The following is a 72089-nucleotide window of genomic DNA, read 5'->3' on the forward strand; positions in this document are numbered from 1 at the left end:
CCGCTCTGAGGAAGGGATTGTTACCTGTAATACTACATCATACTTATCTGTCACCTGAGACGCTCTGAGGAAGGGATTGTTACTTGTAATACTACATCATACTTTTCCAGTCACCTGAGACGCTCTGAGGAAGGGATTGTTACCTGTAATACTACATCATACTTATCTGTCACCTGAGACGCTCTGAGGAAGGGATTGTTACCTGTAATACTACATCATACTTTTCCAGTCACCTGAGCCGCTCTGAGGAAGGGATTGTTACCTGTAATACTACATCATACTTATCAGTCACCTGAGCCGCTCTGAGGAAGGGATTGTTACCTGTAATGCTACATCATACTTATCTGTCACATGAGACACTCTGAGGAAGGGATTGTTACCTGTAATACTACATCATACTTATCCGTCACATGAGACACTCTGAGGAAGGGATTGTTACCTGTAATACTACATCATACTTATCTGTCACATGAGACACTCTGAGGAAGGGATTGTTACCTGTAATACTACATCATACTTATCTGTCACCTGAGACGCTCTGAGGAAGGGATTGTTACTTGTAATACTACATCATACTTTTCCAGTCACCTGAGCCGCTCTGAGGAAGGGATTGTTACCTGTAATACTACATCATACTTATCTGTCACCTGAGACGCTCTGAGGAAGGGATTGTTACCTGTAATACTACATCATACTTTTCCAGTCACCTGAGCCGCTCTGAGGAAGGGATTGTTACCTGTAATACTACATCATACTTATCTGTCACCTGAGACACTCTGAGGAAGGGATTGTTACCTGTAATACTACATCATACTTATCTGTCATATGAGACACTCTGAGGAAGGGATTGTTACCTGTAATACTACATCATACTTATCTGTCACCTGAGACACTCTGAGGAAGGGATTGTTACCTGTAATACTACATCATACTTATCTGTCACCTGAGCCGCTCTGAGGAAGGGATTGTTACCTGTAATACTACATCATACTTATCTGTCACCTGAGACGCTCTGAGGAAGGGATTGTTACCTGTAATACTACATCATACTTTTCCAGTCACCTGAGCCGCTCTGAGGAAGGGATTGTTACCTGTAATACTACATCATACTTATCTGTCACCTGAGACACTCTGAGGAAGGGATTGTTACCTGTAATACTACATCATACTTATCTGTCATATGAGACACTCTGAGGAAGGGATTGTTACCTGTAATACTACATCATACTTATCTGTCACCTGAGACACTCTGAGGAAGGGATTGTTACCTGTAATACTACATCATACTTATCTGTCACATGAGACACTCTGAGGAAGGGATTGTTACCTGTAATACTACATCATACCTATCCGTCACATGAGCCGCTCTGAGGAAGGGATTGTTACCTGTAATACTACATCATACTTATCCGTCACATGAGACACTCTGAGGAAGGGATTGTTACCTGTAATACTACATCATACTTATCTGTCACCTGAGACGTTCTGAGGAAGGGATTGTTACCTGTAATACTACATCATACTTATCCGTCACATGAGACACTCTGAGGAAGGGATTGTTACTTGTAATACTACATCATACTTATCTGTCACATGAGACGCTCTGAGGAAGGGATTGTTACCTGTAATACTACATCATACTTATCTGTCACATGAGACACTTTGAGGAAGGGATTGTTACCTGTAATACTACATCATACTTATCTGTCACCTGAGACGCTCTGAGGAAGGGATTGTTACCTGTAATACTACATCATACTTATCCGTCACCTGAGACACTCTGAGGAAGGGATTGTTACCTGTAATACTACATCATACTTATCTGTCACATGAGCCGCTCTGAGGAAGGGATTGTTACCTGTAATACTACATCATACTTATCCGTCACCTGAGACACTCTGAGGAAGGGATTGTTACCTGTAATACTACATCATACTTATCTGTCACCTGAGACGTTCTGAGGAAGGGATTGTTACCTGTAATACTACATCATACTTATCCGTCACCTGAGACACTCTGAGGAAGGGATTGTTACCTGTAATACTACATCATACTTATCTGTCACATGAGCCGCTCTGAGGAAGGGATTGTTACCTGTAATACTACATCATACTTATCCGTCACCTGAGACACTCTGAGGAAGGGATTGTTACCTGTAATACTACATCATACTTATCTGTCACCTGAGACGTTCTGAGGAAGGGATTGTTACCTGTAATACTACATCATACTTATCTGTCACCTGAGCCGCTCTGAGGAAGGGATTGTTACCTGTAATACTACATCATACTTATCCGTCACATGAGACACTCTGAGGAAGGGATTGTTACCTGTAATACTACATCATACTTATCTGTCACCTGAGACGTTCTGAGGAAGGGATTGTTACCTGTAATACTACATCATACTTATCCGTCACATGAGACACTCTGAGGAAGGGATTGTTACTTGTAATACTACATCATACTTATCTGTCACATGAGACGCTCTGAGGAAGGGATTGTTACCTGTAATACTACATCATACTTATCTGTCACATGAGACACTTTGAGGAAGGGATTGTTACCTGTAATACTACATCATACTTATCTGTCACCTGAGACGCTCTGAGGAAGGGATTGTTACCTGTAATACTACATCATACTTATCCGTCACCTGAGACACTCTGAGGAAGGGATTGTTACCTGTAATACTACATCATACTTATCTGTCACATGAGCCGCTCTGAGGAAGGGATTGTTACCTGTAATACTACATCATACTTATCCGTCACCTGAGACACTCTGAGGAAGGGATTGTTACCTGTAATACTACATCATACTTATCTGTCACCTGAGACGTTCTGAGGAAGGGATTGTTACCTGTAATACTACATCATACTTATCCGTCACCTGAGACACTCTGAGGAAGGGATTGTTACCTGTAATACTACATCATACCTATCCGTCACATGAGCCGCTCTGAGGAAGGGATTGTTACCTGTAATACTACATCATACTTATCCGTCACATGAGACACTCTGAGGAAGGGATTGTTACCTGTAATACTACATCATACTTATCTGTCACCTGAGACGTTCTGAGGAAGGGATTGTTACCTGTAATACTACATCATACTTATCCGTCACATGAGACACTCTGAGGAAGGGATTGTTACTTGTAATACTACATCATACTTATCTGTCACATGAGACGCTCTGAGGAAGGGATTGTTACCTGTAATACTACATCATACTTATCTGTCACATGAGACACTTTGAGGAAGGGATTGTTACCTGTAATACTACATCATACTTATCTGTCACCTGAGACGCTCTGAGGAAGGGATTGTTACCTGTAATACTACATCATACTTATCCGTCACCTGAGACACTCTGAGGAAGGGATTGTTACCTGTAATACTACATCATACTTATCTGTCACATGAGCCGCTCTGAGGAAGGGATTGTTACCTGTAATACTACATCATACTTATCCGTCACCTGAGACACTCTGAGGAAGGGATTGTTACCTGTAATACTACATCATACTTATCTGTCACCTGAGACGTTCTGAGGAAGGGATTGTTACCTGTAATACTACATCATACTTATCCGTCACCTGAGACACTCTGAGGAAGGGATTGTTACCTGTAATACTACATCATACTTATCTGTCACATGAGCCGCTCTGAGGAAGGGATTGTTACCTGTAATACTACATCATACTTATCCGTCACCTGAGACACTCTGAGGAAGGGATTGTTACCTGTAATACTACATCATACTTATCTGTCACCTGAGACGTTCTGAGGAAGGGATTGTTACCTGTAATACTACATCATACTTATCTGTCACCTGAGCCGCTCTGAGGAAGGGATTGTTACCTGTAATACTACATCATACTTATCCGTCACATGAGACACTCTGAGGAAGGGATTGTTACCTGTAATACTACATCATACTTATCTGTCACCTGAGACGTTCTGAGGAAGGGATTGTTACCTGTAATACTACATCATACTTATCCGTCACATGAGACACTCTGAGGAAGGGATTGTTACTTGTAATACTACATCATACTTATCTGTCACATGAGACGCTCTGAGGAAGGGATTGTTACCTGTAATACTACATCATACTTATCTGTCACATGAGACACTTTGAGGAAGGGATTGTTACCTGTAATACTACATCATACTTATCTGTCACCTGAGACGCTCTGAGGAAGGGATTGTTACCTGTAATACTACATCATACTTATCCGTCACCTGAGACACTCTGAGGAAGGGATTGTTACCTGTAATACTACATCATACTTATCTGTCACATGAGCCGCTCTGAGGAAGGGATTGTTACCTGTAATACTACATCATACTTATCCGTCACCTGAGACACTCTGAGGAAGGGATTGTTACCTGTAATACTACATCATACTTATCTGTCACCTGAGACGTTCTGAGGAAGGGATTGTTACCTGTAATACTACATCATACTTATCCGTCACCTGAGACACTCTGAGGAAGGGATTGTTACCTGTAATACTACATCATACTTATCTGTCACATGAGCCGCTCTGAGGAAGGGATTGTTACCTGTAATACTACATCATACTTATCCGTCACCTGAGACACTCTGAGGAAGGGATTGTTACCTGTAATACTACATCATACTTATCCGTCACCTGAGACACTCTGAGGAAGGGATTGTTACCTGTAATACTACATAATACTTATCCGTCACCTGAGACACTCTGAGGAAGGGATTGTTACCTGTAATACTACATCATACTTATCTGTCACATGAGCCGCTCTGAGGAAGGGATTGTTACCTGTAATACTACATCATACTTATCCGTCACCTGAGACACTCTGAGGAAGGGATTGTTACCTGTAATACTACATCATACTTATCTGTCACCTGAGACGTTCTGAGGAAGGGATTGTTACCTGTAATACTACATCATACTTATCTGTCACCTGAGCCGCTCTGAGGAAGGGATTGTTACCTGTAATACTACATCATACTTATCCGTCACATGAGACACTCTGAGGAAGGGATTGTTACCTGTAATACTACATCATACTTATCTGTCACCTGAGACGTTCTGAGGAAGGGATTGTTACCTGTAATACTACATCATACTTATCCGTCACATGAGACACTCTGAGGAAGGGATTGTTACTTGTAATACTACATCATACTTATCTGTCACATGAGACGCTCTGAGGAAGGGATTGTTACCTGTAATACTACATCATACTTATCTGTCACATGAGACACTTTGAGGAAGGGATTGTTACCTGTAATACTACATCATACTTATCTGTCACCTGAGACGCTCTGAGGAAGGGATTGTTACCTGTAATACTACATCATACTTATCCGTCACCTGAGACACTCTGAGGAAGGGATTGTTACCTGTAATACTACATCATACTTATCTGTCACCTGAGACGTTCTGAGGAAGGGATTGTTACCTGTAATACTACATCATACTTATCTGTCACCTGAGCCGCTCTGAGGAAGGGATTGTTACCTGTAATACTACATCATACTTATCCGTCACATGAGACACTCTGAGGAAGGGATTGTTACCTGTAATACTACATCATACTTATCTGTCACCTGAGACGTTCTGAGGAAGGGATTGTTACCTGTAATACTACATCATACTTATCCGTCACATGAGACACTCTGAGGAAGGGATTGTTACTTGTAATACTACATCATACTTATCTGTCACATGAGACGCTCTGAGGAAGGGATTGTTACCTGTAATACTACATCATACTTATCTGTCACATGAGACACTTTGAGGAAGGGATTGTTACCTGTAATACTACATCATACTTATCTGTCACCTGAGACGCTCTGAGGAAGGGATTGTTACCTGTAATACTACATCATACTTATCCGTCACCTGAGACACTCTGAGGAAGGGATTGTTACCTGTAATACTACATCATACTTATCTGTCACATGAGCCGCTCTGAGGAAGGGATTGTTACCTGTAATACTACATCATACTTATCCGTCACCTGAGACACTCTGAGGAAGGGATTGTTACCTGTAATACTACATCATACTTATCTGTCACCTGAGACGTTCTGAGGAAGGGATTGTTACCTGTAATACTACATCATACTTATCCGTCACCTGAGACACTCTGAGGAAGGGATTGTTACCTGTAATACTACATCATACTTATCTGTCACATGAGCCGCTCTGAGGAAGGGATTGTTACCTGTAATACTACATCATACTTATCCGTCACCTGAGACACTCTGAGGAAGGGATTGTTACCTGTAATACTACATCATACTTATCCGTCACCTGAGACACTCTGAGGAAGGGATTGTTACCTGTAATACTACATCATACTTATCTGTCACATGAGCCGCTCTGAGGAAGGGATTGTTACCTGTAATACTACATAATACTTATCCGTCACCTGAGACACTCTGAGGAAGGGATTGTTACCTGTAATACTACATCATACTTATCCGTCACCTGAGACACTCTGAGGAAGGGATTGTTACCTGTAATACTACATAATACTTATCCGTCACCTGAGACACTCTGAGGAAGGGATTGTTACCTGTAATACTACATCATACTTATCTGTCACATGAGCCGCTCTGAGGAAGGGATTGTTACCTGTAATACTACATCATACTTATCCGTCACCTGAGACACTCTGAGGAAGGGATTGTTACCTGTAATACTACATCATACTTATCTGTCACCTGAGACGTTCTGAGGAAGGGATTGTTACCTGTAATACTACATCATACTTATCTGTCACCTGAGCCGCTCTGAGGAAGGGATTGTTACCTGTAATACTACATCATACTTATCCGTCACATGAGACACTCTGAGGAAGGGATTGTTACCTGTAATACTACATCATACTTATCTGTCACCTGAGACGTTCTGAGGAAGGGATTGTTACCTGTAATACTACATCATACTTATCCGTCACATGAGACACTCTGAGGAAGGGATTGTTACTTGTAATACTACATCATACTTATCTGTCACATGAGACGCTCTGAGGAAGGGATTGTTACCTGTAATACTACATCATACTTATCTGTCACATGAGACACTTTGAGGAAGGGATTGTTACCTGTAATACTACATCATACTTATCTGTCACCTGAGACGCTCTGAGGAAGGGATTGTTACCTGTAATACTACATCATACTTATCCGTCACCTGAGACACTCTGAGGAAGGGATTGTTACCTGTAATACTACATCATACTTATCTGTCACCTGAGACGTTCTGAGGAAGGGATTGTTACCTGTAATACTACATCATACTTATCTGTCACCTGAGCCGCTCTGAGGAAGGGATTGTTACCTGTAATACTACATCATACTTATCCGTCACATGAGACACTCTGAGGAAGGGATTGTTACCTGTAATACTACATCATACTTATCTGTCACCTGAGACGTTCTGAGGAAGGGATTGTTACCTGTAATACTACATCATACTTATCCGTCACATGAGACACTCTGAGGAAGGGATTGTTACTTGTAATACTACATCATACTTATCTGTCACATGAGACGCTCTGAGGAAGGGATTGTTACCTGTAATACTACATCATACTTATCTGTCACATGAGACACTTTGAGGAAGGGATTGTTACCTGTAATACTACATCATACTTATCTGTCACCTGAGACGCTCTGAGGAAGGGATTGTTACCTGTAATACTACATCATACTTATCCGTCACCTGAGACACTCTGAGGAAGGGATTGTTACCTGTAATACTACATCATACTTATCTGTCACATGAGCCGCTCTGAGGAAGGGATTGTTACCTGTAATACTACATCATACTTATCCGTCACCTGAGACACTCTGAGGAAGGGATTGTTACCTGTAATACTACATCATACTTATCTGTCACCTGAGACGTTCTGAGGAAGGGATTGTTACCTGTAATACTACATCATACTTATCCGTCACCTGAGCCGCTCTGAGGAAGGGATTGTTACCTGTAATACTACATCATACTTATCTGTCACCTGAGACACTCTGAGGAAGGGATTGTTACCTGTAATACTACATCATACTTATCTGTCACCTGAGACGCTCTGAGGAAGGGATTGTTACCTGTAATACTACATCATACTTATCTGTCACCTGAGACGCTCTGAGGAAGGGATTGTTACCTGTAATACTACATCATACTTATCTGTCACCTGAGACGCTCTGAGGAAGGGATTGTTACCTGTAATACTACATCATACTTATCCGTCACCTGAGACACTCTGAGGAATTATGTTTGAGATCCTGATAGTATTTATGTAAACTGGCTGCTTATAGTCCACCACAAATCACTGTACTAACCAGCTACATACAATATACTTACCTTTACATCACGCTTATCAAGGTTGCTATTATTTTGAAGTTCAATTACTGTATATGTGTGTGTGTATATATATATATATATATTTATTGTACAATTACTTTTGAATCTACATTTACCCTAATAACCATTGGTTTCCTACATATGATAAGAAATTACAGACTTACTTTATGATCTTCTTTTGGTAAAAATCAAATTTTAAAACTTTTTGTGTGTTTACAGTGAGGAACTCACATTGGGAGTATTATCTCCCCTGTATTTCACTAATAAAAAATATCCTCAGTCACAGCTCGCACTACTAGCAGCAGAGGTGTAACTCACTGCGGCATATACACAGAGATAAGAGGACACTGTGATCATCCTGCTGGGACAACACCAAGAGGTTCATGAGCAAGGACAGCAGAGGCTCCTAATCAACAACAGCAGTCACAGTGAATGCAAAAATCACTCTTTGCTCAGCTACTCCTTGGTGGTCCCTATTTTCACTAACCACAGAAATTTGTTTGCTGCAGAAATTGGAAAAGATCTAATGGACCTTGACAGATGCTCCTGGCAGCGCTGGGTGTAACCTGTCTGCTGGGGGGGTGATGGAAGATGAAACTCATATTAATAAAGACATAACCCCCTGCCCCCCCCCCCCTATACACTAAAACATCTGATTGACTGGAGACAATGGGCCTGAAACGGACACAATGTTTTCCTCCTGTGCATGTGTCTAAGTCGCACTGCGCATGATCCAGAGATGCGATTGAGGCGAATGGATGACGCACTGTCTCAGAAATGTGTAGTGGGTGGTGACAGGGAGGGGGCTATGTGGTTCATGTTATGGAGATGTCGCGGGTGTATCTCTGAAAGCGAGAGTCGCTGAACCGCTCCCATAGGAGGCCATGCTTAAATGGAAAACCTGCCCATGCCATCGGACTGGTACAAGCTTCTATAGTGCGACCGATGGTGGCGTATAAGGAAGCACCAATCGGTATTTGTGCGCCTTAGGTCGCTGACAGCGGGCGTCTCACTCCTTGCACATTCGGACACACAGATGTGCACCAGGGATGAACTTTGTAGCAACATTTGCATAAAGTGACAGACGGGCGACTGCCAATAGATCCGCTGCCTCTGATCAGGCGCAATATCCCCCCATATTGTCAGGACAACCTGAGGTTATCTGGGGCTGTACTGAAGCATCGTCACGTCTATCTGTGCACCCTGACTATGAGCCCCAGGAGCGCAGCGCTCACTCAGACACGGCTTACGGCGCTGTAACCTGGGCTCGTGTGCAGAACACTGGGGGGGGGGGGAGAATTGGTAAACCTTATAAATATATCCCTACTAATCCCGACCCCTATCCTTACTAATATATATGAAGGAAACATTGTATGTTTGTTGCCCAATCACGGCCAAACCTTTGCATCGATTGACTAGAACATTTGCGTAGGAATAGATTGCTGGCCGGGGTAGAACATGGGCTTGTGTGTTCCCATAGCTCTCACTCACGTATTGTAGGTACTGGCGACTCCAAAGCACATGTCCCCTCAGCGCATGTCACATTCTAATGACACTTGGGCATAGACTTACCTGGGCAATGGCAGACAGGACAGCTAGTGTGTGTACTATATATGTGTGTGTGTGTATATATATATATATATATATATATATATATATACATACACACACACACACAGTCAGGTGCATAAATATTGGGACATTGACAGAATTTTCATATTTTGGCCTCTATTCACCACCACAATGGCTTTGAAATGAAACAAACAAGATGTGCTTTACCTGCAGACTTTCAGATTTAATTTGAGGGTAATTACATCCAAATCAGGTGAACGGTGTAGGAATTACAACGGTTTCTTTATGTGCCTCCCACTTTTTAAGGGGCCAAAAGTAATGGGACTATCAACTCAAAAGCTATTTCATGGACAGGTGTGGGCTATTCCCTCATTATTTCATTATCATTTAAGCAGGTAAAAGGTCTGGAGTTGATTCTAGCGGTGACATTTGCATTTGGAATCAGTTGCTGTCGACTCTCAATATGAGATCCAAAGAGCTGTCACTATCAGTGAAGCCATCATTAGGCTGAGAAATCAAGACAAACCCATCAGAGAGATAGCAAAAACATTAGGTGTGGCCAAATCAACTGTTTGGAACATTCTTAAAAAGAAAGAACGCACCAGAGAGCTCAGCAACACCAAAAGACCCGGAAGACCACGGAAAACAACTGTGGTGGATGACAGAAGAATTATTTCCCTGGTGAAGAAAAACCCCTTCACAACAGTTGGCCAAATCAAGAACACTCTCCAGGAGGTACATGTATATGTGTCAAAGTCAACAATCAAGAGAAGGCTTCACAAGAGTGAATATAGAGGGTTCACCACAAGAAATAAACCATTGGTGAGCCACAAAAACAGGAAGATCAGATTAGAGTTTGCCAAACAACATCTAAGAAAGCCATTACAGTTCTGGAACAACATCCTAAGGACAGATGAGACAAAGATCAACTTGTACCAGAGTGATGGGAAGAGAAGAGTATGGAGAAGGAAAGGAACTGCTTATGATCCAAAACATACCACCTCATCAGTGAAGCATGGTGGTGGTAGTGTCATGGCGTGGGCATGTATGGCTGCCAATGGAACTGGTTCCCTTGTATTTATTGATGATGTGACTGCTGACAAAAGCAGCATTAAAAATTCTGAAGTGTTTCGGGCAATATTATATGCTCATATTCAGTAAATATTCATGAAAGAGGAAATGTTTATAATGGAGAAGGTCCATAAAATGTCCAAACTTTAACTCATCTCGCCCAGTTTTTGGAATTAGATTCTGGCAGAGGTAACTGTGATATGTACATTTTTCAGTTAGTTGCGTGCCCGATCAGAAGTAAAAAAAAAAAAAAAAAGGTCACTATTATAGGCAAATACAGGGTGGGTTTCCAGTTGCACGGAAACTCCCCTGCCCGGACCTGGCCAGAGACTGGATCATGACCTCAAAAGCAGTTGTCTATAATATGTTTTTGGTAGAGATGTGCGGGCTCTGTTTTCTGAAAACCAAGCCCACCCGAACCTCCGGAATCCGAGTTTATTCTCGTGGGTCGTGGAGTCTGTATAAGTCCCTCCCGCAGTGATTCAGGCACCATTTCACACTGACTCCAGTATGCGCTGTGCTAATGTGTCCACTAGCTGCTGTGCTGTGTCCATCTTCTCCACCTCCAGTGGCTGCTGCTGTGTCCATCTACTTCCTTACTAATCTAACTGTCACACTGTGGTTCTGCACTGCGCCTCCGCAAGCAGTGTGACTCCACAGTTGTCATTTGCGGAAAAAGTTTGTTTATACAAACTGTGGGCCTGATTCAGACCCGCTCGCAAGAGGGTCGATGTTGGCCAGTACGCATGCGCACGACGGAGCCGGCTCCGTCGTGCGCATGCGTGAGAGCCGGATAGCGACGGGCAAGCCGTTGTTCCCGGTCTCGCACCAAAGGGGGCGTGCTGTTGGTGGTGAGTGACAGCATGCCCCCTTTGGTGGGCGTGCTGGGGGCATGGCTGCCCAGATGGAGGCGTTCCCATGGGAACGCCTACCGTCAGGGGCCGGCCCCACTGACATCACTTGTGATGTCAGTGGGAGTGCTCTCGGCTCTGATAGAGCCACTCACAACTATACGAGCGGCCAGGAGGCCGCTCTAAAAATTAAGAAGGACTGCCCTGATTCAGAGCGAGCGCTCTGTCAGAGCGTCCGGCTCTGAATCGGGGCCTGTGTGCGCTATCCCCCAGTGCATTTGTTCACGTACATATAAGCGCTGTGACTGGACGCAGTATGAGCTGAGCTGCAAATTAAAAAGAAATTTACTTCTATTGTTTGTACTACATCCGTGCGCTGTCCCCCGGGGTCACGTACATACAGAAGCGCTGTGTCTCCACGCAGTGTGAGCTGAGTGCGCTGCAGTTGGTGGCCAAGCTTTTGTTTTATTTGTGTTACTCTTCTCAAAATCAAAACTCAGGCCGTGATACAGAATTGTTTAAGAACTAATTGTCAGTAGGGCACGGGCCACCGCCTTAATATCTGCACAGTATGATGCAGCTAGTGGCCATTTTTATATTATTTGTTTTTCTTTTATCAAAATCCCATTTTTTGTGGGGTGGGCGGTGGGATAGTATGGCCAGCAGGTCAGACCCCCAATATTTGTTAGTATGCGATAGGCTGATTTGGAATTAGCTGTTCTGCAATGCAAATATTACATTTCTTGGCTTCTCTTTTAACCCTTGTGAGGAATCCTTGGCTATTAACAATGTAATCATTTACGGCCTTAAATTTACTTTTCTTAATCACTTATAATTAATCAATTAATACACTACTTTCATCCATTTTATGTGCTTGTTTTTTAATAGCATGTTACACTTCTCTGCTTTTTTTTTTAATAGTAGTGATTAAAATAATAATCAATTACTCAATCTCTCTTCCACTACATACTTCACCTCCATTTCCTTGTACTGCCCTCCCTCTGATCTAGTTCTTGAGTAATGAAAACATTCTATAGCAGGGGTCTTCAAACTTGGCCCTCCAGATGCTGTGGAACTACACATCCCAGCATGCACTGCACATAGTTTTAGCATGCTGTTATATCAAAAAGGTGGCAGTGCATGCTGGGATGTGTAGCTCCACAGCAGCTGGAGGGCCAAGTTTGAAGACCCCTGTTCTATAGCATCATATGGTTTATATTAAACTGCCATCCTGTCTGCAACTGCAGTGTCACTCTATTTCCTAGATGTTCCATGTTGGAAGTTGAAATGCCACGTGTTTGTGCCGCCCACTGCTGTCGCTTAGCTTAGTCAGCCAGCTAGCTCGGTGCAACCTTTTGGCCTAAACCGGATAAAAACAATGCTGTGAGGTGGTCAAAATTGACTGGAAATTAATGTTATTGATGTTAATAATACTGTAGGAACAAAAACAGGCACAAATTATTATTATTATTACATTTTATTTATAGTGCGCCACAAGTGGTCTGCAGCGCCGTACATACAGTACAGGGTGTACAGAACATTACAATACAGTAACCAAAATATAAACAGAGCACAAGTAACAATTAGCAACACAATTCTCCATACACAGTACAGCTGGGAAGGTGGAGGCTGTCATAGAAGTGCTAGAGAAGAGGCTGTGAGACAGTGGGGAGGAGGACCCTGCTCCTAGGAGCTTACAATCAAATTATGTGATTTTATTTGTTTTTTTTCAAATACAGGTTCAAAACTAAAACCAAAACACACGAGGGCGGGTTTGACAAAAAGCCAAACCCGACAACGAATTAGAACTAAAACCAAAACCAAACACTGGGTCGGAGCACATCTCTAGTTTTTAGTAGTGCTACAAACACAAAATGCTGTAAAAGGGACAGAACGGAGCTCCTGCGCATGCTCAGTGGCAGTAGCTTCTCCTACAAAGGGCTGGATGTACTAACACTAAAATGTGGTGAAAACTACCATTTTTGGAGGTTTGACCACATTTCCCATATGTACTAAGCTCCGGAAAGCTAAACTATGTATAGATGACATTGCCTAATAGAAGACTATGGGCTTACTTTTGCAATATTTTCTTGAGGGATCCATTAGGATCCCTCCCAGGATCCCCCTTGGCTTGCGCATACACTGGCCGACAGCCGCACATTTGCAGAAAGACTGCTAGGTCATAAACCACAACTGTACATGCATACAGATGTTATTACCACAGGTATGCATGCAATCAGTGGCGGGATGTATCACATCCAAAATACCCAATGTCTGCTGTGTGTGGATCTGAGTGTTCAGTCAGTTTACTGGAGCAGAGAGTTCCGAGAGCAGCTGCCAGCAAGAAGAGACAGGCATCTTATCATGAGGTGGGAGTATGTGAGCTTACTGGACTCAGTTCTGTCTCCTACTGGTGATATTATGTATGAAATATTACATACACTGCACTTTGTATGAGTCATATTATATAGCTTGTTAAATGCTAATTATGCCATCTTCATGAGCTTGCTACACCTGGTCTAAAACCAAGCATTTGGACCCCCCCCCTAATGCCCCTTGACAATGACTACTTTAATTGGCCAAGCTGAAAACAAATGCTCTACAAGGATCTTATCTCATCACATCTCTTCATGCCATACTTTTAGATTTAGTTTAATAAGTGTTAAATTATAATTAATTAAAAATGTTTCCTGATCATTATAAGAAATTGGATATTGCTATAGCCTTGTTTCAGGATCTTTATTTACTGCAGGAAGAGGTGGTGAATTTAATTACAACATGGATTCAAGAGGCACCTTGTACCTGTTACTCCACTAAACCTTCCGTCTGCGATTATCACTGCCTTGTACATACTTCCTTCACATATTGAGAAACAGCTATTAGTGTTATGTCATTTACTTGCACCTAAAAATAGACTTCAGACCTCTTGGAAATTCTTTCCCGGTCTTTGTTCTTCAAGTTATTTAACGTTATTTGAGCCGGAGGTTTCAGTCTTATCCACAATAGAAATTTCAATGTTCTGTCATTAATGGTAACGTTGGCATTTGATGTTCTAATTTAGAGGTGGTTGTGATTCATTGTTTTAAGTCTCAAATATATTGTGTTTTAATCCACGGTGTTTAAAAAAAAAAACATCCAAGGAATACTGTATACACCTGGTCAGGAACTGAATATGCTTTGATATCTGCACCATTATATTTGATTTTGTCATGGTTTTACAATAAATCATTTTATTCCAGCTTATTAAACTGCTGAGTTGGAATATTTTGGGGTATAGACAGCCCCTATTCAGAGCTGTCTGTAGCTCTAACTGATAGACAGATAAGCCACCAAATTTAGCAAGGGAACTTTTCAAGGCAAGGCATGGGGAGAAGGCAGGAGCATAACAATAGCCCCTGCAGACCCCGCGGTGGCTTGGGGGTGCAGTTTCTTGGGGGTCACGGTGGCTTCGGGGCAGTGTTTTTGAAGATTCCATGTGGTCTAACAGTCTGCATGGAATCTGCTGAAAATATCCCTCTAAAAATGGCCACCACCTAGGAGGAGACAGATGCTAGAAGTCTAAGTTGACCTCTGGCGTCTGTCAGGGAAGCACATCGTGCATAGCGTTACCCAGAAGTTCCGGGAACACTGGACCCGCCAGGAGAAGATGCAGAAAGCTGCATCTTCTGACATGAAACCCCTGACAATGAGCATGAGACCCCTGAAAATGAGCATGGAACCCCTGACAACGAGCATGGAAACCCATAGCATGAAACCCCTGGCAACGAGCATGGAACCCAGAGCATAAAACCCCTGACAATGAGAATGAGACCCCTGACAACGAGCAGGTAATGAAAAAGTAATTATAGTAGAAACCTTATTTTGGAGCATAAAATGGTGTCAGGGGCATAATTGTATGTGGTATAATGTGTAATGTGCATTACGGTGTGTGACAATGTGTAATGGGCATTATGATGTTTGGCATATTGTGTAATGGGCATTATGGTGTGTAGAATAATGTGTAATGGGCATTATGGTGTGTGGCATAATGTAATGGGCATTATGGTGTGTAGAATAATGTGTAATGGGCTTTACGGTGTGTGTCATAATGTGTAATGGGCATTATGGTATGTGGCATAATGTGTAATGGGCATTACGGTGTGTAGAATAATGTGTAATGGGCATTATGGTGTGTGGCATAATGTGTAAGGGGCATTACTATAAGGAAATAATGTAAACTGTCTATGGGGGGTGGGGACACAGTTTGAACTGTTCGCACTGGGGGGGCGCCAGAAACTTTTTTGGCAGGTGGGAGCAACATTTATAGTTACGCCACTGGGAGAAGGATTCTAGGAAAGAAAAAAAAAATAGTTTCCAAAATCTGGCAATATGGGAAAATATGCTACCGCACAAAGTAAAGATATGAATAGGTACCAACAAATGAAATAACTAAGAGCCTTTATGAACTGCACTAAGGCACCAGAGAAATTGCCCATCACAGCTCACACTGTGCTTACTCACAATGTTCAATTGGGATATCACTGAAGAAGTTATGCAAATTCCTGCTCTCAAGTGTAGTGCGCTGCTTTTTCAGTTTTTAACCAACAGGTTAGGTCATAGCTCCAGAAATATATGTATAAAAATATATATTAAATATATATTAATTCTGGTACACCAAGTCAATTCTACAAACTCCAGCTGCTATAGTAATTACTCTAACAATACACTGGCGAGCTAGTCCTACCCGTGATTCAACACTCACCGCACCCCAGAGAACGTCTATAGGCTGTAAATGCGGTAAAATTAACATTCGCTGCAGAAGTATCTGCATGATAGCGACGCAAAAGTGGAACTTCAAAGATTAACGCTGTCAACACTTCGCAGCCTGTTCCGCCACAAACGCAATTTGGAAAAATTTTGTCACAATTTCACTAAATTAAAAAGGAATTGATAAAAAAACTGGTATGCAATTTAATAAGATAAAAAGCAAATTAAGGTTTTAATAAGATATTAAGTTTTTTTTTCTCTTTCTTTGAATGTATTTATACCACACTTTACCATTTTTATCTTACACAGGATTGATCTACAGGAGATTCACCAAACCTGCTAAGACACAATTTCACCGATCACATATCCAACTTACTGAGCTACAATGAATAACCGATTTTTAGATGCAAGACCCTCTACAATGCTTAAAACTTGACAATACTAGAAGTCTGGTCTAAAGGTAAAACGTTACTTTCTGTATTTACCATTCATTCCTGGGTATGAAATTATGAGATTTTTTCATATTGTCAAAATTAGGGAAGTAAAATGCCCTCATAGAAAATAGTACTAAGCAATGATTTTCTCCTCCTGACCATGTGGAAAGACAGATAGGTGACCTTTTAGAAAAACCATTCTGGAAATGAGATGGCGCTGGTAAACCCGGTATTACTGGTATATGTAACAGAGTATACATGAACTCCAATAATATGTATCACAAATATTGATCTCCCAGTAGTATTGGATAAGTCCACCGTTTCTCCCAAGTTCATGTATGTGAGTAACATAGAAAAACAAAAAAGGAAAAAACAAATGGGAACTTGTCACATAAATTCATTCGAAATACATATAAAATAATTCTGTGTGTTTAGAACCCTTGGAAAACTGGCATATCCCACTCAGAGTATAGTGGAGGAATAGTTAGCACATAAAGGTTTCTGTGTCACCCCAGTGTGAGGCACCACGTGTGAGGCGCCTTAAAATAGAAACAAATGAAAATGGCCGTACCCTACTCACACATTTAATATTCGCATCAAAGTATATTTACCAATGTTTCTCCTCTTAAATCCCGGCTGTAATGTGACTTATTCCACCTCAGAAAAAATTGTGGCACATTAAAGGAAACAATGGCCTTACAAGTATTAAGTGTTTATTGAGCAAAAATTAAATAATAAAAACAGAACTCATGGATGTACAGTCCTGGCAAACCGACTTTGGAATAGATGGTAAAAAAACATATATAACCTGAAATGTGGTTTTTAAGGGTCCGGACCTCCACACTCAGCTATAGATCCAAAAGTCTAGAATAGTCCAGGAAAAAGTTATCCAATAAGTTTGTGCCCCCTTCACCGACGTGTTTCGATTTAAGTGAATCTTTTTCAAGGTATAGGGGAAATGAGCCCAGTCTCTTGTGTAACTACCCTGGCCCACATGAATTCTACTATACTGAAGTTGATAGATATTTTCCTGCCATCTAAATGATTATTTATTCATCACTTCAGTATTTTTATCTAGTTCTTTAGATACACACTTCCCCTTGATGAAGTCCAGGGGACGAAACGCGTTGGGACCCTGACCTTGCACTTTATGAACTCTTCCCAAAATACTTTTGGCAAAGATAAGCTATAAATCCGATTTTTTTAAAAAATACATATTTATTTTTTACTAAAAATCGCTATTTATTATCTTTTAGTACTAGCTTTTTATCCATTATTTCTGTGTATTTATGTCATTGTGTGTTGTCTATGAATTGTTTTATCTAATTAAATATTTTTTATGCACATTATTTATGCAGTTTTAAATATATTTATTCATATATATTACACAGTTGTATTTATTGCACAAAGTCACTTGTATGTCACGGTCCTGGATAAGGACAAGGATATAAACACAAAAAATTGTTTTTGCACAGGTTGCGAGATTTGCACAGGTTTAATTGGTTCACTGTATATGCACTAGGAGGCGCTTGTGGTCAGCTATATTGGCACATATAATTTATATATTACTTTTCTAATAGGTTAACAGTCCTATTTTGCCATGAAAAAGTCCTCTTTCCCCAGATGAATATATACAGATAGATCACCCAAGGGCGGCATCCCAACTACTAAGCAACAGCTAGGACTGATCTAAGGGAAATTCAGAGTAAATAATTAATACAGCATCTACTCATTGCATTTGTAGATTTAATTCCGAAGGAGACCATCTATGTATCAATATTTTTTGTACCAAATTTTGTATGCATGCTTAAAAATCACATAATATAAACTTGATTCCCAGATAATTTTCTTTAAATGGGCAAAACAATGATCATTAGATCAAACCAATTTATTTTTTTCCATTTACCAGACTCAATTATTCAGCATTTCCAAAAAATATATTCTAAAGTGTTGGTTGAAACTTATTAGTTCCAACCAACATAATGATTGCTTTTGGGATCTATTTGCTGTCAATATAAAATTTTGGACTTAATTATCGATGGTCTTTACCCTAATTAGTGTAAATTAAGTGAAAATATTCAAAAATAATAATGAAAAGTAACTACTACACCTATCAAACATTCAAAGTAGTATCTGTTTTATAACCCAATGAGTTTAATGTTTATAATATATGTGATTCAGCGTTGGGGCTCAGTGTATCCACTAACCAGAATGGACGTCTTTGTAATAAATTACTGGGTATAGTTCTATCTATGACGACATTGCGATCAGGTTGAGAGTAAACCTTTAGATTTAGATAAACTTTTAAATAACTTTTATATAAATTCTTTTTTTTTTTTTACTGTATTTCACAACCAAGGGAAGACTGATTGGACGCTCAGGTACGGGAGTCACAAATGGTCTGAGGCCCAATTAGAAGTTATTTAATCCAGCCTTTCACATCTCATCTTTTAGCCGTGGAGTCTGGCAATTGCTTTGGAACAATTTTAGACGGCAGTAATATATCCGTGTGACAATCTGACATCCGCAGACTGATCGGTGACGTCCCCCTTCGTATATTGCGATCAGATTTCCTGCATTGGTAACAGCAACAATCTGGCGCAGAGAACTGAGAAAATGATAACTCTTAATGTCATAATTTGGACCAAAAAAGCTGGAAAAAGAAACAGTCTCTGATGATCTGGGCCAGAATTTCCCCAGAATTTGGCAGATTAGGAGAAAATAGGAAACTCAGGAGACTTAATATTTTCACTTCTCAATTTTGTAATAACAATCAATCTGCCCGTAATAAATCACATGTATTGGCGTCAGCTTCCAAGGCCAGTGCGACAGGCGGTAAATACAGCAAGTAATATATTAACCCCTACTGTACTGGGACAATGTTGCCGGGGCAGCTGAGCGATACATACAGTACATTGATAAATTAGAGGTGATATAGTAAAAATCATCCTTATTGTCATATTCTGATAAATAAGCTGACATGTATCCTTAGGGAGAGATGTATCAAAGCTTCTAAACTGGCCAAATGCAGGAGTTACCCTTAGCAACCAGACTCTACCTGTCATTTTCCAGCATGCACTAGATACATGATAGCTGTAAGCTGACTGGTTGCTATGGTAACTTCTCCTCTTGTCCTCTCTGGAAGGTTTGATACATTGGTAACATGTAAGTTTCCGGTCGGTGACACCTGTCCCGAGCAGCGATGTTTTCTTCTCCTAATAATCTTGGTAATATAACGATAATCAGCCTGACTGTGTTTTTCATCCTGCGTAATAAATCAATATCCTCCGCCACATCTGCTATATTCTATTTCCTGGGACGTTGGTCGTCTATTCATTGCTCCACACTAGAGGTAGTTGTGGAACTACTGACCTCAGCATGCCCTTACTGCAGAGAATGTTTTTCTTTCCTTCAGACCTTAATACAAGTGACATCTGCACTATCTGTAGCTACAATCCTCCGTCTGCTCATACCCCAATCCTTCTCTTAAGACCCCCATACACGGTGCGATAAAGCAGCCGATCCGACGGATTGGTACAATTTGGCTGCAGTATCGTACCGTGTATGGGCATGATATCGGATGGAGCGCGCACCCGTGGGGTCGTACATCGCACCACCGGATCTTACTGCAGGTTCAGTCGATCTGGGGATGCGATGTGCGATCCCATGCAGCGCTAGGCGGGTGGGGGAGAGGGGAGCTGGCATATTGGGTGGTCGGCCACCCGATCACACTGCATGTGGGGACCGCCCGATATGTCGGATGCCGTATCCCTCATCGCGTAGAGCGGTGCATATCGTACAGCGCATGGCCGGCTTAACACAGACTAATCAGACTATTCGGAGGGACCCCCCTCCCCATGCTGCTTCCTAGATGGAGAGAGAACTTTGGGAATATAAATGTCCTAATGGGGCCGACATATATAAATAGTCTATGGGGGAGATGTACTAAGCCTTGGACAGAGATAAAGTACCAGCCAATCAGCTCTTAACTGTCAATCACAGCCTGTAAAGTGACAGTCAGCAGCTAAGTGGTTGGTACTTTATCTCTCTCCAAGGCTTAGTACATCTGAAGGGTTTTATATACACTTTACACTTCCACCTGCTGATCCATCTGTGCTGTAGTATAACTATAACACCCCCCTCTATAGTATAACTATAACACCCCCCTCTATAGTATAAGTATAACACCCCCCTCTATAGTATAAGTATAACACCCCCCTCTATAGTATAACTATAACACCCCCCTCTATAGTATAACTATAACACCCCCCTCTATAGTATAAGTATAACACCCCCCTCTATAGTATAACTATAACGCCCCCCTCTATAGTATAACTATAACACCCCCCTCTATAGTATAACTATAACGCCCCCCTCTATAGTATAACTATAACGCCCCCCTCTATAGTATAACTATAACGCCCCCCTCTATAGTATATCTATAACGCCCCCCTCTATAGTATAACTATAACGCCCCCCTCTATAGTATAACTATAACGCCCCCCTCTATAGTATAACTATAACGCCCCCCTCTATAGTATAACTATAACGCCCCCCTCTATAGTATAACTATAACACCCCCCTCTATAGTATAACTAGAACACCCCCCTCTATAGTATAACTAGAACACTCCCCTCTATAGTATAACTATAACACCCCCCTCTATAGTATAACTATAACACCCCCCCTCTATAGTATAACTATAACACCCCCCTCTATAGTATAACTATAACGCCCCCCTCTATAGTATAACTATAACACCCCCCTCTATAGTATAACTATAACACCCCCCCTCTATAGTATAACTATAACACCCCCCCTCTATAGTATAACTATAACACCCCCCTCTATAGTATAACTATAACACCCCCCTCTATAGTATAACTATAACACCCCCCTCTATAGTATAACTGTAACACCCCCCTCTCGGTGATGAAAAGTTAATTTTCCTATATGACCTTCAAATACTTTGAGTTAGCCAATTCCCGTAAGACTACATACGCCTGCGGCTGGCAGAACTTATCACCTAAGACCTCTGGGAGCCTGGGCAAATGGATCCTAACTTCAATAGGGCATCTGGACGTTCTGGGGCTGATGCTGCAATCGCTCCCGCATTGACTGCATGGGATGAAATGCGGGTACTGAACCGTGCGCAAAGTTGTACACATCTATACATATAACTATACAGCTATCTATACGTCATCATCATTAATACAAATGCTCCTCTGCACTGGTACAGGCGGATCTCTGTACACACATAACACCCGCCATACTGTCATCACTCCCGTGCTGAACCCGTTAACACCCAGTTACACCCACACAGCCGCAAGTGGAGATGTAACGGAGTCATGTACAACTATGAATCCCCTCTAGATGCTTACGCTGGCTCCGGACATGCCCAGTGCGAGCACATGCAAGCGCCATCTGCATCATGGCGTCTAATGCTGCCAAGGCCACTCCATGTTCTCCTAGTGAAAACATCTCCCCTGAGGGCCTGATTCAGCGATGGACAGAGTACCAGAGCCACACACAAGCAGCAGCAATTCCGCCCATCTCAGAAGGACGTGTCGGACACCACCTGGCTGCATTTGCGAGCATCATCGCAACCAGTTGTTCTTTGAGTCAGGCTGCGGGAGCTGAAGCTTCCTGCAGCTTGACCGGGTGCTGGTCACCACCAAAGCAGACCCTGGCCTCATGCCTCCTGGAAAACGGGGGCGATGCCACACCCCTGATCCGCCCTCAAAATGCTGCAGCATGTCAGTCATTCTTCCTACCCTCCAACATGACCCGTTCCATTAGGTACAAAACACTCTGCTCCTGGACTTCCCACCTAATGGATGATTGCAGTCACCTGTGCTGAGCTAGGTAATTGACAGGTGTTACACCACAGGTGGCTGCAGTCAGGGTTGTCTTAACAGCAGTGTGGGCCCTGGGCAAAGCAATGCACTGGGGCCCCTACCCACCCATTCACGGGAAAAAAATGTAAATGGTCAATAAAATTAAACCCTCCTGCATGCCCATCAGACCTCCCACACATGCAGAGAGACTCTGTCTGACTGGTCTGAAGCCGGCAGATGAAGTGAAACTGGGACTGAGGTGAGTACTCGTCACAGGGGGGGTATGGGGTGGGGGAGATTAGATCAGACTATAGTGCATCGGCAGCCGGCTTATAAAAATAAGACAATTTTACCAACTGGCCGTGGCTGCAGAGGGGTGGATTGGTGGGCCCCTACAAGCTTCGGGCCCTTGGGCAGCTGCCCAACAAGCCCAATGGAAGAGATGGCCCTGGCTGCAGTTATACATTGGGGGGGGGGGGGGGGAGCCCAGGAGCAGAGCGCAGCACTGTGTACCTAAGGGAATGGGTCATATTGGAGAGTCTCTGATACTGTACCTTGGGAGGGTCTGCGAGCATAATCCCAGGACGCGTTCTGCACTGTCCCTGAGTCTGTTAAACCTTCCTCCTGTCTGAGATCTTCTTCTCTATATACATGTTTGTAATTGTAATGATAAATGTTACTGTCTACATTAGGGTTGCACCAGAAACGTGGTGACTCTCTCTGTATTCATTCCTGGTAAATCCCTATAAACAGATAAATACAGTATATAAGACACATTTGTAGCGTTATATGCAACCATCGTGAAATCATAGGGAGGACATTTTATTTCACCTACATTTGATGAATTTAGAGCTGGCATCCCAGAAAAAAATGTCATGCGTTTCCTGTAATTAAGGACAGCCTGGTCTCCGGGGAGCGGGGTCCCCATTGGACGTTAATAACTTAGTGAAGAGCTTGATGATTAATCACCTCGTTGTGACAGGACAGAAAATACTCTGACGGTTGCTGACAGTGCAGACAGAGACAAGGAGGTCTTCAGCACCTGTATATATGGTGTGTGTATGTATATATATATATAAGATGTGCGCAGAGATCGTGTTTTGGTTCGATTTCAGTTTTGGATTCCTTTAACAATCGATATAAAATTGATTTAAAAAAAAAAGCAGCAAAAGTTCGGTTTTTAAATGAGCTCCTCAAATTCGCTACAGAGCTGAACTGGGACTCTGGGCCTGATTCAGACCCGGTCGCAAGCGCTGAGCGCTCGCAACCAGGTTGATGGTGGCCCAGAGCACATGCGCACGACGGAGCCGGCTCCGTCGTGCGCATGCGCGAGACCCGGATAGCAACGGGCAGTCCGTCGCTCCGGGTCTCGCACCAAAGGGGAGGTGCTGTCGATGTTGAGTGACAGCACGCCCCTTTGGTGGGCGGGCCGGGGGGGGGTGGCTGCCCAGACGGAGGCGTTCTACAAGTGATGTCAGTGGGAGAGCTTTAAGCTCTGTTTGAGCCGAAAGCTCTCTGGGGCTTGCGGCCACGAGACCCTACCACAAGGGTCTCGTCGCAAGCCCGATGGTCGCAATGGTCTTGACCATCGCGACCATCATCCTGGCCGCTCGCATTAGCTGTGTGTGGCAACCCACAGCAATGCGTGCGGCCAGGAGACCCCTCCATTGAAAAAAAAAAAGAAGGCCCTGATTAAGAGCGAGCGCTCTGTCAGAGCGTCCGGCTCTGAATCAGGACCTCTGTTTGATTCAGAACCCCAAAGTGATTCTGACCTGGGACTCGATTATACTCAGAACCCCAAGTTCGAACCGCACATCTTTAATATACAGTATTATATATAAAATGTGTGTACAAAGAACTCAGCCTCCATAGAATATAACGTGTGACTTTATAAATCTATGTGTAATTATCTCTCTGCAGCTAGTGCACCTGTGGGTGTGTTCTCCGGGGGATTAGGAGACGCAGTAATGATAACTCATAGAGTAGCTCGGGCACAGGCAACCCTTGGCACTAATGCCACAAGGTGACAAGCAAGTCTCTATCTTACCATGTGCTTTGTGCGGAATCGGTATGAAATACCGCCGTTCGATTCCCGGCAGCGCCTGGCCGGCAGATGAGCATATCCCAGCAGTGTGAGCCACGACAGCGCTGGAAATCTCGATCGTCGCTAAGGTAAGTATAAACTAACCTAACCCCCTAATCCTCCTTAGGGGTGCCTAACCCTAATCCCCCCTGTAAGTGCCTAACCCTAACCCCTCCTTCCCCGCTACCTAAACCTAAGTCCCCCGGGGGGGAGCCAGGCATCCCTTCGATTGGGATGCCGGGCGCCGGTCTCCTGGCGTGGGGGAAATGTCAGGTCTCTACATCTAGACTCCCGGCATTTCATCCCTCGCCGGGATATGACAGTCGGGAAGCCGGCTGCCGGTATTTAGGCAGCCGTTTTCCCGATTGTATACCTCTCTGTGCTGCTCCTGTGCTCCTTCTCTCTCAAAAGAGCCCTTCCTATGTGCTAGACCATTGGGGTATCTATAAGTGGTCTGGGAGAGCCCGCATTGCCCCCCAGCCCCCCCCCCCGCACCCATTGAATCTCCAGGAAAATGCAGATCTATATATCTAGAGTTCTGCGTATGCTCAATAGAGACCAGGAAAATGGAGGTAAGAGATTAAACTGCGTGACGGGGTTCACTTGCAAACTGCACACGGGCCGCCTCGTCCCATAAAAGACCCCTGCACTAGGCCATATTCGCAAACCCTGACCGTGGCAGGCATACCCAGCAAAGCCGGGGCCTCCGGTGAGTGAGCAGTGCGCGGTTCACGGCGAATCGCTTCCGCACCCCCTGCTCCGTCCATTTCTCTAAGAAGGTGACTTGTATTCAATTAAAAATGAGAACAGAAAAACGAGCTTGAGAAAATCTCCTCTTGAGGCCTCCGGCCAATCTGCCCCTGGGTGAGGTCCTGCCCTTGTTAGAGTGTTTTATATCAGATATTCTTCTTTTCTCTCTGTATATATTTATGATGCATACAGTAATATAAAATAGTATTACAGTAATATATTGCTGTGAAGGCTCCTCCATGCCCCCATAACACTGGGATCAATATTACGAAGGAGCGACTGCCTGTCTGCAGGGTGGGCCCGGTGCAGCGTAATATTGATCCCTGCGTTATGGGGGCATGGAGGAGCCTTCACAGCAATATATTACTGTAATACTATTTTATATTACTGTATGCATCATAAATATATACAGAGAGAAAAGAAGAATATCTGATATAAAACACTCTAACAAGGGGAATCGGTATGAAATACCGCCGGCATGGTTCGATTCCTGGCAGCGGCAGCCCTACAGATGGACATATCTCGGCAGCAGCAGCCCGACAGTTCTGGAAACCCTGATCGTCCTCAGGTAAGTATATACTAACCTAACCCTCCTTAGGGGTGCCTAACCCTAACCTCCCCCCAAGTGCCTAACCCTAACCCCCCCTTCCCCACTGCCTAACCCTAAGTCCCTAACCCTCCCACCCACTAGCCTAACCGTCCCGGGGGGGGCTTAACCCTAAGTCCCCCCGGGAGCCCTAAACCTAACCCTCCCCCCCGGGGCTGTCAGCTTGCGGCGAGCGGCATCCCTTGGATCGGGATGCTGGGCGCCTGTCTCCCGGCGTCTGGAAAATGATAGGCGTCTAGATATAGACGCCTGTCATTTAACCCACGCCGGGATAAAGCAATCAGAAAGCCGGCTGTCGGGATCACGTCAGCTGATTTCCCGACTGCATCCCGCTCCTTCACTTCCCGCACTGGGATCAGAGGTCACCCTCCATTTCATCTTCTGTGCTTTTTCCCGTAGCGTCCGCTGTCTTCAGGTCATTACCTGGTATCACTGCGCTGGACACTCACCGTGTGACACAACTGAGACAAACACAGAGGGACCCTGAGCTTGCCGCAGGGCAGCCCAACAGCTCGTGACCCCCAGCTTCCATCCCTATCATCCATATATTACACCCATCAATGTCTCTATTATAAATAGAACAAATAAGCTTATAGACTTTCTTTCAGATACATAAAACAATAAGGGAGAATGTATATGTCTGCGGCAGCAGGGTGGGGTCACCGCATCCGGCCCTGGGTGGGTTCCTGTCAGAGTAAAAGATATTAATTAACAGACTCGGGAAAATCACCATCTGAGAGATGAGACCATTTCTATGGCAGACGAGTTATTTCTTTACTGGGATTGATACAACCTTGTGCTGAGATAATGTTTCATCTTTGTTTAGACTCCTCAATGAAGGATAGGGGTTTCTACTTGTGCCGCGTTCCAGAGACAGCGTTGCTGAAACCATGAGAAGAATAAGGTAGACCATCCCCAAATCCCTTTGCAGATGGAGGGTCCTGACCTGTGTAACCTCCTAAATAATCTGAATCAACCGTGAGGACAGATTGTATTCATGTCGTGCAGCCGCTGCCCCCATTAGCTGTGCCGTGGGGTCTCCGCGAGGAGTGCAGTCATTTACTACTTTCCCTTTCACAGAGAATTATCCCTAATTGTGTTTTCAGTCACAGACTATTCCATTCATTAAACATTTCTTGAACTAACTGTTGTATCAGACGCTGATTCTGGAGTACAAATAGGTACTTACAAATACTCAGTATCATTTCCCCTAGTGACATATAGTGTATTTACAGCTGGCATTTACGTCAGTGAGTTTCCTTTATATACTGTATCTATATGATGATGAATCGATCAATGGCTCAAATATCGATTATCTCTCCGGACCTAGGGCCTGATTCAGCAAGGAACGCTATTCTGCTAAGGCGCACGCAATGCAGTTGCTAATATCAGTGGTGATATGTAAATGTTTGCATTCGCAATGCGATCGCAGCCTAACATGAGAATGCCCACTTCCCTTCACTCACATCTGTATACTAAGGCAACACAGTGAAACAATCGGTAACATCGGACCCATATGCACAGTTAAGGCAGGTCAGACCTCACTCAGGAATTGCTTCAGGGCATGCTATGAGACCTCAAGCTGCGTATGGAATTGCCGTGGCTAATTAATGCCCGCCCCTGCAACTGCGTTGCAACGCACTAGCACGCCTGTGTTTGGCCAACCATCCCCCCCCCTTCACCACCCACAAACGCCACTTCCTGCCAATCACTCTACCATGGATCTGTTTTGTAGAATACTCGTACTGGTCTCATTGTCAGTTTCTTTGTCATTTTGCACATTTTGCAACTAAAATTTAGTTTTAAGAGGTCCCAGACTTGTTCCAACCCCACTGCTGAGTAAAGTGAAGGGACGTCGTTCATTATAGTTGTAGTGAAATTGTCTGCATCTACACTCGCACTGTGTGCACTGAACTAAATGCGGATATTCGCCCATATGCCGAGCTGCACACATCTAAACAGCCGCACCACTCACATCTGCTTGTGCAAGGCCAGGGCCGGCTCCAGGTTGAGTAGTGCTCTGTGCAAGAATATTTTGGTGCCCCCACCCCAGCGGAGGGCTGTGGGGACTCGGGAGGGAGAAGGCGCAGACGAGCAGCGGAGGACTGTGGGGACCGTGTGGAAGAAGCGGGCAGCGGACTGCTGTGGGGCCCAGGGGGGAAAAGGCCCAGACAGGCAGCGGAGGGCTGTGGGGACCGGTAGAGAGAAGGCACAGGGGGGCATCGGAGGGCTGTGGGGACTGGTAGAGAGAAGGCACAGGGGGGCAGCGGAGGGCTGTGGGGATCTGGAGGAAGAACGCGTGAGCAGCGGAGGGCTATGGGGACTGGTAGAGAGAAGGCGCAGGGGGGCAGCGGAGGGCTGTGGGGACTGGTAGAGAGAAGGCACAGGGGGGCAGCGGAGGGCTGTGGGGATCTGGAGGAAGAAGGCGTGAGCCACGGAGGGCTGTGGGGACCGGTAGGGAGAAGGCGCAGATGGGCAGCGGAGGGCTGTGGGGACCGGTAGGGAGAAGACGCAGATGGGCAGCAGAGGGCTATGGGGACCTGGAGGGAGGAGGCGCGGGCAGCGGAGGGCTGTGGGGACTTGGAGGGAGAAGGCACGGGCAGCGGAGGGCTGTGGGGACCGGTAGGGAGAAGGCACAGATGGGCAGCAGAGAGCTGTGGGGACCTGGAGGGAGAAGGCGTGAGCAGCGGAGAGCTGTGGGCACCGGTAGGGAGAAGGCACAGATGGGCAGCGGAGGGCTGTGGGGACCAGTAGGGAGAAGGCACAGATGGGCAGCGGAGGGCTGTGGGGACTGGGATGGAGAAGACGCAGATGGGCAGCAGGGGAATGTGTGGACCTGGAAGGAGGAGGCGCAGGCAGCTGAGGGCTGTGGGGACCGGTAGGGAGAAGGCACAGATGGGCAGCGGAGGGCTGTGGGGACCGGTAGGGAGAAGGTGGGCAGAGGGAAGTGGCAGAGCATCCAGCTACTACTGGCCGGCACCAAACCCTAGGCGGCAGCTGCACTGAGCCTCTATGGGGTGGCGCCCCTGTACGGTCGCAGTGGTCGAACAGCCATCGAGCTGTCCCTGGCATGGACAAATCATCAGCCCAGTTACACCCATTCATCTGCAAGTGGAGATGGGACTGAGATGTGCACATTTCGGAATCGCCCATGCGTGCCCTCAGCTACGGAGCATCATTCGAGTGACCTGACTACAAAATGAAATCGGATCTTATCTACAGACTGTGTACCCTCAGCGCAACTCCCTGATCCGCCGTGAAACCGTGCCGCAGCCTCGCTAATCTCACTGCTGCTTGATATTCCCCTTTTTTTTTTACAATTATCAAATAAAAAAATATATAGTGTCATTATGTACAGAAAACCTTAGATCTTCAACTCCGGTGGTATCTGCAGCGATTAGACAATGGGAAAGATAATATCCAACTTCAACAAATGGCAGCGGAATTACAATATCTTTCAGCAATTAACCTTAAACAAAATGTTGAAAAAGAAACTTTTTTTGCAAAAATATCCAGCCAAAAATTTTGTTCTACATGTTGTTGTTCCCACAAAATCCTGTAATCATTTTGTTAAAAGAAAATTACTTTTTTTTTTTTTTTGGGGGGGGGGGGGGGGTGGATATTTGGCCTCGCTTTCCGCACCGCTGTTACTTGCCAGATCTGTATGCCTGAAATTCAAAAACTCTCAGAATCCTATCTTTCTGTTTTTGTTTTTTTTGTGAAACTGGTCATCTGCTTTGGATGGCTGATTGCCTGAGATATTAGAACTATTATTGTAATACGAGGCATGGCTATTAAATAGAGACTGATGCTATGATTTATGTGAAATTATATTGAGTACATTTTCCTCCATTCCGCTGCAGTCTTATTTTTCATTGGTCATTATCTGTCAGCTGTCACAACAGCTCTGTCATTTTCTTCTAAACCCCCAAACGGGTTCCCTTGAGTACAGATGTGACTTTAGGGAAAAGAAAGAAGTCGCACGTTGCTCGGTCTGGCGAGTATGGAGGGTGTACTAGCTCTGCAATCTGTTACTCTGGCAAACACTACATCACAGAGCGAGACATTTTCCACAACTCTGGCCTCTTCTGATTCTTTTCCGCAAAGTTGCTAGAACATTTTCGTAATAATGTTGATTCATCATTCGAATGTGTTGACGGTCGATTTGAACAGTTTCCTCAATTTTTTTCCCCACATTTTCATTTGTCTTTGATGCGCAAGGCCTTCCGGGATGTTCGTCATCTTTGGCATTCTCTCGACCGTCACGAAATGTTTTTCTTGCCACTCATGCACACGCACAAGTGACATACAATCTGCCCGTAAGCCTCGGTCAGCATACAGAATCTGGTGGGCATTTTGTTCAATTTAACTACAAAAATTAAGGTACCACGTTGCTCTTTTTTTTAACTAAGCATTTTTACAACGGATGGGAAAAACACGTCGTCTTGGAACGCTGTGTGACGGCAAACTATCTGTGCGAGAAGGCTGAATTTTGAAAATCCCTTTTGGGAGAGTCCAAGGTCAATGTCCCCCCCCCACTCCCTTTTAACTCACGCTGTACAGTCTCGTTATCTAATAGCCACACCTCGTACGCCAGCCAGTGGTTTTCAAAATACTGTACCTCCCGAGCATTTAAAGGCTTGCTATGAATTTTACAGCAGACACTGTAAACTTGTCCCGCTGCAAACGAAAGCCGCGGCTGGCGAAAGGCGCAGCGAGCAAATGATCTTGGGAATACCTGGGATGAAATTCTATAAGGGACATCTGACATAAAAGATGACCGTGAAAATGGCAGCTCGGAAGGGAGAGAGCGCATATTGTGTCGCCTATTACAATGCCAGGGTTCGTACTTTGTGTGTTTTCTTGTCGTGCCGCAGTTTAATAGGTCCTGCGCTTTGAGACATGAATATTCATTTTACAAAGACACAATCCTTGAAAAGACTCAGGCGACCCATGAGAGATTTGTGATGTCCTTTCCAATCTAATCCCCCCAGGTCTGCGGCTAGTTTTCATTGCCTCCAATTCCAAACCATCTGTGGCCGGCGTAATTAACAGGGCTAGAAAAGACTGGGTGGGATTACTATAGGTAGTGCGCGATGCGAGGCGTTTGTTTTGGTTTACCTCTGGAACGCCACTGCTGCCCTGGAGCCCGAGCGTGGATCTGCAGCTTTCATCCGGAGCCCCTGCCAATGCTTTTGTGAGCGGGAGACGCCTCCTGCGATGCAGTGTGTCAGAGTTTATGATGTAAATAGGAGGTCCCTCAGTATAAGACCGCAGAGACCTTGCTGGAAGCCATACAGCAAGTTCATTACAATATGTCTCAATCAAACTGTTTTGTTTGGATTTCAACCAAATCTTTACAGATGGAAAGGCAAAGGATTTGCCAACGTTTAGTCGCCGTTGTGCCCGACCATCCAGTAACGTAGTGGATGCCATAGAAAGGTTGGTTTAACCCATCCTGTGCTGGTCAGGTTTCATCAATGTACGACGTAGGCTTTAAAAAAAAAAAAAAAAAGAAAATATATTCTCTATTCATGTCGATGCCTCCTATTAAAATTATTTGTGCGCCCGTGCGACTTTCCGTGCCCACATGGAGGCGTTTAGAATGGGGCACAGACGACGTAAATCTCTGTTTTCTCGTCTCCTTTATCATTGTCCTCTGCAAATATTCCTGTGCAAATGAACAATGGCCGGGTTTAAGCTCCGAGCGTAGCTTGGAAAGTCTCCTTCAGCTGCTTAGCCCACAGAATAAATTTGATCTGCTAATTAGTATTCAAGTCAGCCCCTTGGATAAAAACCAATGTTGCAGCCAGGAGGTGGTTTAAAAATCACATAAATCATAGATCAATGACAGAATTGTAAGCAATGGATAGATTACAAAAGTAAGCTTTAGTTAAAAATAGATTAACCAATTCCCCGCTGGAACACACGTCAAGTACCGAGATGGAAAACATTTATTTTATGACTATTTTTATTTTTTTCTTATTATTAAACATATCGATCTTTAATGTGGTGACTTCATGGGTGAAACATTTTTTCCTTTTTTCTTCCATTAGTCGTTGCAGACGATTAAAACAAAAAAAACGCAATAAAGAAAATCGATACGAGTGATGAAATATTAGTACATATCACACTAACAAATAACCAATCGCAGGCTACCAAACGCCTCTCCGATATCACAGAATCTTAATTAAATTGCTCGCAATGAGGATTTAAATTATTTTAAGTGGTGTGTTAAAAGAGCTGTCATAGATGCTAAATGCAGTGTTTGTTTTATTTAAATTTCTAGTGTGGAGATATATATACTGTGTATGTGTGTATGTATGTATGTGTGTGTGTGTGTGTGTATATATATATATATATATATATATAATGTATCTATATATAATCATTTATTGCTTTTAAATGTAACATTTTAAGTTGACCTGAAATCTTTTCATGGGTGAAAATAAATTGTGTACAAATCAATGCTGGGTTATATTTGTAGCCCTGACAGATTTCGCAACCACTGTTATCCGAGATATTGTGGGTGACGTTACTGCGCTGTAAGCACGTCATTGTAGCGCCATGCCACGTGTCATCTATTTGCGGAATTTGTCGCACCCGCTGAATGACGCAGGGTAATCTGCGGAAGTGTGGCAGCCAGTGGCGGGGTGTTTTGGTGATATTCTTTGTATTATAAATCTGGATACATTTTACAAGAGTTCCCTCTCATGTTCTTTTACAGGAACCGGCAGGCTCAGGGCGGAATCCTCCTTGTTCTCCGTAAACATTTCCATATACTGCGGGTGCTACTTAGTGTCACTTACATAGATGTCATAATCTAAACATCAACTTAAAGCACATTAACCCCGGCGCCCTCTCTCTCTTTGACTATGTCACTTAGCGAATGTCAGACCATAATGACTTTCACTCTCTCCTGACCTGAGGGGCGACGCAGCCTCTTAGAGGTCCAGGATTCCTATACCTGGGACACCCCACTCATACTTTGTATATGCAATGAAAACCAGGTGCATTAGAGGGTGGGAAGCCGTATGTAGAACATGTGCTCAGTGTTCCGCACTCTCTCATTCATCTTCCCACCTCACCCCTCTTCTGGGTCACTTTTCCCACATATGCTCCTTTTCCGGGACCACCACAAGCTTTCTGCGGTCAGTTGGGATGGGTGCAGCCAGCATTGCTTATAGTCAGGCTGGGGTGGCGAATAACGTATATACCGAATCATATTCACAAAGAGTTATTGACAAATGGCATCTGAAGAAAAAAGAAGTGTAAGCATTAGATTCTATCAGTTTGAAATGCTGCTTGTATAGGGGACTGCTAGCAAAATAATAAATCTGATCAGTGCGTACTGTATATGTGACAAATCTAATTTATGCCAATGATATTGGCATAAATGTACTGACTACTAATGAATGCATCTGTCACTTATATAAAGATTTCATTAGATGACATTAATATAAAAATAATTTCTCACCCCCACGCGTATTAATAGATGTACTTTCAACAGGGACTTATCTGTGTAGAGTCATTATGTTCTCCCCGTGTTTGCTAAAGTTTCCTAATGGTTCACTGGTTTCCTCCCACAATCCAAAAACATACTGGTAGGATAACTGGCTCCTGACAAAATTAACCCTCGTGTGTATGTGTGTGAGCACGTGGCAGGGAATATAGAGTGTAAGCTCCACTGGGGCAGGGACTGATGTGATTGGACAAATATTCTCTCTGTATAACGCTGCGCAATTGGTGATAAATATAAACAAACAAAAATAGTATTTTTTTTTCATTTCGCTTTAAATACTTCAGTCTTTACATTGACAACATCAATTAACTACCAGCAAGTTTGTTGCAATGTCATTAGTTTGGTAATAACTTCTTGAAGTGTCTCCTGTTGTTGAATGTAATTATATAATACCTCATCCGCCAGCCACAACTTCCCTCTTATCCTGAATGAACGTGAGTGTTTTCTTTCACTGATCAGAACTGTAATCCGGAACTCACGTGGGGCCATTTATCATTGTAAATTTGAGGTTTAATCCCCAAAAACACATTTTAGCGGCTTAATCGCAAATATTAAGTCACTCGCAGTTGTACGTATGAGAGAGGGAGCGCAGTAGTTATCTCCGATACCTGCTGTGATCCCTCCATACTCGCCGGCAGCTGCATACTCCATAGGTTTCTACGGGGGCTGCGATGCTGCCAAATTTACCAACTTCCGGAATGCGATGCATCCGGAGCTCGGTCCCCGCAGCTAACGCCATCTGAGGATGGCAGTAGCCAGCTGTAGCCTGTGGGCTAAACCGCGCATAATTAGCCAGGAGTGGGTTCCCCCGGCACCCTCCCCGGCAATGGCGGCCGCGCATCTGCAGTCCATTCGGAGCCCCTGTCCCTGCGTGTGCCGGATGATGCATTCCGGCGCTGCGCTCATTAATAAATGGGGCTTGTGGTGAGCTGGGACAGACCCTGTTTAGCGAGTACAGACAGACATACAGACAGGTCACTGAATGCAGAAGCTCTTTGCCTATGACATTCAATCAGTATTTAAGAAATATAAAAGTAATTGCTGTATATTTTGTATTAATGGTTCCCAAATGTATCGGTTTGACTTACAATAGATTAAACTTCATTAATAAGTTACTGCTCAAAGCTTTCCGATAACAGTTACACGGGAATCCTCTAACACGTTCATGTTGGAAGAAACCGGGAGGGGGCTTTTCTAGGCATTTTCAGAGACCTCCAGAGTTTAATTATGGACTTTCTAGAGGAGAGGAAATGCCATAGGGTCCGACTCCTATAACAGCGAGAGGTCAGCTCGGGCTATGAGAGAGCGCGTCTTACAGAGAATATTAAGTGGATCTTCCCAGAGGATGTTACTGGCAAAAATCAACATATTGAAACTTTTCCGATAGAGCAAAGACTTTGTCACAGACTGGGAGCTGGAGAAAGAGAATCTAAAAAATGTGACTTGTATAATGAAGTTATAAGTGGTATACATACCTCCATACACAAGAAATAAGCGATGTACATATACCCATACAAAAGAGATAAGCCCTAACCCTATACATACCCCCATACAGAAGACATAAGCGATGTACATACCTCCATACACAAGAAATAAGCCCTAACCCTATACATACCCCATACACAAGACATGAGCGATGTACATACCTCCATACACAAGAAATAAGCCCTAACCCTATACATACCCCATACACAAGAGATTAGCTATGTACATACCTCCATACACAAGAAATAAGCCCTAACCCTATACATACCCCCACACACAAGAGATAAGCGATGTACATACCCCCATACACAAGAGATAATAGATTTATTTAACCCCATACACAAGAGATTAGCGATGTACATGGCCCCATACACAAGAGATAATGGATGTATATACCCCCATGCACAAGAGATAAGCAATGTACATGCCCCCATACACAAGAGATAAACGATGTACATACCTCCATACCCAAGAAATAAGCCCTAACCCTATACATACCCCCATACACAAGAGATTAGCGATGTACATACCCCCATACACAAGAGATAATGGATGTATATACCCCCATGCACAAGAGATAAGCAATGTACATGCCCCCATACACAAGAGATAATGGATGTACATGCCTCTCATACACAAGAGAAAATGGATGTACATGCCCCCATACACAAGAGATAATGGATATACATGCCCCCATACACAAGAGATAATGGATATACATGCCCCCATACACAATAGATAAGCACTGTACATGCCCCCATACACAAGAGATAATGGATGTACATGCCTTGCTTACACAAGAGATAATGGATGTATATACCCCATACACAAAAGATAAGCCATGTACATACCCCATACACAAAAGATAAGCCATGTACATACCCCCAATATGCAAGAGATAAACTACGTACATACACCCCATACACACACAAAGGGCAAAATTTACTAAGGGTCGATTTTGGTAGATTTGGATTTTTGTGTAATATCCCAATTTTGCAGATCGGATAAAAATTTAAAGTCAAAACCAACAGCAAATCGCATGAAAACTCTGACTTCAGGGCCTGATTCAGCAAGGGTCGCAATGTTGCACGCAGGCTATAGATATATGATGTATGCACGCAGGCTATAGATATGATTTATGCACGCAGGCTATAGATATGATTTATGCACGTAGGCTGTAGATATATGAGGTATACACACAGGCTATAGATATATGATGTATGCATGCAGGCTGTAGATATATGATGTATGCACGCAGGCTGTAGATATATGATGTATGCATGCAGGCTATAGATATATGATGTATGCACGCAGGCTGTAGATATATGATGTATGCACGCAGGCTGTAGATATATGATGTATGCACGCAGGCTGTAGATATATGATGTATACACGCAGGCTATAGATATATGATGTATACACGCAGGCTGTAGATATATGATGTATGCAAGCAGGCTATAGATATGATTTGTGCACGTAGGCTATAGATATATGAGGTAAACACGCAGGCTATAGATATATGATGTATATACGCAGGCTATAGATATATGATGTATATACGCAGGATATAGATATATGATGTATGCACGCAGGCTGTAGATATATGATGTATACACGCAGGCTATAGATATATGATGTATACACGCAGGCTATAGATATATGATGTATACACGCAGGCTATAGATACATGATGTATACACGCAGGCTATAGATATATGATGTATGCACGCAGGCTGTAGATATGTGATGTATACACGCAGGCTGTAGATATATGATGTATGCAAGCAGGCTATAGATATATGATGTATGCATGCAGGCTATAGATATGATTTGTGCACGTAGGCTATAGATATATGAGGTAAACACGCAGGCTATAGATATATGATGTATATACGCAGGCTATAGATGTATGATGTATATACGCAGGATATAGATATATGATGTATGCATGCAGGCTATAGATATATGATGTATATACGCAGGCTATAGATATATGATGTATATACGCAGGATATAGATATATGATGTATGCATGCAGGCTATAGATATATGATGTATATACGCAGGCTGTAGATATGATTTATGCATGCAGGCAGCTTTGCAATGCAATCCTTGCAATCATGCAAATGCAGCAGGAGGTGTATGACACCCCCCTGTATGACACCTCCCTGTATGATGCCCCCTGTAGGACATCCCCTGTATGACACCCTCTTTAGGACACCCCCTGCTGCATTTGCAATCCTAGCACTGCAACGGAGGTTGCAGGCTGGGATTACCATTGCGACCATCGGTGGTCGATGGTCGCGATGGTGGACAGCGCTGGGCGGCCAGCCAGCTGAGTATGCCTCAGCTTACTCAGCCTGGCCGACTTGTGAACCCACAAGACTACGTACGTCCACGCAATCTCTGGGCTGACTACTCCCGGAAAATGGGGCGGACATGCCCCATTTACGGGAACGCCGGCCGCTCCCGCACCGCTGCTTAAATGTCTCTGCCTGTCAATCAGGGCTGGCGTGTGTGTTAGCAGGACCTAGTCTGCACAGTCGCAGAATGGGTCCTGCGCATGCACTGCTGAATTAACCCCTTAGACTGCAATAGATAGCATTAGACCATCAGACCAAACATCGATTAATATTAATAGATAGAAAGACACATCCTAGATATTAAACCCAATAGAAACGCAGAAACATCACAGCATAGTAAATAAAATAGACCTGTTAGCGGGTTTGGCCAAAGCACTGTATAGCTCAGTATGATCATTGCTTTGGTGTGTAAAGCAGTAAATAAATGGTTAATGTAAAATGTATGGTCCTCCCCAAAACTGTAGCCAGTCCCAAACCTCTCAGCCTGGTCTGGTACTGGAAAATCTGGGTAAAAACTGGCATGGGGTCCCCCTGATTTTCCAAAAACCAGCACTAGGTTGTACCAGCTGCAGGGATTACTCTAAAGCAGGGAACATACAGTGTGGGGTCCCGCTGCCATAACATAAACCAGCCCCAAACTGGTCAGCCCAGGCCAGAAATTCCTAAGGAATTCAGACACTCCCCATAAAAAAAAAAAAGGGCTTTCCCCTCCCGAGGAACCCCTAGGCCTGGGCTGAAAGCCTGTGGCTATTCCCTGCACCACTAGTGGTGGTGGGTCTGGGTTCAGTGGTGTCAAAAAGAGAAAATATTATGGTTCTTTAATCTTTACAGTAGGACTACAGATCCCAACATTAAGGGCTCACTGGCACCTGTAGTTCACCTGTAAAAAATATTAAAATAATTACAGTACTTGCACACCGAAGGGGGAACTGCTTTATAAAAAAATCTCACCAAACTCATTGGCTTGGCTCCTCTTTGGTCCATGTAGTAGCCCACTGGTCTTCAGAAGACATAAATAGGAAATTCCTGAGCCCAATTGGACTGTACTGCACACTCTGTACCATACTAGTATTAATGGAAGGTCCTTACCGGGCACTCATATACGAATGAATGAAAGGAAGCTGTGATTGGCTGAGAGCTTGGAAGTGGAGCTCTCAGCCAATCAGAGCTTCGCCCATTCATTCTGATCTGTGCAGTGCTTTGATTCTGCTGCACATTGACAGCGCATTCATACTTCTTATAAAGGGGCCTATTCACTAAGCTTTGGAGAGAGATATAATGGAAAAAGATAAGTCTGCGCCAATCAGCTCCTAACTGTCAGTTTACAGGATGTGTTTGAAAAATGACAGTTAGGAGCTGATTGGCTGGGACTTCTTTCTCTGTTTTATTTCTATCGAAGGCTTCGTGAATAGACCCCTAACAGCGGAGTCCAAAATACAAATAGGCGAACCACACCAACTGCGAGTAAGTCCCGGCCGGCGATGTTTGGCAGCATTTGGAGTAGCAGTTGGCAGTGTCTCCCCTATCTGAATTTCGGACTGTGCTGCAGCCTCCAACTCTGGAGTCGTCATTGGCGGATTCTATTGTAAAGAGGAAAATCAGAAAGGGTTTTAGACAGCAAAAAAACTACACATAACGCTACCTAAAGACAATAGACAGTCAAAAATGATGCTTAGTAAATCCGGGATTTTGAACTTCTAAACTGCCGGCGTTGGCCAGCGATTTGTTTTAGAAGTCAAACAGGAATCTTAGTAAATTTACCCCTAAGTGGCTAAAATTATACATTTAAAATAGGCCCCTCGTCGGCACTCATTGGAGATCATTGTCTGGTTTGAACCAATATTCAGTCTATCAATTAGAATATGATACTAATGGGGAGTTTGTACGCTCCCATCGTGACTAATTACATAGTACTAGCGTGTAATAATAAGGCACCTTACAGTATAGGAGACCCGTTCCGCATTAAACGAAATATTGCGCTATGTAAAAGCTCATTGCTTGGTCCATTTAATATGATGCCGGATTAGAATATATTAGTATTTTAATCATAAACATCTCTCCGATGTTCTTACACTATAGATCTACAGGTTAATGTTTACTGTAAGAACATGTAATGAAAATACTAATGCTCATTTAAATATCATTTAATGCTATGCAGGATAGGTAAGGGGAGATTGAATATACAACTGCTCATTAGTGATAATAAGTTTATAATCACTGTGGAATTTTTGCGTTACTTGGTAAATACGACACGGAGCACCGTTGTTGTTAACCGCGTCACCCTGGGGATTTCACACCCACTTTGGGGCTGGCACTGGGGCAGGAGAAGAGGAGCCGTAGGTTTGGGGTCCTGTGAGGTTTCTCCAAGAGGTGTCTGATCTACAGCAAAACTTCTGGTACAGACGTTACACAGTGCTGGGGTCCAAACCTTCAAACGTTCTTCAGAAGTATCAATTAACCTCTGACCGCCAATGAGATAGGGATCTAGATGGTTTCCACCCTGTTAAATATCTTTTTCCATTAGACTAAAGTTGGTTAGACAAGGTGATACAAAGAGCAGACCAGATGGTTATCTCCCTGATGACCTGCGGACAGATGACAGCTCTAGAACATTTATATGTGGGTCAGCGGTGGAGTTTACTCCAGTAGCCTGGGCTGTAATACTGCGCTGCGCTAATGCAAATGTAAGTCTGACTTCTTTACTAGGTACAATGGTGTGCCCTCAATTATTGAATTACTAATATTGGTGAGAACAGGGGGCACACCAGTGTCCTAAGGCTGCAACATTGAACCAAGTATTTATTACGAACTAGTTACTCCATAGAAGAGCGCTACACCGCACATTCATCTATTACTGTATTCACTACCCACGTACTTTGTTTTATTCATTGGGGAGAACTTAATTCACTCAAGCACTGTAATGAACTTGGGGTACAAGAATGTTTTCAATGTACATTTACAAAGATTTATAGAAAAGCGCTTGTAATACAAATCAAGGAAGCACATATACTCTTTATTGGGCGTCAGAAGGGCGAGGGGGGGCAAGGGGAAGACTGGAGACTATTGTTCGTTCTTCTCAATGTCCTTTAGGCAAATGGGGGCTGATGGAGTGCCTGAGTAAGGGTGGTACGCTAATGTTGCCGCTGTTGCATCTGATGTGTGAAAATATGCAAATGTCGCAGACGCAGAGAAATGTATCGAGACGCCCACCTGTAGCTTCAAGCATCTGCGTACAAACACGCAGCATTAGTCGCAGATCCTTGGATTATCCCAGTTCTGACTCTGAGTAACCCGATGACGCCAGAGCGGTTTTCATTACACACAGGATTTCAGACGCCCTGAAAATGGTCGCCTACGTTCTTCGCCGACACTCCCTGTTACCTGCCACCACGCTCCCTGACTGTCAGTCACACTGCGAGTAAAAAAAAAGTTACTGCGAGCGATTGTGGTAATGAATCTTGACGCATGCGCAGTTTACAGAAAATCGCTCAACTGCGAAAATAGCAATCTTTGAATCAGGCCCTAAGAGTCTACCATCATCATCGTTAATGTGTCAGCAGTGCAGATCCCATCATATTACTATTAATATAATAATACAGATAAGCATAATTGCAACTGAGGCCCAAATCACAAGCACAATTTGCATTAAATAACAAAGCTTGCGACCATATTCAAAGTGGCAACCATCGTTGAATTATTATTATTATCATAAAATGTTATTTATAGGGCGCCACAAGTGTTCCACAATGCCACTAATCAAGAACTAGATCAGAAGCCCAGGGCCAGCACAGGTAAATTGAGGTTGTAGTATTAGTGGAAGCCAGGTGATTGATTACGGAATATAATAATAAAAAATATGATAAGTGGAACAAACTATTAAAAAAAAGATCCAAATGAGAGTGATTAATTGATTGATACTGAATATAATTATAAATTTAAAAAAAGTGATAAACAGAACAAACCATTAAAAAACAAGAATCCATATGATTGATTTGTGTAAATAATTTAACTAAAAAAAGAAAATCAGAGAAATGTAAAACACTACCAAAAGATGGGATGTGGTCAATATTCCGACTGCCGGGATTCTGGCGCTCAGAATGCCGAAGCCGGAATCCCGACACTTGTCAGAATCCTGGTGCCAGAATCCCGATCACCAGAATCCAGAAGGTAAGTAGCAGGGTTGGGGGGAGGTTTAGGCACTAGGGGGAGGGCACTAAGGAGGGAGGATTAAGTTTGGGGTGCGGGGAGGGGGTGGTTAGGTATAGGCATTAGGGGGGAAGGTTAGGATCAGGCATCAGAGAGGGTTAGGGTAGGGAGGGGGGGGTAAGAATACTATCCGACAAGTGTCAGTTTTCTAACCCTGTCGAGATGCCGTACCCATCCCACAAAAAACAACCATCCAAAATCCAAATGAGATTGATTTCTCAGGATTTAAGGCATAGTAAAAGCATAGTCAAATTGAATAATTATGAATTATATGATTTAAAGATTTTAGTCTGTATGTGTTGCAGGAAATGGGGCCTATATGCTAGATAAAGATGCTGGTGATGAATAGCATTGCAAGATACAAAAGAACATGAATGCCTAAGTAAATGACAGTAAAATCCAGTACACTGCCTGTCAAACTCACACATTCTTGGCAAAGCCCATAATGGTGCATGATTGAATTGTCATTGGACCTGCCCACCCCCCCTTATGTTGCTTATTTTTATGGACATGTACAGTTTAACAAACCAAGCACTTCAGCGACAGGGACTGCCACTTTGTGGCCAAAGTGCTTGGTTTGTTTGGGCCCCCACAAAACAAGCTACCAATTAAGGCAGCTAACAGTGTCATTATTAATCATGTCTACAGTTGGAAGATCTCATTAGCATCCTCATACTCACCCTTACCCTCATCAATGTTGTTAATATCATCATCACATAATATTAGCTCACCCCACTGAAATCCACAGTTACAGAAATCTATTTACTTTGTTGTAACTGTCATTTGTAACTGGCAGCAAATGTCTTCCTCATAGAATTTGTAGTTATTATGAAAATTATTTTTTCCACTATTTGAGGAAGTAGCCTCCTACGCCGATCGCTCACCAGGTTCCCGATTCTTTTCAAGTACACAATGGAGGGTGGGAAGCTTTAGTAAAGCAAAGCCAGTTTGTACAAGGGGCTCCAAATTTCCTTTTTTTTCTCCTAGTATTCAAAGTGACTGTGTGACATACGAATTTGCACATTGTCCTTAAAATAATCCTTCTCAATTCTATTGATGCTCAATTTGAGTAATAGTAGAGGTGTCAATTATTTTGGGCAATTTTTTTAAGCCTGATCATAATGGTGTTTCACTTTGGTGCGCTGAGTTGACTCATCCTCCTCACCGCCGGTGGGTCTTTTGAAAAAGGTCAGTGTTTTCCTGCCAGCAGCATTTGCTGGAGAAACTGAAGCAGGAGACGTTGTGTTGTCTTTGTGAGAATTGTTTTGGGGTGCAGATGATGATTGAACACCACCGCACACACCATCGCTTACACTGGAAGGATAACACATCATACTTACCTACTCTCCCAGAAGGCAGAAGATGTGGGAGGCTCCCACATTTTTGGGTATCCCACTTCACCCCCGGAAGAGTATCTGGATCCCCTGCATCCCCCCACTTCCTAGTGAAATGGGCAGGATGGAGAGATAACTGCCAGGAATCACGGTTTCCGTATGGAGGGGGCAGAGCTAAATTATGCCAAAAAATGCATAATTTAGTTCACACCCCCCCATCGTCCCATGATTCGAGGCAGTTTCCAGAGTTGGGGCCTATTGACATACGATCCTGGCCCTGCTCCACGAAATGCCCAGCTGCGTCTCCTCTCTTGACTTCACCCGGCAAGTATGTAACACACTATGCTAATTTTTATACATTAATTGCACTAACGGCTTTGTTTTTTTACACATAAATAATAAACTGGCAATTGTTTGATGCATTTGGGGGAATAGATCTTTGTGAAAATTGTCTTGGGGTGCAGATTAAGGGGGGACACCAGCACACACACAACAGTAATATACGATGTATCACTCGTCTGAACTGAACACATACTTCTTAAAATACATAATAACATTTTTAAAATTAATTAGAAAATGTTTCTGTTACAAATTATTGGAATATGTATAGACTCCGTTATGTTTATATATTTGTTGTTTTGTATGCATTACATTATTACTTTTCTCTAATATTGATGCTTCAATAAAGAAATAAAAAAAAATTAGAAAAGACTAAGGCCCTCATTCAGAGCCGCTCGTTAGCGGCAGTACGCTCGTTCCGAGCGATGTTTGCACATCTGCGCATGCGTACGGTTTTTAGTACGCATGCGCGAACCAGTCAGTGCGGCCAAAAATCGTTTGTACGCTATATAGTGAGTGCCTGCTATTTTGAGCGACAGAATGAGGTGTATGTGGGTGGTAACAGGGGAAGGTGCTTGAAAATGGGGAGTGGAGATCCGAACGCAGGCGTGCTTAAAGGTCAAAACGGGCGTATTATGGGTGTGCATAATTAATACAGCAGCGTCATTGACCACGTCACTGGGTTATTTTATAGCCAGAACTGCTCGCAAATTTGTGGTAGCAAACACCAACCACAAGAATAGCGAGCAGTTCATACGCTGGTCGATGTACTCGATTAATCTAATAAATAGCGGACATGACGTATGGTGCGAGTGGCCAGAGGGCGTTTTTAACAAATAAACGAGCGTATGTTTTGCTCGCTCGTTCAGACTTAGAGGTGTGAACAGACTGCAATTTGCGAACGGATCATTTGAATAGCCACCCCTTGTTTTTGAACGAACGACCGCAAATAGCGAACGGCTCTGAATCAGGCCCTAAGTTTTTGTTTTTTAAAGTTAAACAGGAAAAAAATGCAATAATTTTTATATAGAACTGGGGAAAAAACTTAACACAAAGAGGTCTTCTTGGGGTGCAGCAGCTTCAAACACAGTACAGAGTATATTTTGGACAGATAAGCAATAACTACAGACGAACCTGGATAAGTGAGGAACCTGTATAACTGGGACCAATTGCAAGGTCCCGGCATTTTTGCACCAAAATTCCTGTTAGTGAGACTGAGAATAATCACCTCCATAACTTAGACAATTGCTGTTAGGACCCTTTAAGTGAGATTAGTGCAGTTTATTAACCTCTATAATTGAGACGGCCGCCTTTAGAACATCTGTAACTGGGATTATTATGGGTTTTGACTAGGGATGTGCGCCTGACCATTTTTGCCGGATTTGGATTTGGTTCTAATTCATTGTCCGGCTTTGGATTAGGATTTGCCAAACTGCGGTGACTGGATTTGGATTTGGACTTTTTGCAAAAATTGACAAAAAAAAGCTAAAATCACATAAACTGGTCTTTTTTTTTTCTTCCTAGAGTGATATTAACCTCAATAACATTAATTTCCAGTCATTTACAATCAATGTAGACCACCTCACAGCTTCAATTATTGTTTTCACCATTATTGAGCAAAGGTCGCAGTGAGCTAACTGGTTACCAAGCGTCAGAGCAGCGGCGCAGTGGCACAGACGCCCAGTAATGTCACGGAGCTTGTATAATACACTCAGTGGGCTTATGCCCTGTCACGGAGCTTGTATAATACACACAGTACGCTATGCCCTTTCACAGAGCTTGTATACACTATACACTCAGTGGGCTTGTAATGCCCAGTCACGAAGCACACACAGTGGGCTTAAGTCACAGCCAGTGGCAAGAAGAACACTGCCTGCTCTCTCTAGTCTCACTTTCTCTACCTAACACTGTCACTACACTAACACTAACTATGCGTGACCTCCCAACCTCCTCAGTCACGCGAAATGGCGCCGACTGCCAGACGCTGCGCCTTTTATAGAGGCCGAACTTCACCCGGGTCTTGCGAGAATCTGACACTGGCTGGGTGACTTTCGGCCTCGAGGTGGAATCAGAGTCAGGCGGGAACACCCAAACTTGCGTTCGGGTGGACTCGGATTCCACCTGTTCAGAGCGGTTCGGATTCTTCAGAATCTGAACCGCTCATCTCTAGTTTTGACAAGTCTCTAGGGGCCTGATTCAGTACGGATCGCAATAGTGATCGCAATAGCGATGACTCACTCAGTCTCACTGTGAAGATATGCTAATATCTGAGATCGCTATGCCATACGCAGCACAACATAAGGATGCCCACCTTACCTTACACACATCCGTAATCCTTAGCAAGACTGAGAGACCATCAGTAACATGGAGTACCATCGCAGCCTCACACACACTTACACAGGCTCTGACCTTACTCAGGAATTACTAACCTCATCACACGCTATCAGGCCTCAGGCTGCATATGGCATCGCAGTGGATAATTTGTCAGGGCCGAAACTAGGATTTTTGTCACAAGGGGCAAGACAGTAATTTGGCACCCCCCCTGGTAATTCCCCCTGCAGCATGCCCCTATAGTAATGTCCCCTGAGGTAATGCCCCTGTAGTAGTCCCCATATGATAATGCCCCCATAGTAATGCCCCATAGCAATTCCCCTATAGTAGTGCCCATATAGTAATGCCCCCACAGTAATGTCCATATGTTAATACCCCCATAGTAATACCCATGTAGAGCCCATGCTCCCATATTAATGCCCTTGTGGTAATGCCCATGCCCCCATAGTAATGCCCCTGTGGTAATGCACATACCCCATAGTAATGCCCCTGTGGTAATGCCCATGCCCCCATAGTAATGCACATGATAATGCCCCTGTGGTAATGCCCATGCCCCATAGTAATGCCCCTGTGGTAATGCCCATGCCCCATAGTAATGCCCCTGTGGTAATGCCCATGCCCTCATAGTAATGCTCCTGTGGTAATGCCCATGCCCCCATAGTAATGCCCGTGATAATGCCCATGCCCCCATAGTAGTGCCCCTGTGGTAATGCCCATGCCCTCATAGTAATGCTCCTGTGGTAATGCCCATGCCCCCATAGTAATGCCCGTGATAATGCCCAAGCCCCCATAGTAATGCCCCTGTGGTAATGCCCATGCCCTCATAGTAATGCTCCTGTGGTAATGCCCATACCCCCATAGTAATGCCCGTGATAATGCCCATGCCCCCATAGTAATGCCCCTGTAGTGCAGCTTATTAAAAAAAAATGCTTACCTTGAACCCCGCTCCTGTATCCAGCGCCGCGTCTGGTCCGCCGGCTGCTCCTCAGAACTATGGGGGAGACGTCATGATGTCTCCCCCATAGTGCCCGTGGGGAGAGCCGGAAGCTGGAGTTCGGGAGAGAACTCCAGCCTCCGGCTACACCGCGTCACTGCAGAGAAGGAGCCGGGCGCCCGATGGTAATAAATATTACCAGCAGACATCTGCCTTGGCGCCGGGTTGGAGGTCACTGGCACCGGGTACAGCGGCACACCCGGTGCACGTGCACCTCCAGCCCCCCCTAGTTGCAGCCCTGAATTTATGCACGCCCCTGCAATGGCGTTGAAATGCATTGGCACGCCTGCGTTTCAACGACCCCCCCCCCCGTTACCACCCACAAACGGCACTTCCTGTCAATCACTCTGCGATGGGTCTGCATAGTCACTGCAATCGCAGTCCCGATCGCAGTGGAGTGTTTGCGCACTGTAATGCATGCACAGAACGCAACAATTGGCCAATGGCGTGCGTAATCGCAGTTGGGATCGCAGCTGAATCAGGCCCTATGTCTGTACCTGGACTTACAGGGGTGAGAACCTCTATAAGTGAGAGAAACACTTCTGGAGACTCAGTTAGAGGCGAGAAGCCGCGATCGGCAAAAAGTTTACACCGATTTTCGCTTCTTGCCCGTTTTCCACTTTTTGCCCTATTCAATTCCAGGACGTTTTCGCCTGAGCGAAAACTCCGTAGGAAAACAGGCAAATAAGTTTCCCCACCCAGAGGCAGGAAACAATAGGTGCAAAACCTCTAGTTTTGGGTACAAATGTGGGGATTTGATTCAGAACCCTTTGGACCCCCCCAAAGACTAATAAGGAAAAAAAAAAATTAAAACACCCTAAAAAAGACTTGTTATTTTTGGGGGCGAAAGTTTATAAAGTGTTGGGAATTGGGTAAAAAGTTGGGGAGCCTGGTATTTTGGGGGGCTATAATGTGTTTTTAGGATTGCAGGAGGCTGCAGCAGGTGTATTTTTTAAATCTTCACTTTGGAGACACCAAAATATACTAGTACCCATATATATGTACCCCCCCAAAATTTAACTACGGTACTTATTTTTCTCAAAAACCATTGCTTTATATTATTTTTCCACACTTATGCAAACATGCATATAACAGCCCTTTGACTAAATATAAGATCACTAAATACTTTTATTAGGGCACTTAATACTCTTCTATATTGCTTCCCTGGGTCAGTGAGGCTTTTTATGGGGAACAGACTGATTTCCCCAAAATATGCTGTCATTTTCGCTAGTTTCACGATTCACTACATTCGCCTATCCGCGTTTTCGCCTGTTTTGGAATTGAAAAGCGGGGACTCACATGGTGAAAACATTGCATCCAAACAGGCGAATGAGGCGATAACATTGCGCTTTTCGCCAACCTCGGGTTATCGCGGCTAATTGAATTCGGCCCTAAGTGAGAAGCAGGATAAGTAAGATACCAGTGAGATACCTCTATAAGTGAGATACCTCTATAAGTAGGATACCTCTATAAGTGAGATACCTCTATAAGTAGGATACCTCTATAAGGGGCCTATTCATTAAACCTAAAAATTTGATGGAGATAATTAGGTTTAGAACTCTCATGGAGTTGTAGCTAATTATAGGTGGAATTCATCATTCCTCCTCTCCATAAGTATCTATTCCGGTACCTGTCATTTTTGTGATGACAGCTTTTCGGGAAATAGATACTTTTCCTGCCTACACTACCTTATCGCGTCTGGAAACAGTGCTGCGCATGCGCAGCACTGCCTACAGATGTGGTAAGTTTTGTACCCCCCCTCCCCCCCACCCCCTCACCCCTCCGCTCACCTCCCCCCCCCCCCCGACTTACCTGTCCGCGCAGCAGCCACCGGCTCCGTCCTGCTGGTCTGTCATGTGGTTTCCCAGCAGACCACATGACAGATTAGAAAAAAATATATATTTTTTTTCTTTTTCTAAACTTTCTTGTGCTCTGCTGGGGAGCCACATGACAGACCAGCAGGACGGAGCCTGAGGACGGAGCAGAGCGCCGGAGGGACTCGTCGGGGGATACAGGTAAGTCGATTCTGCTATTCGCCACCTAAAAGTGGCGAATAGTAACTGCATCAAATTCCAAAAATTCATAATTTTCGGAATTTGATGAATACCACAATTTCCACATCCCCATACTAATGTACTAATGTACCCATACTAATACTAATGTACTAATATACTAATGTACCCATACTAATGTACCCATACTAATGTATGAGGAGTGTGGAAATTAATGCAGGGGAACTTAGCAAGGAGATATCTGTGATATCTCCTGTGCTAAGTCTGTTCATGAATACCAAAATAATGTTATTTAAGGAAAATGTCCTTAAAAACGTTATTTTAGTGTTGATGAATAGGCCCCTAAGTGAGATACTAGTGAGATACCTCCATAAGTGAGATGCATCTTAAAGTGAGACTAAACGTGTAGTCCCTTGAGATCCCACTTATTCAGTTAGACTGGGCTGTATGTTGCAGGAAAAAAAAAGTTCAGGTTCACTTTATGAAACATAAAACAACCGACATCAACGCAGACACTAGGCTGTTTGTGTGGACTGTGGTGTGTGAGTGTGCACTGTGGCGTGTGCACTGTGGCGTGTGAGTGTGCACTGGCGTGTGAGTGTGCAATGTGTGTGTGAGTGTGCACTGTGGCGTGTGAGTGTGCAATGTGTGTGTGTGTGCACTGTGTGTGTGACAATGATGCCTGCGGACACACTTACCAGACACCTACTCCTGTCTCCAGATCTACCTATTACACTATGAAACCTCCCTCCTCCTAACCTGATGCTAATGACACCCTAACGGTGCCCTGATGGCGTGCTAATGGCAATTTTTTATTATAGTGCTTCACAGTGCCCCAGCCCATTGTCCCGCACCCTCTCGCTCCTCTCTCCTGTGTGACATGGAGCCCAATCACGAGGGAGGGATTTTTATATGCGCTGCAAAACATGCGAGATCTGGCGCCGGGATGGTGACGTTTTGCTGGTTATGGGATTCGAACTTGGCTGGAAGAACCGAGCCGGGACTCGAAATCACTGGGAACCCTGAAGTTCAGGTGTGTTCAGCTTCCAGGAAACCAAACCCCCACATCTCTACTTTACACCTAGTGACTATCTCACCGGAATCGCACCAGAATCGCGTGAGCTATTACATTTCACCCCTTTTCTTTTCTCTCATTCCTGAGTTTTTTATTAGTAATAATAATTATATTTTTCTGTGTGTGTTTTTATTGATCTCCCCCCTTCTAGAAAACCGTACATTTCTTAGTCAGCAAATGAAGTACGTCTCCCATGATGCTGAGCCGGCGGCCAGAGACATAAACGTTCCCTGTCCCCGCTCTGCGCTTTCCCAGGAATACCAGTTATATGGGATCTGTCACCTCAGAACTAGTGGAGATGAAACAGCCATAACCTGATGCCCCTATATAAGGAAAGATGAAATAATCCAGACACCGGAATACGTCACCCTATAGACAGGAGAAACTTCTTAGTCTAAAATAACATAAGTGTGTAACATAAAACATTAATAACGCATAGGATCGATATATTGGATAGAAGATAATCAATCATACATAGGGCCTGATCAGTGGTGCCCCCAGACACGAATGCGAATACCGCGACTGATAATCTTCCTATGGAGACGGCCACTGGCAGCAGCGCTAATACGTCTCGGTGCACCTCTAGAAGCACCATCGCTGCCCCCCCATCAGTTGCAACATCAAAACCAGGACCTGTGGCAGTCGCAGTTTCTCTGTCTGAGCATGGCGTCCTGTGTCGGCATTTCTGCGTCCTTAGATCTAGCTGCTGTCTGCGGCACGTCCGCCTCACCCCAAATGGTGCTGACTGAATTCTACAGATTGAATGTGATCCAAATTAGTGATTGTCCTTCTCATGGCAGCAGCTCAGGGCCAGCGCCGTAACTTGGTGGCATGCTCCCTGTGCCGGCCACGCCCCCTGAGCGCATGACATCATGCTGAAGGGGCGTGGCCATCCGCGCACCGAAGAACAGCAATGCCCAAAGCATCCAGAGGAAGCTCCGGGGCGGCACTGCAGCAGCGATTCTGGCTGTCGGATGCCGTTACAGGGACCGTACTAGCCAGACGCAGGACAGTCGGGCAGCGACGGTGCCGCTCACTGGGATCTGCATGGTAACCCCTAGTTACTGTCCTGCTCAGCGCAATCAGCGACCGATAACAAATGGAAAAATAACCACAAAACTCTGTATTTGTGCCTGCGAACCACGGATCAGGCGACCGGAACCTTTGTATGCCGGTGCACAATGACCTCCGGGGGTCCTGGAAGAGCAGCATGTGGCCGTCATTCATCATCTGCACAGACATCGTGTTATTTACTTTGGAAATACATGATTGTGTCAGCATGCAGCAGAATTTCAGGGACCATCCGTCTACTCATCCAGGACTCTCGTGTCGCCTTCTTGCAGGTGGTCAGCCAAAAAAAAAAAAAGACCGGACAATACACCTGCACTGACCGAGATCCAGTCATATTGTTCAGCCACTGTCGAAGACGGTGCAATTCTGCATGACAGGTTCCTTCCCGCAGCCTAACCCCTCGGCTCCCCCCGCAGCCTAACCCTCCCCCTAGTTGACAGGTTCCTCCCCGCAGCCTAACCCTTCCCCTAGTTGACAGGTTCCTCCCTGCAGCCTAACCCCTCGGCTCCCCCCGCAGCCTAACCCTCCCCCTAGTTGACAGGTTCCTCCCTGCAGCCTAACCCCTCCCCCTGCAGCCTAACCCTCCCCCTAGTTGACAGGTTCCTCCCTGCAGCCTAACCCCTCCCCCTGCAGCCTAACCCTCCCTCTAGTTGACAGGTTCCTCCCCGCAGCCTAACACTCCCCCTGCAGCCTAACCCTCCCCCTAGTTGACAGGTTCCTCCCCGCAGCCTAACACTCCCCCTGCAGCCTAACCCTCCCTCTAGTTGACAGGTTCCTCCCCGCAGCCTAACCCCTCCCCCTGCAGCCTAACCCTCCCTCTAGTTGACAGGTTCCTCCCCGCAGCCTAACCCCTCCCCCTGCAGCCTAACCCTCCCTCTAGTTGACAGGTTCCTCCCCGCGGCCTAACACTCCCCCTAGTGCCTAACCCCTAACCCTTCCCCTAACCCCAATACTTACTGTCGGGAAGACGGCGGCCGGGATGCTGGCGCCAGGATTCTGACTAGAGATGTGCGGTACGGTTCTCCAGAAATCTGAATCCACCCGAATTTTGTGAATCCAGGTAAATCTGAGTCGCGGTTCTAATCGCCTGTGGAGATCCGGGTAAATCCGGGTCGCAGTTCTGATCTTGTTGCGGTTCGGAATTCGGATTTTAAATCTGAATTTCGGGTTTTGGATCGCATAAATTACATGATTTTAGCTGTTTTTAAAACTTTTTATCAATTTTTTTCCCAAATCTTGAAAGAGATACAGAACCAAAACCAAAAACAAAACACGGGGGTCGGAGCACATCCCTAATTCAATTTCTGACTGGTGTCAGGATTCTATAATAACAACCTTACACGTCTCACATAACATAAAACAAAAATGTGCCCGTAGTTTTGCATTACATGCCTGACATGGAAACTTGGGCGAACTAATTAGATAAGAGGTTTAGTTTTGTGATTGGGGTAAGCAGAGTAGGTGGGACCATTAGTCCCCGTGGAATGTATGGGGACACCTCTCCTGTCACTGGCATCCTATACACATATTATTCTCATGACCTTCTTCCGCAATGAGATGATATAATCCGGTTATCTGCGGCCACACCATACAAGGCCATGTACCTACGTATGTTCTATCCGTGTCTTTCACACATGACACAGTAACTCCACAAATAATTATCTCTATGGAAATCACATTTACTGGAGATTTGTGGACTTTATTATGTAAATTGATGTAACCAAGTTCAGGTTATCTAACTACCCCCATACGTGACACTTATGTGTACAGGGTACTTTACCGTACATTTATTTTTTTTATATTTATTTATATTTTATAAAAGCAAACTTTTCTAATTTCAGTGTAAATATGACGTACAGATGTAACCACGCTCATCTATCCCGCGATGTGCGCGACTAGTGTGCCCGTGTCTATGGCGTGCACGTGCCCGCCATAGACCGGGAATGAGCGAATGCCGGCCGCGCTTATTCACGGCTCTGCAAGAGCCGCACTATGCCGTGATGCATGTGCCCGTGCGCACGCATTGCAGTAACGATGTAGCCGGCTACATCTGTAGAACTGGAGTCAAGCAACAGACAAATGCAAAAAACCGATGCAACTTCAATCTGTCCGAGGATGACCAAGGAGGACCCCTCAGTCCATGGGACACTTGTACTATAATAATATTATCTTTAGCCTCGTACAAGGGTCAGGGATACTGGAGAAAATGAGCTGAGGGCTGTATAAGCACAAGGCTATATAAGAGGCCTCATTTTTTGTAGTTGGTTAGATGTTAGGAACCTGTTGCTAGGTAGATTCTTTTGTTGGTTTATATTGATTGGTCAAAGGAGTTTAGCCTATGGGTATGGTTTGGGGCGTATACCTTTTAAGGGGGCTATTTAAGGAGAGATTTGAATTTGGTCCAGCCTCTCTTCAGTTTGGAAGTTCCACCCGCCCGCACGCCCAAAGCTTTTGATTATATCTGTTTGTCTTACTAACCTTTTAGTAAAGTTAACCAGAGCCAAAAGGCCGGAAGGCGCTACTAGCCAGCGGCCACATGTGGCATAAGTGCTCGTTGTGGGGCACTTACCCTTTTGAAGGACGGTGGGTGTGTCCTACCCCTGCGAGAGGGTGGTGAGTCCTTCACAGCGCGGGTTATGCCATTATAGAGGGGGAGGGGCACGTTTTAGTCGTCCCCAATTTTTTAAGAGAATCAATTGGCTAGAGCTGGTTCTTGGTAACGTCCTTCTTTGCCACCCTTATTGAATTAAAATTGGGTCATTACAATCAGTAAAAAACTTTTAATCTTTAATCCAATGCAGTGGTGTAATTGCTGTTACTTTTAGTGTTAAGTTAGCTTAATGGTTTGGATCCAAGGTTTATTTGCAATAAATTAATGGACGCCTTATAGCTCATCTCACCAAAAACATAGGCCCCCATTTATCGACGAAGATAAACACCAGCGTAATTTTGTTTAGTATCAATGAGATACAAATTAAAAATCACTGGTATTAAATTACTATTATTATTATTATTATTATTAAATGTTAATGCTATTAATTTAATGTTGGGATGATAGGGGAAGGGAGGCCTAATTATTAAATGTTAATGCTATTAATTTAATGTTGGAATGGATGGGGAAGGGAGGCCTCGCATGTTCCCTCGTTGCTGGGCTATTTCATATATCCTGAACTTTTCTCTTTTCCAAACATTGGAGAAACGATCTAGGATCCAGATAATCTGGAATCCAGGATCTAAGACACCAGCAGCAGCAGCAGGTAGTGAAACCTGCAGGATCGGGTAGGAGAGCGCAGCGCAGTAAGGTAACTGTCCGGATCTAGTCAGACAGTTCTGGTTGACTGTCCTGCTTAGATTTTAGTGAGGCCCCTTTTCATGCTACTGCTTGTTAAAGTTGGATCCGGTTAAACAGAGTCGTAGACAGTGTATCTGAAGGGTCATCCACAGTTGCAGAGAATGCATGGATTATCTTTTGTCATTTTGGTCCTGTAATATAAATAAATATATATATATATATATATATATATATATATATATATATATATATATATATACATACAGAGAGATGTGCGCTGGACAATTTTTAGTTGGTTTTGGTTCTAATTCGTCGTCCGGTTTTGGTTTTGCCAAAACGCCGTGAGTGAGTTTGCTTTTGGATTATTTCCAAAAATTGCCAAAAAAAAATAAAATCACATAATTTTAGCTTTTTTATGTTTCTAGAGTATTATTAACCTCAATAGCATAAATTTCCAGTAATTTCCAGTCAATTTTGACCACCTCACAGCTCACAATATTGTTTTTATCCAGTTTAGGCCAAAAGGTTGCACCGAGCTAGCTGACTAAGCTAAGCGACAGCAGTGGGCAGGCACAAACACGTGGCAGTTTAGCTTCCAACATACTGTAGCACATCAGAATTTTTTTTTTTGCATTAATCAAGAGGTCGCAGCTGAATTCAAACTGTGTAGCGCTACTGGGCTTATAAATGCACATGAACAAAGCGCTCCAAACAGAACAAACAGTACAATTATTATTATTTTTTTTATGTCACAGCTCTTTTCCTGTGTGGACTGGAGCCACAGGGCTTATATATGCATGTGAGCAAAACAAAGCACACCAAACAGTACAATTTTTAATGTAATATGTTATTTATTAATGTCGCAGAAGCAGCTCTATTCAAACAGTGTGGAGTGGAGTCACAGGGCTTATATATGCATGTGAATGTCTTGCTGATGGACAAAGCACAGCCAATACAGCAGAGTACAGCACAGCATACAGCAGTGTGCACCCCCTATACACACTGACTAAGAGCAGTACAGTCACTTGTGAGTGTAGACACAGCCTATAAAGCAAAGTACAGCACAGCATACAGCAGTGTGCACCCCCTATGGTGGTATGATTGACCACCGGATGTGAGACCACCAGTTCAAATTCCGACACCAGTATGCTGAAGAGCGCAGATCCTGATGGAGGTAAGTAAGCTATCTAGCCGTCCCCTCTCCCCCCCTAACCCTCCTTTAGGGGTGCCTAAACCTAACCCCTATCTAGCCCTCCCCGCACCCTAAACCTAACCCTCCTTTGTGGGTGCCTAACCCTAACCTCCCCCTGGGATGCCTAACCGTAACCACTCCTTCCCCTAGCCTAACCCTCCTGGGGGGGTACCTAGCCCCCACTTCCCAGCTGTCCGCTCGCGATGCCCGGCTTACCTTCATTCGGTATGCCGGGCGTGGGGATTTCAGCGGGTGGATAATGATAGGCGTCTGGATTTTGACGCCTATCATTAGTCCCCTGCGGGATTGCACAGTCGGGCACTTGGCATTTCAACCATCGGCTTCTTGAGTACCTCCCCCCTATACACATTGACTAAGCAGTACAGCCACTTGTGACTTGTGAGTGTGGACATAGCCTATACAGCAGAGTACAGCACAACATACAGCAGTGTGCACCCCCTATATACATTGACTAAAGGCCCTCATACATCGTAAGGCCCCCATACATCAGAGATTGATTGCAGCAATCGTGCAATTTGCAATCGATTGTGTATAAAAATCTTTCCCTTTTTCAATCGATTGTGGCAATTCTGCAATCTGCAATCGATTGAAAAAGAGAAAGATTTTTATACACGATCGATTGCAAATTGCACGATTGCTGCAATCAATCTCTGATGTATGAGTGCCTAGAGATGGATTGCAGCAATCGTGCAATTTGCAATCGATTGTGTATAAAAATCTGCAATGTATGGGCTTCACAGATCGCAGATTGCAACCAAAAAGTGATTGGAATTGTTTAATCAGATTGTCCAACATGTTGAATTTCACATATCGATTGGGGCTGTAGATCGCTAGTGTATGGATATGATCAGCAGATTTGCAGACCGGTACTAGTGAAATGATGGAGCCTTTCAAGATTGCCAGATCTGTGTTTGCTGCAATCGATCTGCAAATCACTGAAAAAGATCTGTAGTGTATGGGCGCAGATTGCTCGATTGGGAAATCCTAAGATCGGGCAATAAATCTTCAAATTGTTCAATTGTGGTTTTCAGATTGCTGATGTATGGGGGGCTTTAGAAGCACAGCCACTTGTGACTTGTGTGTTCAAGCTATCTAATTAAGTTCACCTGTTGTTTAGCAAGGCTCACATACTGCTGTGCTGAAAGAGAAACATTTATTTTCTTCCTGTGTTCTGTTTAACCCCTGCATTGCTGAAGACGAAAAAAAAAAAGCAGTGTTTTCTTTTTCTGTATTAAAATTGAATAACAGTTGCTTTGCTGAAAGAAAGAGATGGATTTATTTGTGTAAACTGGCTTGTCATTGCTCTTATATAAAAGAACCTAGGCTTGTGTATACACCTCCCACTGCAAAAAGAAAGTTTTTTGCACTATAGTAAATTTGTTGGTCTCTCACCAAAAGACAGAGGAACAAATGTTGCAAGTGCTGACCCAGTCAATGGGCACAACATGTGCTGGGCATCTGAAGAAAATGTCTGCCTCAGATGACCCACAGGCGTATTTGCTGATATTTGAGAGGGTGGCACAGCGTTTAAAGTAGCCAGCAGATACGTGGGCTGATAGACTTTCCCCCTATCTCACTGGTGAGGCTCAGAAAGCCTATGCTGATCTGTCCACTGCTGATGCAGAGAAATATGACCTAGTTAAAAGTAGCATTCTGGCCAGGTCAGGTCTCACTCCTTCTGGGAAAGCGCAGCGCTTCCATGAATGGGCCCTATTACCAGGGGTTGCTATTCGGAAGCAGGTTGCAGAACTTTCCAGACAGGGGTAGAGTTGGTTCCAGCCAGAAGACCGCACTGCCACTCAGATTGTAGAGGCGGTGGTTATTGACCAGTGTATAAGAACCCTAGGGCGGGAATATGCAGCTCTGGGTCACACACACTGATCCTCAGAATTTAGAGGAATTAATTACAGTATTGGGGTGGTATGGGACCTAAGGAAATATGATAAAGATGCCAGAAAATAAATCAGGGAATGAGCGACCCGTTAATATGGCATCTCAATGGCCTGTGACCCCTCCTCAAGGAACCGCTGCTGGAGAGGCCAGGGTCCTTTTGCTGTGAGTGCAGAGAGCCAGGTCATCAGAGCTTATCATGTGGTCACCTTGGTTGGTCCTAAGCTCCCCTCCCATATCCTATCATATTGGGACGCAATTTCCCAGGATTTGTTGAGTTCTTAAATGAACTACAGAGACAACGCCCATGTAAAGTCTCCTAGACCCTACCTCCGAAAAGGGAGAAGAGTGGAAAAGCACGGCCAGTCCTCTTTGGAGAAAGATTCTCTGCGCACTTAATGTCAGAAGAAAGAAACCTGCAACACTTTGCCCGGTTATGGCCAGACAAAAATATTTGCATAGATACTTATACCCAATACAGATGTTGCCATGTACAGTATGTGCTGGAAACTGCCCCCCTCAGGTAATTGGGGGCCGCTCTAGTTTGCCCGGCCCTACAGAAGTTCCACTGACGGACACCTTGTCAACAAAAAAGCAAAAAGAAGTGGGAGCCTTAGTTCTCAATAATCAGTGTATTTATTATTATTATTTATTAAATACCAGTTATTTATATAGCGCACACATATTCTGCAGTGCTTTACAGAGAATATCTTACCATTCATATCTGTCCCTGCCCCAGTGGAGCTTACACTCTATATTCCCTACCACATGCTCGCAAACATACACACTATGGTCAATTTTGTTTGGAGCCAATTAACCTACCAGTATATTTTTGGAGTGTACTGATGAAGGGGATTGGACCCCGAAACGTTGATTAAAAGCACCATATTTTTTCACGTTTGAGACCAGACTTGGAGTACCAACTTATTTTCATTGATTGTATTAGGGGTGTGCCAGCCCCAGGGAGGCATCCAAGCAAGTCATCGCTAAGTTCCAGCTGCCTACAGATCTGTTGGTTTTATATATACACACACAATACTGCTGCAAAGTAAGAATGCTTTCAAAAATATAAGTGTTTATAGTTTATTTTTATCAATTAACAACATTCAAAATGAATGAACAGAAGAGAAATCTAAATCAAATCAAATGAAATATTTGCCTTCAAAACAGCTTCAATTCTTCTAGGTATACTTGCACACAGTCAGGGATTTTGTAAGATTATAGTCAGGTGTATGAATAACCAATCATAGCAAACATGTGATAATTATCATTTTTATATGTACTGTAGGTTGAAACAGTCATTATATGAAACAGAAAGCTGTGTAGGAGGCTTAAAACTGGGTGAGGAACAGACAAACTCTGCTACAAAGGTGATGTTGTGGAAGATAGTTTCATGTCACAGGTCATACACCATAGCAAGACTGAGCACAGCAACAAGACATAATGTAGCTATACTGTACCAGCAAGGTCTCTCTCAGGCAAAGATTTCAAGAAGACCGGGGTTTCAGGATGTGCTGTTCAAGGTCTTTTGAAGAAGCACAAAGAAACGGGCAACGTTGAGGACCGTAGACACAATGCTCAGCCAAGGAAACGGTGCATCAGATGAAAGACACGTCATGCTTCCCTTCGAAATTGGAAGGTGTCCAGCAGTGCCATCAGCTCAGAACTAGCAGAAACCAGTGGAACCCAGGTAAATCCATCTACTGTTCTGAGAAGCCTGGCCAGAAGTAGACTTCATGGAAGAATTGCGGCCAAAAAGCCATAATTTCTACATGGAAACAAGGCCAAGTGACTCAACCATGCACGAAAACATGGGGTGCATGAAATTGGCAACAGGTGCTCTGAACTATTTGAAATACTTATATTTGGCTTTAACAGAGGCAGAGGGCTGGAGAGCGATACGATAATGAGTGTCTGCAGGCAGCGGTGACTCATGGTGGAGAATGGTACAATAATGAGTGTGTGCAGGTAACAGTGACACATGGTGGAGAGTGGTACTATAATGAGTGTCTGCAGGTAACAGTGACACATGGTGGAGAGTGGTACTATAATGAGTGTGTGCAGGTAACAGTGACGCATGGTGGAGAGTGGTACAACAATGAGTGTGTGCAGGTAACAGTGACGCATGGTGGAGAGCGATACGATAATGAGTGTCTGCAGGCGGCAGTGACGCATGGTTGAGAGATGTACAATAATGAGGGTCTGCAGGCAGCAGTGACGCATGGTGGAGAGTGGTATAATAATGAGGGTCTGCAGGTAACAGTGACACATGGTGGAGAATGGTACAATAATGAGGGTCTGCAGGCAGCAGTGACGCATGGTGGAGAGCGGTAAAATAATGAGTGTGTGCAGGTAACAGTGACGCATGGTGGAGAGAGGTACAATAATGAGGGTCTGCAGGTAACAGTGACGCATGGTGGAGAGCGATACAATAATGAGTGTGTGCAGGTAACTGTGACACATGGTGGAGAGAGGTACAATAACGAGTGTGTGCAGGCAGCAGTGACGCATGGTGGAGAGCGGTACAATAATGAGGGTCTGCAGGCAGCAGTGACGCATGCTGGAGAGAGGTACAATAATGAGGGTCTGCAGGTAACAGTGACACATGGTGGAGAATGGTACAATAATTACTGTGTGCAGATAACAGTGACACATGGTGGAGAGAGGTACAATAATGAGTGTGTGCAGGTAACAGTGACGCATGGTGGAGAGAGGTACAATAATGAGTGTGTGCAGGTAACAGTGACACATGGTGGAGAGAGGTACAATAATGAGTGTGTGCAGGTAACAGTGACGCATGGTGGAGAGAGGTACAATAATGAGTGTGTGCAGGTAACAGTGACACATGGTGGAGAGTGGTACTATAATGAGTGTGTGCAGGTAACAGTGGCACATGGTGGAGAGAGGTACAATAATGAGGTTCTGCAGGCAGCAGTGACGCATGGTGGAGAGCGGTACAATAATGAGTGTCTGCAGGTAACAGTGACACATGGTGGAGAGAGGTACAATAATGAGTGTGTGCAGGTAGCAGTGACACATGGTGGAGAGAGGTACAATAATGAGTGTGTGCAGGTAACAGTGACACATGGTGGAGAGCGGTACAATAATGAGTGTGCAGGTAACAGTGACGCATGGTGGAGAGTGATTCTATAATGAGTGTGTGCAGGTAACAGTGACACATGGTGGAGAGAGGTACAATAATGAGTGTCTGCAGGCAGCAGTGACGCATGGTGGAGAGCGGTACAATAATGAGTGTGTGCAGGTAACAGTGACACATGGGGGAGAGAGGTACTATAATGAGTGTCTGCAGGTAACAGTGAAACATGGTGGAGAGCGGTACAATAATGAGTGTGTGCAGGTAACAGTGACACATGGTGGAGAGCGATACAATAATGATTGTGTGCAGGTAGCAGTGACACATGGTGGAGAGCGGTACAATAATGAGTGTGTGCAGGTAGCAGTGACACATGGTGGAGAGCGGTACAATAATGAGTGTGCAGGTAACAGTGACGCATGGTGGAGAGCGATACGATAATGAGTGTCTGCAGGCAGCAATGACGCATGGTGGAGAGAGGTACAATAATGAGGGTCTGCAGGTAACAGTGACGCATGGTGGAGAGTGGTACTATAATGAGTGCGTGCAGGTAACAGTGACACATGGTGGAGAGTGATACAATAATGAGTGTGTGCAGGTAACAGTGACACATGGTGGAGAGAGGTACAATAATGAGTGTGTGCAGGTAACAGTGACGCATGGTGGAGAGAGGTACAATAATGAGTGTGCAGGTAACAGTGACACATGGTGGAGAGAGGTACAATAATGAGGGTCTGCAGGTAACAGTGACGCATGGTGGAGAGCTGTACAATTATGAGTGTGTGCAGGTAACAGTGACACATGGGGGAGAGAGGTACTATAATGAGTGTCTGCAGGTAACAGTGACACATGGTGTGGGGAGGTACAATAATAAGTGTGTGCAGGTAACAGAGACGCATGGTGGAGAGTGGTACTATAATCAGTGTGTGCAGGTAATAGTGACACATGGTGGAGAGAGGTACAATAATGAGGGTCTGCAGGCAGCAGTGACGCATGGTGGAGAGCATTACAATAATGAGTGTGTGCAGGTAACAGTGACACATGGTGGAGAGTGGTACAATAATGAGTGTCTGCAGGTAACAGTGACACATGGTGGAGAGCGGTACAATAATGAGTGTGTGCAGGTAACAGTGACGCATGGTGGAGAGCGATACAATAATGAGTGAGTGCAGGTAGCAGTAACATATGGTGGATACCGGTACAATAATGATTGTGTGCAGGTAGCAGTGACACATGGTGGAGAGAGGTACAATAATGTGTGTGTGCAGGTAATGGTGACACATGGTGGAGATCGGTAAAATAATGAGTGTGCAGGTAACAGTGACACATGGTGGAGAATGGTACAATAATGAGTGTGTGCAGGCTGCAGTGATGCATGGTGGAGAGAGGTACAATAATGAGTGTGTGCAGGTAACAGTGACACATGGTGGAGAGCAGTACAATAATGAGTGTGTGCAGGTAACAGTGACACATGGTGGAGAGAGGTACAATAATGAGTGTGTGCAGGTAACAGTGACACATGTTGGAGAGTGGTACAATAATGAGTGTGTGCAGGTAACAGTGACACATGGTGGAGAGTGGTACAATAATGAGTGTGTGCAGGTAACAGTGACACATGGTGGAGAGTGGTACAATAATGAGTGTGTGCAGGTAACAGTGACACATGGTGGAGAGCGGTACAATAATGAGTGTGTGCAGGTAAGTTACACATGGTGGAGAGAGGTACAATAATGAGTGTGTGCAGGTAACAGTGACACGTGGTGGAGAGCGGTACAAAAATGAGTGTGTGCAGGTAACAGTGACACATGGTCGAGAGTGGTACAATGAGTGTCTGCAGGTAACAGTGACACATGGTGGAGAGTGGTACAATAATGAGTGCCTCCAGGCAGCAGTGACACATGGTGGAGAATGGTACAATAATGAGTGTGTGCAGGTAACAGTGACACATGGTGGAGAGTTTTACTATAATGAGTGTGTGCAGGTAACAGTGACATATGGTGGAGAGTGGTACTATAATGAGTGTGTGCAGGTAACAGTGACACATGGTGGAGAGCGGAACAATAATGAGTGTGTGCTGGTAACAGTGACACATGGTGGAGAATGGTACAATAATGACTGTGTGCTGGTAACAGTGACACATGGTGGAGAGAGGTACAATAATGAGTGTGTGCAGGTAACAGTGACGCATGGTGGAGAGAGGTACAATAATGAGTGTGTGCAGGTAACAGTGACACATGGTTGAGAGTTTTACTATAATGAGTGTGTGCAGGTAACAGTGACACATGGTGGAGAGAGGTACAATAATGAGGGTCTGCAGGCAGCAGTGACGCATGGTGGAGAGCGGTACAATAATGAGTGTGTGCAGGTAACAGTGACACATGGGGGAGAGAGGTAATATAATGAGTGTCTGCAGGTAACAGTGACACATGGTGGAGACCGGTACAATAATGAGTGTGTTCAGGTAACAGTGACACATGGTGGAGAGCAATACAATAATGAGTGTGTGCAGGTAGCAGTGACACATGGTGGAGAGAGGTACAATAATGAGTGTGTGCAGGTAGCAATGACACATGGTGGAGAGAGGTACAATAATGAGTTTGTGCAGGTAACAGTGACGCATGGTGGAGAGCAGTACAATAATGAGTGTGCAGGTAACAGTAACACATGGTGGAGAGAGGTACAATAATGAGGGTCTGCAGGCAGCAGTGACGCATGGTGGAGAGCGGTACAATAATGAGTGTGTGCAGGTAACAGTGACACATGGGGGAGAGAGGTACTATAATGAGTGTCTGCAGGTAACAGTGACACATGGTGTGGAGAGGTACAATAATGAGTGTGTGCAGGTAACAGTGACACATGGTGGAGAGTGGTACTATAATCAGTGTGTGCAGGTAATAGTGACACATGGTGGAGAGAGGTACAATAATGAGGGTCTGCAGGCAGCAGTGACGCATGGTGGAGAGCATTACAATAATGAGTGTGTGCAGGTAGCAGTAACACATGGTGGAGAGAGGTACAATAATGACTGTGTGCAGGTAACAGTGACACATGGTGGAGAGCGGTACAATAATGAGTGTGCAGGTAACAGTGACACATGGTGGAGAATGGTACAATAATGAGGGTCTGCAGGAGCAGTGACGCATGGTGGAGAGAGGTACAATAATGATTGTGTGCAGGTAACAGTGACACATGGTGGAGAGCGGTACAATAATGAGGGTCTGCAGGTAACAGTGACGCATGGTGGAGAATGGTACAATAATGAGTGTGTGCAGGTAACAGTGACGCATGGTGGAGAGCGGTACAATAATGAGTGTGTGCAGGTAACAGTGACAGATGGTGGAGAGTGGTACAATAATGAGTGTGTGCAGGTAGCAGTGACACATGGTGGAGAGTGGTACAATAATGAGTGTGTGCAGGTAACAGTGACACATGGTGGAGAGTGGTACAATAATGAGTGTATGCAGGTAACAGTGACACATGGTGGAGAGCGGTACAATAATGAGTGTGTGCAGGTAACAGTGACACATGGTGGAGAATGGTACAATAATTCGTGACTGCAGGCAGCAGTGACGCATGGTGGAGAGAGGTACAATAATGAGTGTCTGCAGGTAACTGTGACACATGGTGGAGAGTGGTACAATAATGAGTGTGTGCAGGTAACAGTGACACATGGTGGAGAGAGGTACAATAATGAGGGTCTGCAGGTAACAGTGACGCATGGTGGAGAGAGGTACAATAATGATTGTGTGCAGGTAACAGTGACACATGGTAGAGAGCGGTACAATAATGAGGGTCTGCAGGTAACAGTGACACATGGTGGAGAGCGGTACAATAATGAGGGTCTGCAGGTAACAGTGACGCATGGTGGAGAATGGTACAATAATGAGGGTCTGCAGGTAACAGTGACACATGGTGGAGAATGGTACAATAATGAGTGTGTGCAGGTAACAGTGACGCATGGTGGAGAGCGGTACAATAATGAGTGTGTGCAGGTAACAGTGACACATGGTGGAGAGTGGTACAATAATGAGTGTGTGCAGGTAACAGTGACACATGGTGGAGAATGGTACAATAATGAGGGTCTGCAGGCAGCAGTGACGCATGGTGGAGAGAGGTACAATAATGAGGGTCTGCAGGTAACAGTGACGCATGGTGGAGAGAGGTACAATAATGAGTGTGTGCAGGTAACTGTGACACATGGTGGAGAATGGTACAATAATGAGGGTCTGCCGGCAGCAGTGATGCATGGTGGAGAGAGGTACAACAATGAGGGTCTGCAGGCAACAGTGATGCATGGTAGAGAGAGGTACAGTACTGAGGGTCTGCAGGTAACAGTGACGCATGGTGGAGAGAGGTACAATAATGAGGGTCTGCAGGTAACAGTGATGCATGGTGGAGAATGGTACAATAATGAGGGTCTGCAGGTAACAGTGATGCATGGTGGAGAATGGTACAATAATGAGGGTCTGCAGGCAGCAGTGACGCATGGTGGAGAGAGGTACAATAATGAGGGTCTGCAGGCAGCAGTGACGCATGGTGGAGAGAGGTACAATAATGAGTGTGTGCAGGTAACAGTGACACATGGTGGAGAGATGTACAATAATGAGGGTCTGCAGGTAACAGTGATGCATGGTGGAGAGCGATACGATAATGAGTGTGTGCAGGTAAAAGTGACACATGGTGGAGAGAGGTACAATAATGAGTGTGCGCAGGTAACAGTGACACATGGTAGAGAGAGGTACAATAATGAGGGTCTGCAGGTAACAGTGACACATGGTGGAGAATGGTACAATAATGAGGGTCTGCCGGCAGCAGTGACGCATGGTGGAGAGAGGTACAACAATGAGGGTCTGCAGGTAACAGTGACGCATGGTAGAGAGAGGTACAATAATGAGGGTCTGCAGGTAACAGTGACGCATGGTGGAGAATGGTACAATAATGAGGGTCTGCAGGTAACAGTGACGCATGGTGGAGCATGGTACAATAGTGAGGGTCTGCAGGCAGCAGTGACGCATGGTGGAGAGAGGTACAATAATGAGGGTCTGCAGGTAACAGTGACACCTGGTGGAGAATGGAACAATAATGAGGGTCTGAAGGTAACAGTGACGCATGGTGGAGAGAGGTACAATAATGAGTGTGTGCAGGTAACAGTGGCACATGGTGGAGAGAGGTACAATATTGAGTGTGTGCAGGTAACAGTGACACATGGTGGAGAGAGGTACAATAATGAGTGTGTGCAGGTAACAGTGACACATGGTGGAGAGATGTACAATAATGAGTGTGTGCAGGTAACAGTGACACATGGTGGAGAGAGGTACAATAATGAGTGTGTGCAGGTAACAGTGACGCATGGTGGAGAGAGTTACAATAAAGAGTGTCTGCAGGTAACAGTGACGCATGGTGGAGAGCGGTACAATAAAGAGTGTCTGCAGGTAACAGTGACTCATGGTGGAGAGCGATACAATAATGAGTGTGTGCAGGTAGCAGTGACACATGGTGGAGACCGGTACAATAATGAGTGTGTGCAGGTAGCAGTGAAACATGGTGGAGAGAGGTACAATAATGACTGTGTGCAGGTGACAGTGACACATGGTGGAGAGCGGTACAATAATGAGTGTGCAGGTAACAGTGACACATGGTGGAGAATGGTACAATAATGAGGGTCTGCAGGCATCAGTGACGCATGGTGGAGAGAGGTACAATAATGAGTGTGTGCAGGTAACAGTGACACATGGGGGAGAGAGTTACAATAATGAGTGTGTGCAGGTAACAGTGACACATGGTGGAGAGTGGTACAATAATGAGTGTGTGCAGGTAACAGTGACATATGGTGGAGAATGGTACAATAATGAGGATCTGCAGGCAGCAGTGACGCATGGTGGAGAGAGGTACAATAATGATTGTGTGCAGGTAACAGTGACACATGGTGGAGAGCGGTACAATAATGAGGGTCTGCAGGTAACAGTGACGCATGGTGGAGAATGGTACAATAATGAGTGTGTGCAAGTAACAGTGACGCATGGTGGAGAGCGGTACAATAATGAGTGTGTGCAGGTAACAGTGACATATGGTGGAGAGTGGTACAATAATGAGTGTGTGCAGGTAGCATTGACACATGGTGGAGAGTGGTACAATAATGAATGTGTGCAGGTAACAGTGACACATGGTGGAGAGTGGTACAATAATGAGTGTATGCAGGTAACAGTGACACATGGTGGACAGCGGTGCAATAATGAGTGTGTGCAGGTAACAGTGACACATGGTGGAGAGAGGTACAATAATGAGTGTGTGCAGGTAACAGTGACACGTGGTGGAGAGTGGTACAATAATGAGTGTGTGTAGGTAACAGTGACACATGGTGGAGAATAATACAATAATGAGGGTCTGCAGGCAGCAGTGACGCATGGTGGAGAGAGGTACAATAATGAGTGTGTGCAGGTAACAGTGACACATGGTGGAGAGCGGTACAATAATGAGTGTGTGCAGGTAACAGTGACACATGGTGGAGAATGGTACAATAATTCGTGTCTACAGGCAGCAGTGACGCATGGTGGAGAGAGGTACAATAATGAGTGTGTGCAGGTAACAGTGACACATGGTGGAGAGTGGTACAATAATGAGTGTGTGCAGGTAACAGTGACACATGGTGGAGAGAGGTACAATAATGAGGGTCTGCAGGTAACAGTGACACATGGTGGAGAGAGGTACAATTATGATTGTGTGCAGGTAACAGTGACACATGGTGGAGAGAGGTACAATAATGAGGGTCTGCAGGTAACAGTGACACATGGTGGAGAGCGGTACAATAATGAGGGTCTGCAGGTAACAGTGACGCATGGTGGAGAATGGTACAACAATGAGGGTCTGCAGGTAACAGTGACGCATGGTAGAGAGAGGTACAATAATGAGGGTCTGCAGGTAACAGTGACGCATGGTGGAGAATGGTACAATAATGAGGGTCTGCAGGTAACAGTGACGCATGGTGGAGAATGGTACAATAATGAGGGTCTGCAGGCAGCAGTGACGCATGGTGGAGAGAGGTACAATAATGAGGGTCTGCAGGTAACAGTGACACCTGGTGGAGAATGGTACAATAATGAGGGTCTGAAGGTAACAGTGACGCATGGTGGAGAGAGGTACAATAATGAGTGTGTGCAGGTAACAGTGACACATGGTGGAAAGATGTACAATAATGAGTGTGTGCAGGTAACAGTGGCACATGGTGGAGAGAGGTACAATATTGAGTGTGTGCAGGTAACAGTGACACATGGTGGAGAGAGGTACAATAATGAGTGTGTGCAAGTAACAGTGACACATGGTGGAGAGATGTACAATAATGAGTGTGTGCAGGTAACAGTGACACATGGTGGAGAGAGGTACAATAATGAGTGTGTTCAGGTAACAGTGACGCATGGTGGAGAGAGTTACAATAAAGAGTGCTGCAGGTAACAGTGACGCATGGTGGAGAGAGTTACAATAAAGAGTGTCTGCAGGTAACAGTGACTCATGGTGGAGAGTGGTACAATAATGAGTGTGTGCAGGTAACAGTGACACATGGTGGAGAGTGGTACAATAATGAGTGTGTGCAGGTAACAGTGATGCATGGTGGAGAGAGGTACAATAATGAATGTGTGCAGGCAGCAGTGACGCATGGTGGAGAGCGGTACAATAATGAGGGTCTTCAGGCAGCAGTGACGCATGGTGGAGAGTGGTAGAATAATGAGTGTCTGCAGGTAACAATGACACATGGTGGAGAGAGGTATAATAATGAGTGTGTGCAGGTAACAGTGACACATGGTGGAGAGAGGTACAATAATGCGGGTCTGCAGGCAGCAGTGACGCATGGTGGAGAGCGGTACAATAATGAGTGTGTGCAGGTAACAGTGACACATGAGGGAGAGAGGTAATATAATGAGTGTCTGCAGGTAACAGTGACACATGGTGGAGAGCGGTACAATAATGAGTGTGTGCAGGTAACAGTGACACATGGTGGAGAGCGATACAATAATGAGTGTGTGCAGGTAGCAGTGACACATGGTGGAGAGAGGTACAATAATGAGTGTGTGCAGGTAGCAGTGACACATGGTGGAGAGAGGTACAATAATGAGTGTGTGCAGGTAACAGTGACACATGGTGGAGAGCGGTACAATAATGAGTGTGCAGGAAACAGTGACACATGGTGGAGAGAGGTACAATAATGAGGGTCTGCAGGCAGCAGTGACGCATGGTGGAGAGCGGTACAATAATGAGTGTGTGCAGGTAACAGTGACACATGGTGGAGAGTGGTACAATAATGAGTGTGTGCAGGTAACAGTGATGCATGGTGGAGAGAGGTACAATAATGAATGTGTGCAGGCAGCAGTGACGCATGGTGGAGAGCAGTACAATAATGAGGGTCTTCAGGCAGCAGTGACGCATGGTGGAGAGTGGTAGAATAATGAGTGTCTGCAGGTAACAGTGACACATGGTGGAGAGAGGTATAATAATGAGTGTGTGCAGGTAACAGTGACACATGGTGGAGAGAGGTACAATAATGCGGGTCTGCAGGCAGCAGTGACGCATGGTGGAGAGCGGTACAATAATGAGTGTGTGCAGGTAACAGTGACACATGAGGGAGAGAGGTAATATAATGAGTGTCTGCAGGTAACAGTGACACATGGTGGAGAGCGGTACAATAATGAGTGTGTGCAGGTAACAGTGACACATGGTGGAGAGCGATACAATAATGAGTGTGTGCAGGTAGCAGTGACACATGGTGGAGAGTGGTACAATAATGAGTGTGTGCAGGTAGCAGTGACACATGGTGGAGAGAGGTACAATAATGAGTGTGTGCAGGTAACAGTGACACATGGTGGAGAGCGGTACAATAATGAGTGTGCAGGTAACAGTGACACATGGTGGAGAGAGGTACAATAATGAGGGTCTGCTGGCAGCAGTGACGCATGGTGGAGAGCGGTACAATAATGAGTGTGTGCAGGTAACAGTGACACATGGGGGAGAGAGGTACTATAATGAGTGTCTGCAGGTAACAGTGACACATGGTGTGGAGAGGTACAATAATGAGTGTGTGCAGGTAACAGTGACACATGGTGGAGAGTGGTACTATAATCAGTGTGTGCAGGTAATAGTGACACATGGTGGAGAGAGGTACAATAATGAGGGTCTGCAGGCACGCAGTGACGCATGGTGGAGAGCATTACAATAATGAGTGTGTGCAGGTAACAGTGACACATGGTGGAGAGCGGTACAATAATGAGTGTGTGCAGGTAACAGTGACGCATGGTGGAGAGCGATACAATAATGAGTGTGTGCAGGTAGCAGTGACACATTGTGGAGAGAGGTACAATAATGACTGTGTGCAGGTGACAGTGACACATGGTGGAGAGCGGTACAATAATGAGTGTGCAGGTAACAGTGACACATGGTGGAGAATGGTACAATAATGAGGGTCTGCAGGCAGCAGTGACGCATGGTGGAGAGAGGTACAATAATGAGTGTGTGCAGGTAACAGTGACACATGGGGGAGAGAGTTACAATAATGAGTGTGTGCAGGTAACAGTGACACATGGTGGAGAGTGGTACAATAATGAGTGTGTGCAGGTAACAGTGACACATGGTGGAGAGCGGTACAATAATGAGTGTGTGCAGGTAACAGTGACACATGGTGGAGAATGGTACAATAATTCGTGTCTACAGGCAGCAGTGACGCATGGTGGAGAGAGGTACAATAATGAGTGTCTGCAGGTAACTGTGACACATGGTGGAGAGTGGTACAATAATGAGTGTGTGCAGGTAACAGTGACACATGATGGAGAGAGGTACAATAATGAGGGTCTGCAGGTAACAGTGACACATGGTGGAGAGAGGTACAATAATGATTGTGTGCAGGTAACAGTGACACATGGTAGAGAGCGGTACAATAATGAGGGTCTGCAGGTAACAGTGACACATGGTGGAGAGCGGTACAATAATGAGTGTCTGCAGGTAACAGTGACGCATGGTGGAGAATGGTACAATAATGAGGGTCTGCAGGTAACAGTGACACATGGTGGAGAATGGTACAATAATGAGTGTGTGCAGGTAACAGTGACGCATGGTGGAGAGCGGTACAATACTGAGTGTGTGCAGGTAACAGTGACACATGGTGGAGAATGGTACAATAATGAGGGTCTGCAGGCAGCAGTGATGCATGGTGGAGAGAGGTAAAATAATGAGGGTCTGCAGGTAACAGTGACGCATGGTGGAGAGAGGTACAATAATGAGGGTCTGCAGGTAACAGTGATGCATGGTGGAAAATGGTACAATAATGAGGGTCTGCAGGTAACAGTGACGCATGGTGGAGAATGGTACAATAATGAGGGTCTGCAGGCAGCAGTGGCGCATGGTGGAGAGAGGTACAATAATGAGGGTCTGCAGGCAGCAGTGACGCATGGTGGAGAGAGGTACAATAATGAGTGTCTGCAGGTAACAGTGACACATGGTGTGGAGAGGTACAATAATGAGTGTGTGCAGGTAACAGTGACACATGGTGGAGAGTGGTACTATAATCAGTGTGTGCAGGTAATAGTGACACATGGTGGAGAGAGGTACAATAATGAGGGTCTGCAGGCACGCAGTGACGCATGGTGGAGAGCATTACAATAATGAGTGTGTGCAGGTAACAGTGACACATGGTGGAGAGCGGTACAATAATGAGTGTGTGCAGGTAACAGTGACGCATGGTGGAGAGCGATACAATAATGAGTGTGTGCAGGTAGCAGTGACACATGGTGGATACCAGTACAATAATGAGTGTGTGCAGGTAGCAGTGACACATTGTGGAGAGAGGTACAATAATGACTGTGTGCAGGTGACAGTGACACATGGTGGAGAGCGGTACAATAATGAGTGTGCAGGTAACAGTGACACATGGTGGAGAATGGTACAATAATGAGGGTCTGCAGGCAGCAGTGACGCATGGTGGAGAGAGGTACAATAATGAGTGTGTGCAGGTAACAGTGACACATGGGGGAGAGAGTTACAATAATGAGTGTGTGCAGGTAACAGTGACACATGGTGGAGAGTGGTACAATAATGAGTGTGTGCAGGTAACAGTGACACATGGTGGAGAGCGGTACAATAATGAGTGTGTGCAGGTAACAGTGACACATGGTGGAGAATGGTACAATAATTCGTGTCTACAGGCAGCAGTGACGCATGGTGGAGAGAGGTACAATAATGAGTGTCTGCAGGTAACTGTGACACATGGTGGAGAGTGGTACAATAATGAGTGTGTGCAGGTAACAGTGACACATGATGGAGAGAGGTACAATAATGAGGGTCTGCAGGTAACAGTGACACATGGTGGAGAGAGGTACAATAATGATTGTGTGCAGGTAACAGTGACACATGGTAGAGAGCGGTACAATAATGAGGGTCTGCAGGTAACAGTGACACATGGTGGAGAGCGGTACAATAATGAGTGTCTGCAGGTAACAGTGACGCATGGTGGAGAATGGTACAATAATGAGTGTGTGCAGGTAACAGTGACACATGGTGGAGAATGG

This window comes from Taudactylus pleione, unplaced genomic scaffold (genome assembly GCF_031769625.1).
Source record: "Taudactylus pleione unplaced genomic scaffold, aTauple2 ptg003150l, whole genome shotgun sequence".
NCBI classification, from domain to species: Eukaryota; Metazoa; Chordata; class Amphibia; order Anura; family Myobatrachidae; genus Taudactylus; species Taudactylus pleione.